At 59.4% G+C, this 66,958-nt stretch overlaps 1 protein-coding gene and 1 long non-coding RNA gene across 4 annotated transcripts; both read left to right on the top strand.

Annotated features, from left to right (window-relative positions):
• The first annotated feature begins 26,581 nt into the window (after positions 1–26,581).
• On the top strand, positions 26,582–29,928 carry LOC135408646 (uncharacterized). Of its 2 annotated transcripts, XR_010427750.1 has the most exons (4): positions 26,582–26,721; positions 27,173–27,244; positions 27,926–28,043; positions 29,327–29,928. It is a non-coding gene; the product is annotated as an uncharacterized LOC135408646 (long non-coding RNA). The 2 variants fall into 2 exon arrangements; XR_010427751.1 differs by lacking the exons at positions 26,582–26,721; positions 27,173–27,244; positions 27,926–28,043 and adding an exon at positions 28,516–28,905.
• Positions 29,929–30,452: 524 nt separating this feature from the next.
• On the top strand, positions 30,453–39,524 carry LOC135408649 (ATP-dependent DNA helicase PIF1-like). 2 transcript variants are annotated; one of them, XM_064643699.1, is made up of 6 exons: positions 30,453–30,706; positions 31,355–31,459; positions 32,016–32,103; positions 32,645–32,790; positions 33,767–33,958; positions 39,416–39,524. In XM_064643699.1, exons 2-6 carry the CDS (start codon positions 31,409–31,411, stop codon positions 39,443–39,445), a joined length of 507 nt encoding a protein of 168 aa, XP_064499769.1. In that variant the 5' UTR covers positions 30,453–30,706; positions 31,355–31,408; the 3' UTR covers positions 39,446–39,524. The 2 variants fall into 2 exon arrangements, with proteins under 2 accessions (XP_064499769.1, XP_064499768.1); XM_064643698.1 differs by lacking the exon at positions 39,416–39,524 and adding an exon at positions 34,298–34,453 and having other exon boundaries at positions 30,567–30,706.
• Positions 39,525–66,958: the final 27,434 nt, after the last annotated feature.

Raw genomic sequence — 66,958 nt, 5'->3', positions numbered from 1 at the left:
AGGGGGCGGGAGAAAGGCCCTCTGGGCAAAGGCCCCTCCCTTGGCATCCCCGGGGCAGGGATCCCAAAGAGTCCGGCGGGCAGCTTCCGGCTGCGCCGGCCGGCTTGGCGCTGGGCGGACCTCCCTGTAAGCAGGGCTGGGTCCTTTGCTTTGCTTGGCGTTGGCCTTTTGCCATCGCGCTCCTGTGGCTGCCCGGAGAGAGGGGCAACCGCCCTGTAAGGAGGGCGAGAGTGCCCGCCTCCGCGCCCGAGGGGGGACACGGAGCTCTCCCGACCCCCGGCCCGCCCGCCCCGTAAGCGGGGCAGGGCTTTTTCCCTTGGCACCTTTGGTGCCTGCTGGCGGCCCCTGGCCAGAGTGACCCCCCGTAGTCGGGGTGTGTCACGGCCTGTGTCCCTTGCCCCTCAGCACGCCGAGGCCCTTCTGGCCCGCGCGCAGCCCGGGGCCACTAACGGGCTTCTCTCCGTCCTCGGGAACAGGGGGCGAGCCCGAGGCTCTCCTCCCCTGCTCGGCGGCAGGGCCGGCTCCCCACGGCTTGGCGCACAGAGCTTGCTCCCTCTTCTGGGACGTTCCCCCTTTGTGTCCTTGTCCCGTCGGTGTGAGTGAGCGAGCGAGCGAGCTGGTCCCTCCTGTAGCCCCCGTAGAGATGTAGGCAGCGTAGCTTAGACTTCCCAGGAGGGAAAGAGGGGCTCTGTGTGCCAACCCGTGGGGAGTCAGCCCCGCTGCCGAGCAGGAGAGGAGAGCCTCGGGCTCGCCCCCTGTTCCCGAGGACGGAGCGAAGCCCGTTAGTGGCGCCGCGGGGCCGCCGGTCCTGCTGGCGATGTGCCAGCGTGGGCCCCCCCCCCGTCCTCGGGGCTGGGGCCCTGTCCCTGCCGGCCTTAGGCCGCGAGGCCGTTGCTGGGAGTGCCGGGCCTCGGGGGGGGCGGCCCCCTAAGTGGGGCTTTGTGCGTCCCCCCTGCTCGGCGGGCGGTTGGAGGGACCCCCTGTAATCAGGCGGGTGTCCCGCGGGGTCCCCCGGCCTCTCACGGGCGTGGGGCTGGGCGTGTGCCCTCCCTGCCCTCGGGGCCCAGCTCAGGGCCTTAGGCCACGAGCCCCAGTGCCTGGCCCTTGAGCCAGGTACTTGATGCCGCGGGGGAAGGCCGAGCTCCGTGGCTCCCTGGGTGTGGACCCGCCTGTAAGCAGGGTCCGGGTCTGGGAGCCTTTGCGCTCCCTCAGCTGGCAGCCTGTGCGGGGCGACCGCCCCGTTAGCGGGGAGCGGGTCAGGTGCCCCCCGAAGCGGAGAGAAGGAGCCTCCGTAGGCCTTTGGGCCCAGGGCCCCCCTGTAAGTCGGGGTCAGTGCCCTGGTGTCCCAGGCCCTTTGTGGTCCAGGCAGCGGCCGGAGCCCCCTGTAAGCAGGGCGGCAGCCTCTTTGGCCGCTGCTTCGCGTGCCCAGCTGCCTTTGCCCAGAGGGCCCGGCTCCCCGCAGCGGGTGGGACTGCGCCGTGCGTCGCCGTGGTGAGTCCAAGTGAAGCTTGGAGAGTTTTGTGGGGGGAAGTGGGGGGGCCTGTGGGTGGGCGGGGAGGGTCTTGGAGATGTGCCTCCGGGGGCGTGGGGTCCGGGTTGCCTTGGTAGGGAGGAGCTGGTGTTTCTCGGGCCCACCTGCCTCCTCCCGCCCTGGCAGAAGCCGTCGGAGAAGAGAGCGGAAGAGGCGTCGCGCGGGACGGCAGCGCCGGCGCGGGAAGACGCCGCGGTGAGAGCGGCTGAAGTTGGGGGGTGGTGTGGAGGTGTGGGGGTCCTGCGAGTGGGCGGGCGGGTGGTGGCTGGGGCAGCTGCCCCTGGGTCCTGCTTTCCTTCGGTGCAAGGACTCGGAGCTTCTGAGTCCGAGCTGCGTCCTCCTGCCTTGGCAGGAGCCCTCCGAGAAGAAAGCAGAGCCGTGGAGCGGGACGGCGAGGCAAGAGCGAGGAAGAAGAGCGTCGGCTTCGCGCTCAAGAGGGGGCGGGAGAAAGGCCCTCTGGGCAAAGGCCCCTCCCTTGGCATCCCCGGGGCAGGGATCCCAAAGAGTCCGGCGGGCAGCTTCCGGCTGCGCCGGCCGGCTTGGCGCTGGGCGGACCTCCCTGTAAGCAGGGCTGGGTCCTTTGCTTTGCTTGGCGTTGGCCTTTTGCCATCGCGCTCCTGTGGCTGCCCGGAGAGAGGGGCAACCGCCCTGTAAGGAGGGCGAGAGTGCCCGCCTCCGCGCCCGAGGGGGGACACGGAGCTCTCCCGACCCCCGGCCCGCCCGCCCCGTAAGCGGGGCAGGGCTTTTTCCCTTGGCACCTTTGGTGCCTGCTGGCGGCCCCTGGCCAGAGTGACCCCCCGTAGTCGGGGTGTGTCACGGCCTGTGTCCCTTGCCCCTCAGCACGCCGAGGCCCTTCTGGCCCGCGCGCAGCCCGGGGCCACTAACGGGCTTCTCTCCGTCCTCGGGAACAGGGGGCGAGCCCGAGGCTCTCCTCCCCTGCTCGGCGGCAGGGCCGGCTCCCCACGGCTTGGCGCACAGAGCTTGCTCCCTCTTCTGGGACGTTCCCCCTTTGTGTCCTTGTCCCGTCGGTGTGAGTGAGCGAGCGAGCGAGCTGGTCCCTCCTGTAGCCCCCGTAGAGATGTAGGCAGCGTAGCTTAGACTTCCCAGGAGGGAAAGAGGGGCTCTGTGTGCCAACCCGTGGGGAGTCAGCCCCGCTGCCGAGCAGGAGAGGAGAGCCTCGGGCTCGCCCCCTGTTCCCGAGGACGGAGCGAAGCCCGTTAGTGGCGCCGCGGGGCCGCCGGTCCTGCTGGCGATGTGCCAGCGTGGGCCCCCCCCCCGTCCTCGGGGCTGGGGCCCTGTCCCTGCCGGCCTTAGGCCGCGAGGCCGTTGCTGGGAGTGCCGGGCCTCGGGGGGGGCGGCCCCCTAAGTGGGGCTTTGTGCGTCCCCCCTGCTCGGCGGGCGGTTGGAGGGACCCCCTGTAATCAGGCGGGTGTCCCGCGGGGTCCCCCGGCCTCTCACGGGCGTGGGGCTGGGCGTGTGCCCTCCCTGCCCTCGGGGCCCAGCTCAGGGCCTTAGGCCACGAGCCCCAGTGCCTGGCCCTTGAGCCAGGTACTTGATGCCGCGGGGGAAGGCCGAGCTCCGTGGCTCCCTGGGTGTGGACCCGCCTGTAAGCAGGGTCCGGGTCTGGGAGCCTTTGCGCTCCCTCAGCTGGCAGCCTGTGCGGGGCGACCGCCCCGTTAGCGGGGAGCGGGTCAGGTGCCCCCCGAAGCGGAGAGAAGGAGCCTCCGTAGGCCTTTGGGCCCAGGGCCCCCCTGTAAGTCGGGGTCAGTGCCCTGGTGTCCCAGGCCCTTTGTGGTCCAGGCAGCGGCCGGAGCCCCCTGTAAGCAGGGCGGCAGCCTCTTTGGCCGCTGCTTCGCGTGCCCAGCTGCCTTTGCCCAGAGGGCCCGGCTCCCCGCAGCGGGTGGGACTGCGCCGTGCGTCGCCGTGGTGAGTCCAAGTGAAGCTTGGAGAGTTTTGTGGGGGGAAGTGGGGGGGCCTGTGGGTGGGCGGGGAGGGTCTTGGAGATGTGCCTCCGGGGGCGTGGGGTCCGGGTTGCCTTGGTAGGGAGGAGCTGGTGTTTCTCGGGCCCACCTGCCTCCTCCCGCCCTGGCAGAAGCCGTCGGAGAAGAGAGCGGAAGAGGCGTCGCGCGGGACGGCAGCGCCGGCGCGGGAAGACGCCGCGGTGAGAGCGGCTGAAGTTGGGGGGTGGTGTGGAGGTGTGGGGGTCCTGCGAGTGGGCGGGCGGGTGGTGGCTGGGGCAGCTGCCCCTGGGTCCTGCTTTCCTTCGGTGCAAGGACTCGGAGCTTCTGAGTCCGAGCTGCGTCCTCCTGCCTTGGCAGGAGCCCTCCGAGAAGAAAGCAGAGCCGTGGAGCGGGACGGCGAGGCAAGAGCGAGGAAGAAGAGCGTCGGCTTCGCGCTCAAGAGGGGGCGGGAGAAAGGCCCTCTGGGCAAAGGCCCCTCCCTTGGCATCCCCGGGGCAGGGATCCCAAAGAGTCCGGCGGGCAGCTTCCGGCTGCGCCGGCCGGCTTGGCGCTGGGCGGACCTCCCTGTAAGCAGGGCTGGGTCCTTTGCTTTGCTTGGCGTTGGCCTTTTGCCATCGCGCTCCTGTGGCTGCCCGGAGAGAGGGGCAACCGCCCTGTAAGGAGGGCGAGAGTGCCCGCCTCCGCGCCCGAGGGGGGACACGGAGCTCTCCCGACCCCCGGCCCGCCCGCCCCGTAAGCGGGGCAGGGCTTTTTCCCTTGGCACCTTTGGTGCCTGCTGGCGGCCCCTGGCCAGAGTGACCCCCCGTAGTCGGGGTGTGTCACGGCCTGTGTCCCTTGCCCCTCAGCACGCCGAGGCCCTTCTGGCCCGCGCGCAGCCCGGGGCCACTAACGGGCTTCTCTCCGTCCTCGGGAACAGGGGGCGAGCCCGAGGCTCTCCTCCCCTGCTCGGCGGCAGGGCCGGCTCCCCACGGCTTGGCGCACAGAGCTTGCTCCCTCTTCTGGGACGTTCCCCCTTTGTGTCCTTGTCCCGTCGGTGTGAGTGAGCGAGCGAGCGAGCTGGTCCCTCCTGTAGCCCCCGTAGAGATGTAGGCAGCGTAGCTTAGACTTCCCAGGAGGGAAAGAGGGGCTCTGTGTGCCAACCCGTGGGGAGTCAGCCCCGCTGCCGAGCAGGAGAGGAGAGCCTCGGGCTCGCCCCCTGTTCCCGAGGACGGAGCGAAGCCCGTTAGTGGCGCCGCGGGGCCGCCGGTCCTGCTGGCGATGTGCCAGCGTGGGCCCCCCCCCGTCCTCGGGGCTGGGGCCCTGTCCCTGCCGGCCTTAGGCCGCGAGGCCGTTGCTGGGAGTGCCGAGCCTCGGGGGGGGCGGCCCCCTAAGTGGGGCTTTGTGCGTCCCCCCTGCTCGGCGGGCGGTTGGAGGGACCCCCTGTAATCAGGCGGGTGTCCCGCGGGGTCCCCCGGCCTCTCACGGGCGTGGGGCTGGGCGTGTGCCCTCCCTGCCCTCGGGGCCCAGCTCAGGGCCTTAGGCCACGAGCCCCAGTGCCTGGCCCTTGAGCCAGGTACTTGATGCCGCGGGGGAAGGCCGAGCTCCGTGGCTCCCTGGGTGTGGACCCGCCTGTAAGCAGGGTCCGGGTCTGGGAGCCTTTGCGCTCCCTCAGCTGGCAGCCTGTGCGGGGCGACCGCCCCGTTAGCGGGGAGCGGGTCAGGTGCCCCCCGAAGCGGAGAGAAGGAGCCTCCGTAGGCCTTTGGGCCCAGGGCCCCCCTGTAAGTCGGGGTCAGTGCCCTGGTGTCCCAGGCCCTTTGTGGTCCAGGCAGCGGCCGGAGCCCCCTGTAAGCAGGGCGGCAGCCTCTTTGGCCGCTGCTTCGCGTGCCCAGCTGCCTTTGCCCAGAGGGCCCGGCTCCCCGCAGCGGGTGGGACTGCGCCGTGCGTCGCCGTGGTGAGTCCAAGTGAAGCTTGGAGAGTTTTGTGGGGGGAAGTGGGGGGGCCTGTGGGTGGGCGGGGAGGGTCTTGGAGATGTGCCTCCGGGGGCGTGGGGTCCGGGTTGCCTTGGTAGGGAGGAGCTGGTGTTTCTCGGGCCCACCTGCCTCCTCCCGCCCTGGCAGAAGCCGTCGGAGAAGAGAGCGGAAGAGGCGTCGCGCGGGACGGCAGCGCCGGCGCGGGAAGACGCCGCGGTGAGAGCGGCTGAAGTTGGGGGGTGGTGTGGAGGTGTGGGGGTCCTGCGAGTGGGCGGGCGGGTGGTGGCTGGGGCAGCTGCCCCTGGGTCCTGCTTTCCTTCGGTGCAAGGACTCGGAGCTTCTGAGTCCGAGCTGCGTCCTCCTGCCTTGGCAGGAGCCCTCCGAGAAGAAAGCAGAGCCGTGGAGCGGGACGGCGAGGCAAGAGCGAGGAAGAAGAGCGTCGGCTTCGCGCTCAAGAGGGGGCGGGAGAAAGGCCCTCTGGGCAAAGGCCCCTCCCTTGGCATCCCCGGGGCAGGGATCCCAAAGAGTCCGGCGGGCAGCTTCCGGCTGCGCCGGCCGGCTTGGCGCTGGGCGGACCTCCCTGTAAGCAGGGCTGGGTCCTTTGCTTTGCTTGGCGTTGGCCTTTTGCCATCGCGCTCCTGTGGCTGCCCGGAGAGAGGGGCAACCGCCCTGTAAGGAGGGCGAGAGTGCCCGCCTCCGCGCCCGAGGGGGGACACGGAGCTCTCCCGACCCCCGGCCCGCCCGCCCCGTAAGCGGGGCAGGGCTTTTTCCCTTGGCACCTTTGGTGCCTGCTGGCGGCCCCTGGCCAGAGTGACCCCCCGTAGTCGGGGTGTGTCACGGCCTGTGTCCCTTGCCCCTCAGCACGCCGAGGCCCTTCTGGCCCGCGCGCAGCCCGGGGCCACTAACGGGCTTCTCTCCGTCCTCGGGAACAGGGGGCGAGCCCGAGGCTCTCCTCCCCTGCTCGGCGGCAGGGCCGGCTCCCCACGGCTTGGCGCACAGAGCTTGCTCCCTCTTCTGGGACGTTCCCCCTTTGTGTCCTTGTCCCGTCGGTGTGAGTGAGCGAGCGAGCGAGCTGGTCCCTCCTGTAGCCCCCGTAGAGATGTAGGCAGCGTAGCTTAGACTTCCCAGGAGGGAAAGAGGGGCTCTGTGTGCCAACCCGTGGGGAGTCAGCCCCGCTGCCGAGCAGGAGAGGAGAGCCTCGGGCTCGCCCCCTGTTCCCGAGGACGGAGCGAAGCCCGTTAGTGGCGCCGCGGGGCCGCCGGTCCTGCTGGCGATGTGCCAGCGTGGGCCCCCCCCCGTCCTCGGGGCTGGGGCCCTGTCCCTGCCGGCCTTAGGCCGCGAGGCCGTTGCTGGGAGTGCCGGGCCTCGGGGGGGGCGGCCCCCTAAGTGGGGCTTTGTGCGTCCCCCCTGCTCGGCGGGCGGTTGGAGGGACCCCCTGTAATCAGGCGGGTGTCCCGCGGGGTCCCCCGGCCTCTCACGGGCGTGGGGCTGGGCGTGTGCCCTCCCTGCCCTCGGGGCCCAGCTCAGGGCCTTAGGCCACGAGCCCCAGTGCCTGGCCCTTGAGCCAGGTACTTGATGCCGCGGGGGAAGGCCGAGCTCCGTGGCTCCCTGGGTGTGGACCCGCCTGTAAGCAGGGTCCGGGTCTGGGAGCCTTTGCGCTCCCTCAGCTGGCAGCCTGTGCGGGGCGACCGCCCCGTTAGCGGGGAGCGGGTCAGGTGCCCCCCGAAGCGGAGAGAAGGAGCCTCCGTAGGCCTTTGGGCCCAGGGCCCCCCTGTAAGTCGGGGTCAGTGCCCTGGTGTCCCAGGCCCTTTGTGGTCCAGGCAGCGGCCGGAGCCCCCTGTAAGCAGGGCGGCAGCCTCTTTGGCCGCTGCTTCGCGTGCCCAGCTGCCTTTGCCCAGAGGGCCCGGCTCCCCGCAGCGGGTGGGACTGCGCCGTGCGTCGCCGTGGTGAGTCCAAGTGAAGCTTGGAGAGTTTTGTGGGGGGAAGTGGGGGGGCCTGTGGGTGGGCGGGGAGGGTCTTGGAGATGTGCCTCCGGGGGCGTGGGGTCCGGGTTGCCTTGGTAGGGAGGAGCTGGTGTTTCTCGGGCCCACCTGCCTCCTCCCGCCCTGGCAGAAGCCGTCGGAGAAGAGAGCGGAAGAGGCGTCGCGCGGGACGGCAGCGCCGGCGCGGGAAGACGCCGCGGTGAGAGCGGCTGAAGTTGGGGGGTGGTGTGGAGGTGTGGGGGTCCTGCGAGTGGGCGGGCGGGTGGTGGCTGGGGCAGCTGCCCCTGGGTCCTGCTTTCCTTCGGTGCAAGGACTCGGAGCTTCTGAGTCCGAGCTGCGTCCTCCTGCCTTGGCAGGAGCCCTCCGAGAAGAAAGCAGAGCCGTGGAGCGGGACGGCGAGGCAAGAGCGAGGAAGAAGAGCGTCGGCTTCGCGCTCAAGAGGGGGCGGGAGAAAGGCCCTCTGGGCAAAGGCCCCTCCCTTGGCATCCCCGGGGCAGGGATCCCAAAGAGTCCGGCGGGCAGCTTCCGGCTGCGCCGGCCGGCTTGGCGCTGGGCGGACCTCCCTGTAAGCAGGGCTGGGTCCTTTGCTTTGCTTGGCGTTGGCCTTTTGCCATCGCGCTCCTGTGGCTGCCCGGAGAGAGGGGCAACCGCCCTGTAAGGAGGGCGAGAGTGCCCGCCTCCGCGCCCGAGGGGGGACACGGAGCTCTCCCGACCCCCGGCCCGCCCGCCCCGTAAGCGGGGCAGGGCTTTTTCCCTTGGCACCTTTGGTGCCTGCTGGCGGCCCCTGGCCAGAGTGACCCCCCGTAGTCGGGGTGTGTCACGGCCTGTGTCCCTTGCCCCTCAGCACGCCGAGGCCCTTCTGGCCCGCGCGCAGCCCGGGGCCACTAACGGGCTTCTCTCCGTCCTCGGGAACAGGGGGCGAGCCCGAGGCTCTCCTCCCCTGCTCGGCGGCAGGGCCGGCTCCCCACGGCTTGGCGCACAGAGCTTGCTCCCTCTTCTGGGACGTTCCCCCTTTGTGTCCTTGTCCCGTCGGTGTGAGTGAGCGAGCGAGCGAGCTGGTCCCTCCTGTAGCCCCCGTAGAGATGTAGGCAGCGTAGCTTAGACTTCCCAGGAGGGAAAGAGGGGCTCTGTGTGCCAACCCGTGGGGAGTCAGCCCCGCTGCCGAGCAGGAGAGGAGAGCCTCGGGCTCGCCCCCTGTTCCCGAGGACGGAGCGAAGCCCGTTAGTGGCGCCTCGGGGCCGCCGGTCCTGCTGGCGATGTGCCAGCGTGGGCCCCCCCCCGTCCTCGGGGCTGGGGCCCTGTCCCTGCCGGCCTTAGGCCGCGAGGCCGTTGCTGGGAGTGCCGAGCCTCGGGGGGGGCGGCCCCCTAAGTGGGGCTTTGTGCGTCCCCCCTGCTCGGCGGGCGGTTGGAGGGACCCCCTGTAATCAGGCGGGTGTCCCGCGGGGTCCCCCGGCCTCTCACGGGCGTGGGGCTGGGCGTGTGCCCTCCCTGCCCTCGGGGCCCAGCTCAGGGCCTTAGGCCACGAGCCCCAGTGCCTGGCCCTTGAGCCAGGTACTTGATGCCGCGGGGGAAGGCCGAGCTCCGTGGCTCCCTGGGTGTGGACCCGCCTGTAAGCAGGGTCCGGGTCTGGGAGCCTTTGCGCTCCCTCAGCTGGCAGCCTGTGCGGGGCGACCGCCCCGTTAGCGGGGAGCGGGTCAGGTGCCCCCCGAAGCGGAGAGAAGGAGCCTCCGTAGGCCTTTGGGCCCAGGGCCCCCCTGTAAGTCGGGGTCAGTGCCCTGGTGTCCCAGGCCCTTTGTGGTCCAGGCAGCGGCCGGAGCCCCCTGTAAGCAGGGCGGCAGCCTCTTTGGCCGCTGCTTCGCGTGCCCAGCTGCCTTTGCCCAGAGGGCCCGGCTCCCCGCAGCGGGTGGGACTGCGCCGTGCGTCGCCGTGGTGAGTCCAAGTGAAGCTTGGAGAGTTTTGTGGGGGGAAGTGGGGGGGCCTGTGGGTGGGCGGGGAGGGTCTTGGAGATGTGCCTCCGGGGGCGTGGGGTCCGGGTTGCCTTGGTAGGGAGGAGCTGGTGTTTCTCGGGCCCACCTGCCTCCTCCCGCCCTGGCAGAAGCCGTCGGAGAAGAGAGCGGAAGAGGCGTCGCGCGGGACGGCAGCGCCGGCGCGGGAAGACGCCGCGGTGAGAGCGGCTGAAGTTGGGGGGTGGTGTGGAGGTGTGGGGGTCCTGCGAGTGGGCGGGCGGGTGGTGGCTGGGGCAGCTGCCCCTGGGTCCTGCTTTCCTTCGGTGCAAGGACTCGGAGCTTCTGAGTCCGAGCTGCGTCCTCCTGCCTTGGCAGGAGCCCTCCGAGAAGAAAGCAGAGCCGTGGAGCGGGACGGCGAGGCAAGAGCGAGGAAGAAGAGCGTCGGCTTCGCGCTCAAGAGGGGGCGGGAGAAAGGCCCTCTGGGCAAAGGCCCCTCCCTTGGCATCCCTGGGGCAGGGATCCCAAAGAGTCCGGCGGGCAGCTTCCGGCTGCGCCGGCCGGCTTGGCGCTGGGCGGACCTCCCTGTAAGCAGGGCTGGGTCCTTTGCTTTGCTTGGCGTTGGCCTTTTGCCATCGCGCTCCTGTGGCTGCCCGGAGAGAGGGGCAACCGCCCTGTAAGGAGGGCGAGAGTGCCCGCCTCCGCGCCCGAGGGGGGACACGGAGCTCTCCCGACCCCCGGCCCGCCCGCCCCGTAAGCGGGGCAGGGCTTTTTCCCTTGGCACCTTTGGTGCCTGCTGGCGGCCCCTGGCCAGAGTGACCCCCCGTAGTCGGGGTGTGTCACGGCCTGTGTCCCTTGCCCCTCAGCACGCCGAGGCCCTTCTGGCCCGCGCGCAGCCCGGGGCCACTAACGGGCTTCTCTCCGTCCTCGGGAACAGGGGGCGAGCCCGAGGCTCTCCTCCCCTGCTCGGCGGCAGGGCCGGCTCCCCACGGCTTGGCGCACAGAGCTTGCTCCCTCTTCTGGGACGTTCCCCCTTTGTGTCCTTGTCCCGTCGGTGTGAGTGAGCGAGCGAGCGAGCTGGTCCCTCCTGTAGCCCCCGTAGAGATGTAGGCAGCGTAGCTTAGACTTCCCAGGAGGGAAAGAGGGGCTCTGTGTGCCAACCCGTGGGGAGTCAGCCCCGCTGCCGAGCAGGAGAGGAGAGCCTCGGGCTCGCCCCCTGTTCCCGAGGACGGAGCGAAGCCCGTTAGTGGCGCCGCGGGGCCGCCGGTCCTGCTGGCGATGTGCCAGCGTGGGCCCCCCCCCGTCCTCGGGGCTGGGGCCCTGTCCCTGCCGGCCTTAGGCCGCGAGGCCGTTGCTGGGAGTGCCGGGCCTCGGGGGGGGCGGCCCCCTAAGTGGGGCTTTGTGCGTCCCCCCTGCTCGGCGGGCGGTTGGAGGGACCCCCTGTAATCAGGCGGGTGTCCCGCGGGGTCCCCCGGCCTCTCACGGGCGTGGGGCTGGGCGTGTGCCCTCCCTGCCCTCGGGGCCCAGCTCAGGGCCTTAGGCCACGAGCCCCAGTGCCTGGCCCTTGAGCCAGGTACTTGATGCCGCGGGGGAAGGCCGAGCTCCGTGGCTCCCTGGGTGTGGACCCGCCTGTAAGCAGGGTCCGGGTCTGGGAGCCTTTGCGCTCCCTCAGCTGGCAGCCTGTGCGGGGCGACCGCCCCGTTAGCGGGGAGCGGGTCAGGTGCCCCCCGAAGCGGAGAGAAGGAGCCTCCGTAGGCCTTTGGGCCCAGGGCCCCCCTGTAAGTCGGGGTCAGTGCCCTGGTGTCCCAGGCCCTTTGTGGTCCAGGCAGCGGCCGGAGCCCCCTGTAAGCAGGGCGGCAGCCTCTTTGGCCGCTGCTTCGCGTGCCCAGCTGCCTTTGCCCAGAGGGCCCGGCTCCCCGCAGCGGGTGGGACTGCGCCGTGCGTCGCCGTGGTGAGTCCAAGTGAAGCTTGGAGAGTTTTGTGGGGGGAAGTGGGGGGGCCTGTGGGTGGGCGGGGAGGGTCTTGGAGATGTGCCTCCGGGGGCGTGGGGTCCGGGTTGCCTTGGTAGGGAGGAGCTGGTGTTTCTCGGGCCCACCTGCCTCCTCCCGCCCTGGCAGAAGCCGTCGGAGAAGAGAGCGGAAGAGGCGTCGCGCGGGACGGCAGCGCCGGCGCGGGAAGACGCCGCGGTGAGAGCGGCTGAAGTTGGGGGGTGGTGTGGAGGTGTGGGGGTCCTGCGAGTGGGCGGGCGGGTGGTGGCTGGGGCAGCTGCCCCTGGGTCCTGCTTTCCTTCGGTGCAAGGACTCGGAGCTTCTGAGTCCGAGCTGCGTCCTCCTGCCTTGGCAGGAGCCCTCCGAGAAGAAAGCAGAGCCGTGGAGCGGGACGGCGAGGCAAGAGCGAGGAAGAAGAGCGTCGGCTTCGCGCTCAAGAGGGGGCGGGAGAAAGGCCCTCTGGGCAAAGGCCCCTCCCTTGGCATCCCCGGGGCAGGGATCCCAAAGAGTCCGGCGGGCAGCTTCCGGCTGCGCCGGCCGGCTTGGCGCTGGGCGGACCTCCCTGTAAGCAGGGCTGGGTCCTTTGCTTTGCTTGGCGTTGGCCTTTTGCCATCGCGCTCCTGTGGCTGCCCGGAGAGAGGGGCAACCGCCCTGTAAGGAGGGCGAGAGTGCCCGCCTCCGCGCCCGAGGGGGGACACGGAGCTCTCCCGACCCCCGGCCCGCCCGCCCCGTAAGCGGGGCAGGGCTTTTTCCCTTGGCACCTTTGGTGCCTGCTGGCGGCCCCTGGCCAGAGTGACCCCCCGTAGTCGGGGTGTGTCACGGCCTGTGTCCCTTGCCCCTCAGCACGCCGAGGCCCTTCTGGCCCGCGCGCAGCCCGGGGCCACTAACGGGCTTCTCTCCGTCCTCGGGAACAGGGGGCGAGCCCGAGGCTCTCCTCCCCTGCTCGGCGGCAGGGCCGGCTCCCCACGGCTTGGCGCACAGAGCTTGCTCCCTCTTCTGGGACGTTCCCCCTTTGTGTCCTTGTCCCGTCGGTGTGAGTGAGCGAGCGAGCGAGCTGGTCCCTCCTGTAGCCCCCGTAGAGATGTAGGCAGCGTAGCTTAGACTTCCCAGGAGGGAAAGAGGGGCTCTGTGTGCCAACCCGTGGGGAGTCAGCCCCGCTGCCGAGCAGGAGAGGAGAGCCTCGGGCTCGCCCCCTGTTCCCGAGGACGGAGCGAAGCCCGTTAGTGGCGCCTCGGGGCCGCCGGTCCTGCTGGCGATGTGCCAGCGTGGGCCCCCCCCCGTCCTCGGGGCTGGGGCCCTGTCCCTGCCGGCCTTAGGCCGCGAGGCCGTTGCTGGGAGTGCCGAGCCTCGGGGGGGGCGGCCCCCTAAGTGGGGCTTTGTGCGTCCCCCCTGCTCGGCGGGCGGTTGGAGGGACCCCCTGTAATCAGGCGGGTGTCCCGCGGGGTCCCCCGGCCTCTCACGGGCGTGGGGCTGGGCGTGTGCCCTCCCTGCCCTCGGGGCCCAGCTCAGGGCCTTAGGCCACGAGCCCCAGTGCCTGGCCCTTGAGCCAGGTACTTGATGCCGCGGGGGAAGGCCGAGCTCCGTGGCTCCCTGGGTGTGGACCCGCCTGTAAGCAGGGTCCGGGTCTGGGAGCCTTTGCGCTCCCTCAGCTGGCAGCCTGTGCGGGGCGACCGCCCCGTTAGCGGGGAGCGGGTCAGGTGCCCCCCGAAGCGGAGAGAAGGAGCCTCCGTAGGCCTTTGGGCCCAGGGCCCCCCTGTAAGTCGGGGTCAGTGCCCTGGTGTCCCAGGCCCTTTGTGGTCCAGGCAGCGGCCGGAGCCCCCTGTAAGCAGGGCGGCAGCCTCTTTGGCCGCTGCTTCGCGTGCCCAGCTGCCTTTGCCCAGAGGGCCCGGCTCCCCGCAGCGGGTGGGACTGCGCCGTGCGTCGCCGTGGTGAGTCCAAGTGAAGCTTGGAGAGTTTTGTGGGGGGAAGTGGGGGGGCCTGTGGGTGGGCGGGGAGGGTCTTGGAGATGTGCCTCCGGGGGCGTGGGGTCCGGGTTGCCTTGGTAGGGAGGAGCTGGTGTTTCTCGGGCCCACCTGCCTCCTCCCGCCCTGGCAGAAGCCGTCGGAGAAGAGAGCGGAAGAGGCGTCGCGCGGGACGGCAGCGCCGGCGCGGGAAGACGCCGCGGTGAGAGCGGCTGAAGTTGGGGGGTGGTGTGGAGGTGTGGGGGTCCTGCGAGTGGGCGGGCGGGTGGTGGCTGGGGCAGCTGCCCCTGGGTCCTGCTTTCCTTCGGTGCAAGGACTCGGAGCTTCTGAGTCCGAGCTGCGTCCTCCTGCCTTGGCAGGAGCCCTCCGAGAAGAAAGCAGAGCCGTGGAGCGGGACGGCGAGGCAAGAGCGAGGAAGAAGAGCGTCGGCTTCGCGCTCAAGAGGGGGCGGGAGAAAGGCCCTCTGGGCAAAGGCCCCTCCCTTGGCATCCCCGGGGCAGGGATCCCAAAGAGTCCGGCGGGCAGCTTCCGGCTGCGCCGGCCGGCTTGGCGCTGGGCGGACCTCCCTGTAAGCAGGGCTGGGTCCTTTGCTTTGCTTGGCGTTGGCCTTTTGCCATCGCGCTCCTGTGGCTGCCCGGAGAGAGGGGCAACCGCCCTGTAAGGAGGGCGAGAGTGCCCGCCTCCGCGCCCGAGGGGGGACACGGAGCTCTCCCGACCCCCGGCCCGCCCGCCCCGTAAGCGGGGCAGGGCTTTTTCCCTTGGCACCTTTGGTGCCTGCTGGCGGCCCCTGGCCAGAGTGACCCCCCGTAGTCGGGGTGTGTCACGGCCTGTGTCCCTTGCCCCTCAGCACGCCGAGGCCCTTCTGGCCCGCGCGCAGCCCGGGGCCACTAACGGGCTTCTCTCCGTCCTCGGGAACAGGGGGCGAGCCCGAGGCTCTCCTCCCCTGCTCGGCGGCAGGGCCGGCTCCCCACGGCTTGGCGCACAGAGCTTGCTCCCTCTTCTGGGACGTTCCCCCTTTGTGTCCTTGTCCCGTCGGTGTGAGTGAGCGAGCGAGCGAGCTGGTCCCTCCTGTAGCCCCCGTAGAGATGTAGGCAGCGTAGCTTAGACTTCCCAGGAGGGAAAGAGGGGCTCTGTGTGCCAACCCGTGGGGAGTCAGCCCCGCTGCCGAGCAGGAGAGGAGAGCCTCGGGCTCGCCCCCTGTTCCCGAGGACGGAGCGAAGCCCGTTAGTGGCGCCGCGGGGCCGCCGGTCCTGCTGGCGATGTGCCAGCGTGGGCCCCCCCCCGTCCTCGGGGCTGGGGCCCTGTCCCTGCCGGCCTTAGGCCGCGAGGCCGTTGCTGGGAGTGCCGGGCCTCGGGGGGGGCGGCCCCCTAAGTGGGGCTTTGTGCGTCCCCCCTGCTCGGCGGGCGGTTGGAGGGACCCCCTGTAATCAGGCGGGTGTCCCGCGGGGTCCCCCGGCCTCTCACGGGCGTGGGGCTGGGCGTGTGCCCTCCCTGCCCTCGGGGCCCAGCTCAGGGCCTTAGGCCACGAGCCCCAGTGCCTGGCCCTTGAGCCAGGTACTTGATGCCGCGGGGGAAGGCCGAGCTCCGTGGCTCCCTGGGTGTGGACCCGCCTGTAAGCAGGGTCCGGGTCTGGGAGCCTTTGCGCTCCCTCAGCTGGCAGCCTGTGCGGGGCGACCGCCCCGTTAGCGGGGAGCGGGTCAGGTGCCCCCCGAAGCGGAGAGAAGGAGCCTCCGTAGGCCTTTGGGCCCAGGGCCCCCCTGTAAGTCGGGGTCAGTGCCCTGGTGTCCCAGGCCCTTTGTGGTCCAGGCAGCGGCCGGAGCCCCCTGTAAGCAGGGCGGCAGCCTCTTTGGCCGCTGCTTCGCGTGCCCAGCTGCCTTTGCCCAGAGGGCCCGGCTCCCCGCAGCGGGTGGGACTGCGCCGTGCGTCGCCGTGGTGAGTCCAAGTGAAGCTTGGAGAGTTTTGTGGGGGGAAGTGGGGGGGCCTGTGGGTGGGCGGGGAGGGTCTTGGAGATGTGCCTCCGGGGGCGTGGGGTCCGGGTTGCCTTGGTAGGGAGGAGCTGGTGTTTCTCGGGCCCACCTGCCTCCTCCCGCCCTGGCAGAAGCCGTCGGAGAAGAGAGCGGAAGAGGCGTCGCGCGGGACGGCAGCGCCGGCGCGGGAAGACGCCGCGGTGAGAGCGGCTGAAGTTGGGGGGTGGTGTGGAGGTGTGGGGGTCCTGCGAGTGGGCGGGCGGGTGGTGGCTGGGGCAGCTGCCCCTGGGTCCTGCTTTCCTTCGGTGCAAGGACTCGGAGCTTCTGAGTCCGAGCTGCGTCCTCCTGCCTTGGCAGGAGCCCTCCGAGAAGAAAGCAGAGCCGTGGAGCGGGACGGCGAGGCAAGAGCGAGGAAGAAGAGCGTCGGCTTCGCGCTCAAGAGGGGGCGGGAGAAAGGCCCTCTGGGCAAAGGCCCCTCCCTTGGCATCCCCGGGGCAGGGATCCCAAAGAGTCCGGCGGGCAGCTTCCGGCTGCGCCGGCCGGCTTGGCGCTGGGCGGACCTCCCTGTAAGCAGGGCTGGGTCCTTTGCTTTGCTTGGCGTTGGCCTTTTGCCATCGCGCTCCTGTGGCTGCCCGGAGAGAGGGGCAACCGCCCTGTAAGGAGGGCGAGAGTGCCCGCCTCCGCGCCCGAGGGGGGACACGGAGCTCTCCCGACCCCCGGCCCGCCCGCCCCGTAAGCGGGGCAGGGCTTTTTCCCTTGGCACCTTTGGTGCCTGCTGGCGGCCCCTGGCCAGAGTGACCCCCCGTAGTCGGGGTGTGTCACGGCCTGTGTCCCTTGCCCCTCAGCACGCCGAGGCCCTTCTGGCCCGCGCGCAGCCCGGGGCCACTAACGGGCTTCTCTCCGTCCTCGGGAACAGGGGGCGAGCCCGAGGCTCTCCTCCCCTGCTCGGCGGCAGGGCCGGCTCCCCACGGCTTGGCGCACAGAGCTTGCTCCCTCTTCTGGGACGTTCCCCCTTTGTGTCCTTGTCCCGTCGGTGTGAGTGAGCGAGCGAGCGAGCTGGTCCCTCCTGTAGCCCCCGTAGAGATGTAGGCAGCGTAGCTTAGACTTCCCAGGAGGGAAAGAGGGGCTCTGTGTGCCAACCCGTGGGGAGTCAGCCCCGCTGCCGAGCAGGAGAGGAGAGCCTCGGGCTCGCCCCCTGTTCCCGAGGACGGAGCGAAGCCCGTTAGTGGCGCCGCGGGGCCGCCGGTCCTGCTGGCGATGTGCCAGCGTGGGCCCCCCCCCGTCCTCGGGGCTGGGGCCCTGTCCCTGCCGGCCTTAGGCCGCGAGGCCGTTGCTGGGAGTGCCGGGCCTCGGGGGGGGCGGCCCCCTAAGTGGGGCTTTGTGCGTCCCCCCTGCTCGGCGGGCGGTTGGAGGGACCCCCTGTAATCAGGCGGGTGTCCCGCGGGGTCCCCCGGCCTCTCACGGGCGTGGGGCTGGGCGTGTGCCCTCCCTGCCCTCGGGGCCCAGCTCAGGGCCTTAGGCCACGAGCCCCAGTGCCTGGCCCTTGAGCCAGGTACTTGATGCCGCGGGGGAAGGCCGAGCTCCGTGGCTCCCTGGGTGTGGACCCGCCTGTAAGCAGGGTCCGGGTCTGGGAGCCTTTGCGCTCCCTCAGCTGGCAGCCTGTGCGGGGCGACCGCCCCGTTAGCGGGGAGCGGGTCAGGTGCCCCCCGAAGCGGAGAGAAGGAGCCTCCGTAGGCCTTTGGGCCCAGGGCCCCCCTGTAAGTCGGGGTCAGTGCCCTGGTGTCCCAGGCCCTTTGTGGTCCAGGCAGCGGCCGGAGCCCCCTGTAAGCAGGGCGGCAGCCTCTTTGGCCGCTGCTTCGCGTGCCCAGCTGCCTTTGCCCAGAGGGCCCGGCTCCCCGCAGCGGGTGGGACTGCGCCGTGCGTCGCCGTGGTGAGTCCAAGTGAAGCTTGGAGAGTTTTGTGGGGGGAAGTGGGGGGGCCTGTGGGTGGGCGGGGAGGGTCTTGGAGATGTGCCTCCGGGGGCGTGGGGTCCGGGTTGCCTTGGTAGGGAGGAGCTGGTGTTTCTCGGGCCCACCTGCCTCCTCCCGCCCTGGCAGAAGCCGTCGGAGAAGAGAGCGGAAGAGGCGTCGCGCGGGACGGCAGCGCCGGCGCGGGAAGACGCCGCGGTGAGAGCGGCTGAAGTTGGGGGGTGGTGTGGAGGTGTGGGGGTCCTGCGAGTGGGCGGGCGGGTGGTGGCTGGGGCAGCTGCCCCTGGGTCCTGCTTTCCTTCGGTGCAAGGACTCGGAGCTTCTGAGTCCGAGCTGCGTCCTCCTGCCTTGGCAGGAGCCCTCCGAGAAGAAAGCAGAGCCGTGGAGCGGGACGGCGAGGCAAGAGCGAGGAAGAAGAGCGTCGGCTTCGCGCTCAAGAGGGGGCGGGAGAAAGGCCCTCTGGGCAAAGGCCCCTCCCTTGGCATCCCCGGGGCAGGGATCCCAAAGAGTCCGGCGGGCAGCTTCCGGCTGCGCCGGCCGGCTTGGCGCTGGGCGGACCTCCCTGTAAGCAGGGCTGGGTCCTTTGCTTTGCTTGGCGTTGGCCTTTTGCCATCGCGCTCCTGTGGCTGCCCGGAGAGAGGGGCAACCGCCCTGTAAGGAGGGCGAGAGTGCCCGCCTCCGCGCCCGAGGGGGGACACGGAGCTCTCCCGACCCCCGGCCCGCCCGCCCCGTAAGCGGGGCAGGGCTTTTTCCCTTGGCACCTTTGGTGCCTGCTGGCGGCCCCTGGCCAGAGTGACCCCCCGTAGTCGGGGTGTGTCACGGCCTGTGTCCCTTGCCCCTCAGCACGCCGAGGCCCTTCTGGCCCGCGCGCAGCCCGGGGCCACTAACGGGCTTCTCTCCGTCCTCGGGAACAGGGGGCGAGCCCGAGGCTCTCCTCCCCTGCTCGGCGGCAGGGCCGGCTCCCCACGGCTTGGCGCACAGAGCTTGCTCCCTCTTCTGGGACGTTCCCCCTTTGTGTCCTTGTCCCGTCGGTGTGAGTGAGCGAGCGAGCGAGCTGGTCCCTCCTGTAGCCCCCGTAGAGATGTAGGCAGCGTAGCTTAGACTTCCCAGGAGGGAAAGAGGGGCTCTGTGTGCCAACCCGTGGGGAGTCAGCCCCGCTGCCGAGCAGGAGAGGAGAGCCTCGGGCTCGCCCCCTGTTCCCGAGGACGGAGCGAAGCCCGTTAGTGGCGCCGCGGGGCCGCCGGTCCTGCTGGCGATGTGCCAGCGTGGGCCCCCCCCCGTCCTCGGGGCTGGGGCCCTGTCCCTGCCGGCCTTAGGCCGCGAGGCCGTTGCTGGGAGTGCCGGGCCTCGGGGGGGGCGGCCCCCTAAGTGGGGCTTTGTGCGTCCCCCCTGCTCGGCGGGCGGTTGGAGGGACCCCCTGTAATCAGGCGGGTGTCCCGCGGGGTCCCCCGGCCTCTCACGGGCGTGGGGCTGGGCGTGTGCCCTCCCTGCCCTCGGGGCCCAGCTCAGGGCCTTAGGCCACGAGCCCCAGTGCCTGGCCCTTGAGCCAGGTACTTGATGCCGCGGGGGAAGGCCGAGCTCCGTGGCTCCCTGGGTGTGGACCCGCCTGTAAGCAGGGTCCGGGTCTGGGAGCCTTTGCGCTCCCTCAGCTGGCAGCCTGTGCGGGGCGACCGCCCCGTTAGCGGGGAGCGGGTCAGGTGCCCCCCGAAGCGGAGAGAAGGAGCCTCCGTAGGCCTTTGGGCCCAGGGCCCCCCTGTAAGTCGGGGTCAGTGCCCTGGTGTCCCAGGCCCTTTGTGGTCCAGGCAGCGGCCGGAGCCCCCTGTAAGCAGGGCGGCAGCCTCTTTGGCCGCTGCTTCGCGTGCCCAGCTGCCTTTGCCCAGAGGGCCCGGCTCCCCGCAGCGGGTGGGACTGCGCCGTGCGTCGCCGTGGTGAGTCCAAGTGAAGCTTGGAGAGTTTTGTGGGGGGAAGTGGGGGGGCCTGTGGGTGGGCGGGGAGGGTCTTGGAGATGTGCCTCCGGGGGCGTGGGGTCCGGGTTGCCTTGGTAGGGAGGAGCTGGTGTTTCTCGGGCCCACCTGCCTCCTCCCGCCCTGGCAGAAGCCGTCGGAGAAGAGAGCGGAAGAGGCGTCGCGCGGGACGGCAGCGCCGGCGCGGGAAGACGCCGCGGTGAGAGCGGCTGAAGTTGGGGGGTGGTGTGGAGGTGTGGGGGTCCTGCGAGTGGGCGGGCGGGTGGTGGCTGGGGCAGCTGCCCCTGGGTCCTGCTTTCCTTCGGTGCAAGGACTCGGAGCTTCTGAGTCCGAGCTGCGTCCTCCTGCCTTGGCAGGAGCCCTCCGAGAAGAAAGCAGAGCCGTGGAGCGGGACGGCGAGGCAAGAGCGAGGAAGAAGAGCGTCGGCTTCGCGCTCAAGAGGGGGCGGGAGAAAGGCCCTCTGGGCAAAGGCCCCTCCCTTGGCATCCCCGGGGCAGGGATCCCAAAGAGTCCGGCGGGCAGCTTCCGGCTGCGCCGGCCGGCTTGGCGCTGGGCGGACCTCCCTGTAAGCAGGGCTGGGTCCTTTGCTTTGCTTGGCGTTGGCCTTTTGCCATCGCGCTCCTGTGGCTGCCCGGAGAGAGGGGCAACCGCCCTGTAAGGAGGGCGAGAGTGCCCGCCTCCGCGCCCGAGGGGGGACACGGAGCTCTCCCGACCCCCGGCCCGCCCGCCCCGTAAGCGGGGCAGGGCTTTTTCCCTTGGCACCTTTGGTGCCTGCTGGCGGCCCCTGGCCAGAGTGACCCCCCGTAGTCGGGGTGTGTCACGGCCTGTGTCCCTTGCCCCTCAGCACGCCGAGGCCCTTCTGGCCCGCGCGCAGCCCGGGGCCACTAACGGGCTTCTCTCCGTCCTCGGGAACAGGGGGCGAGCCCGAGGCTCTCCTCCCCTGCTCGGCGGCAGGGCCGGCTCCCCACGGCTTGGCGCACAGAGCTTGCTCCCTCTTCTGGGACGTTCCCCCTTTGTGTCCTTGTCCCGTCGGTGTGAGTGAGCGAGCGAGCGAGCTGGTCCCTCCTGTAGCCCCCGTAGAGATGTAGGCAGCGTAGCTTAGACTTCCCAGGAGGGAAAGAGGGGCTCTGTGTGCCAACCCGTGGGGAGTCAGCCCCGCTGCCGAGCAGGAGAGGAGAGCCTCGGGCTCGCCCCCTGTTCCCGAGGACGGAGCGAAGCCCGTTAGTGGCGCCGCGGGGCCGCCGGTCCTGCTGGCGATGTGCCAGCGTGGGCCCCCCCCCGTCCTCGGGGCTGGGGCCCTGTCCCTGCCGGCCTTAGGCCGCGAGGCCGTTGCTGGGAGTGCCGGGCCTCGGGGGGGGCGGCCCCCTAAGTGGGGCTTTGTGCGTCCCCCCTGCTCGGCGGGCGGTTGGAGGGACCCCCTGTAATCAGGCGGGTGTCCCGCGGGGTCCCCCGGCCTCTCACGGGCGTGGGGCTGGGCGTGTGCCCTCCCTGCCCTCGGGGCCCAGCTCAGGGCCTTAGGCCACGAGCCCCAGTGCCTGGCCCTTGAGCCAGGTACTTGATGCCGCGGGGGAAGGCCGAGCTCCGTGGCTCCCTGGGTGTGGACCCGCCTGTAAGCAGGGTCCGGGTCTGGGAGCCTTTGCGCTCCCTCAGCTGGCAGCCTGTGCGGGGCGACCGCCCCGTTAGCGGGGAGCGGGTCAGGTGCCCCCCGAAGCGGAGAGAAGGAGCCTCCGTAGGCCTTTGGGCCCAGGGCCCCCCTGTAAGTCGGGGTCAGTGCCCTGGTGTCCCAGGCCCTTTGTGGTCCAGGCAGCGGCCGGAGCCCCCTGTAAGCAGGGCGGCAGCCTCTTTGGCCGCTGCTTCGCGTGCCCAGCTGCCTTTGCCCAGAGGGCCCGGCTCCCCGCAGCGGGTGGGACTGCGCCGTGCGTCGCCGTGGTGAGTCCAAGTGAAGCTTGGAGAGTTTTGTGGGGGGAAGTGGGGGGGCCTGTGGGTGGGCGGGGAGGGTCTTGGAGATGTGCCTCCGGGGGCGTGGGGTCCGGGTTGCCTTGGTAGGGAGGAGCTGGTGTTTCTCGGGCCCACCTGCCTCCTCCCGCCCTGGCAGAAGCCGTCGGAGAAGAGAGCGGAAGAGGCGTCGCGCGGGACGGCAGCGCCGGCGCGGGAAGACGCCGCGGTGAGAGCGGCTGAAGTTGGGGGGTGGTGTGGAGGTGTGGGGGTCCTGCGAGTGGGCGGGACCACTCTATCTTGTTGCTTGACCTCCGCCGCCACCTGGAAATATAAAAAACAAAAGAAAATAAAAAAAAAGAGGCAAAAAAACTAAAAAGGAATTAAAATGATTATGAAATAAAAGAGAAAAGAAAAAAAAAAAACACCCTTTTTGGGCACCCCATTTCCTCTTCTCCCTCCCCCCCGGAACCGTAAATTGCGGGGTCATCACCTCTCAAATGTGAGAAGGGGACCCCAAAATGTGGGTGAGGGAACCCCAGGGAGCCGAAAAAGTGGAGGGGGAGCCGCAGTAAGAAAGCGAAGCCGGGCGGTCGGGCGGCGGGGTGGGGGGGGGAGCCAAGGTGGCGACGCCGGCGCGTGCGCAGTCGTTGGCAAGACGCCGGCGATCACGTGGTAACTGAGGGCAGCCAGGAGAGGGACCGGCGACGCATGCGCGGTGGTTCTCGGCCCGTGCAGCGCTCCCTGGTCGAGTTAAGGGCCGGTTCCGGCGGCAGGGCGGGACTCGCGGTCTCCCGTCCCTCCCGGGGTGTGTGTGGGGGGAATAACATGAAGATTTTTTGGGGTGAAAGCGCAGAAATTAGCGAGGAGGGACGCTAATTTGGGTAAACCCGGTCCCCGGAAGTAGAGAGCGACCGGAAGTCCTCCAAAGCCCCGGCGCGGCAGTCCGCCAAGCCCACAGTAAAGATGGCGCCGCCAGGACCGGAACGACCACACTAAAGATGGCGGCCCCGGCCCGGAAGCTCGCCAAGCCCACAGTAAAGATGGCGCCACCAGGACCGGAACGACCACACTAAAGATGGCGGCCCCGGCCCGGAAGTCCGCCCCGAGGCCACACTCAAGATGGCGCCGCCAAAACCGGAACTTAGCCGAGGCCACTCTAAAGATGGCGGCGAGAGGCCCCCTCGCTTTAGAGAGGCGTTTATCCTGTTGCCTGACCTCCGCCGCCACCCGGACCCCCGCCCCGCGCCCGCAGCGCCGTCTCGCCGCGCCGCTTCCCGCTGTGGGGACAAGGCGGGGCGCTCGGCGGCGCCGGGCGCGTGCGGCAGGTTCGTGGGCGGCGGCAGGCACCGGCGACGGCAGCCCCCTCTCGGCGCCGCGGAGCACGGCGGTCGCCGCGAGAAGCCCAGGCACCGCCCCCCTTCCGCTCCGCTCCGCTCCGCTCCCGCTCCCGCCCCCGTCCCCGCCCCGCTCGGTCCCGCCGTGGCCTGGAGATGCTGTCGGGGCTGCGCCGCCGCCTTCCCCCCCCTGGAAGCGACCCACGGCGGCAGATCCGACGGAGATCGTCCCCGGGGTAACCTGGGCGCTGGGGGGGGGCGCGGCGGTGGGGGGGCGCGGCGGGGGGGCGCGGCCGCTCTTCTGCCTCTCCCGCGGCCATCGGCGACCGCAGGCAGGGGAAGCGACAGGCAAGTTTCTCGCCTCTGCGGAGAAACTTGCACCTGCGTGCCGCCGCAGGGCCGGGTTCGGATGTGCCCTGGCATTGCGCCCCCCCCTCCCCCGCGGGGAGGGTCTGCGCTGCCTCGGGGCCCCTGTCTGTGCTGCCGGGAGAGAGAAATCCTTTGGGAAGCTGGGCTGGAAACAGCAACTCTGTGAATTGCTCAGCTTTTCCTAGGCAAGGGCAGGTTTTAGGGAACAAAGGCCCGTACTCGCGAAAGGCGCCGCGGGTCTCGCCAAGGGGTGGGGGGGGGCGCGCGGCTGCGGCGCCGCGCGCGGCTGCAGTGCCGCTCCCGGCCGTGTCCGCCAGGCGGCGACTGTGAGGCCCGGCCCGGCGCTCGGGGGCGCTCTCGCAAGCGACGCCCCCGGGAAAGCGGCGGGCTTTGGGCGCTGCCGGCCTTCCCCCGGAGCGCCCGGGCTGGCCCGGCGCCTGGCAAAACCTCTGAGGGAAAAGGCAAGCAACAGCTGCGCTTGTTCTGCCGTTTCTTTAGCCAGGGACTGGAACACAGACAAAATCAAGGGGCTCTTTGACCTGTGCAGGCTCCGAGCATTTTTCAGCCTTCCCTAGCAGGGCATTCTCACCCTCTGAAAAGCTGAAAGGCTTTAACAGCTGGAGACGCGCCTGCAGCTGTGCAGATTAATGTAGTTTCTTTGAGGAAACGACGGGGAAGTTTTCCTGTTGTGAGCCTAAATACCGAGTCTACTCTGCTTTTTCAATCAGGTGACGAAGCTTATGGAAAAAAAGACCAAAGGCCTCGAGGTGAGTACATTCTACCGAGTTCTGCTTTTCTGGGATCGGTTTGGGAAAATCACGTGAAATTCTAAAAAGCTTCTCTCCGTGTTTTCTAGTTGTTTTTTCAGCCTTGGTCTAAGTTTCCTGTAGAAAAGGGCATAGAATTATTAGAACAGACAAACTAGACCTTCTCGGGAGAGATGGAAGAAAAGGCTGCTGATTGCAGTTCTGCTTTTCTTGTCTTCCCTTCGACTGTCATTTTCTCTCCCCTGCTGTTCAAATAGGCAGCAATTAATTGCTCTGCTGAAGAGTTTGCTGTGCTAAGTGTCTGTCAAATTGACGCCTTCAACTCAAGACAGCACCTGCTCCTTAGTTACAAAAAGTTCCTCCCAGGAAATTTCCAGGCGTGCCCATAAATCTCCTCGCTGTTTGTTTGGGAGAACAGGGTTTTCTCGTCTGTAACAGAATAGTCGTGGCATTTGCTATTGAATGCTGGTGGCAATCTAGTCAGAAGAGGACCCCGTGCTTCACTAATTTTGCCTTTTTGTTGTTGGGGGTGACTTCTTCCCAGGGATGTTCTTCTTGATCCCCCGGGGCAAAGGGAGGTGTCAGCGTCAGGAGCCATCCTAACTGGGGCCCTGGTAGGTCAGTGCTTTTTGTGTGACTGGACGGTGAAGCTGTCTGTGGGAATGACCTGGCTAGTGCTCAGTGTAGTCCTAATTAAGGTGTCTTTTACTCCGTGTTCCCAGGCTCCCTGTTTTCCTTCGGTCGCCGTGGGTGTGCCGGACGCCTCTGGCAGGACTAACCCTGTGGCTTTTATGTCCAACGTGCTGTGCTGTGTGTGCCTGCAGGTAAGAAAAGCTGGGAGTGCAGTCCCTCTGCTTTGATTGCTGTGTCTCTTGGGTAGTGATTTTGGAAGCGGCGCCCGCGCAGAGCGAGGCGTTGGCCGGGCCGGCGCCTGAAGCGCTCGGGGCCGCCGGGCAGGGCAGTGCCCGGCTGGTGGGTGCCTGGCAGAGAGAAGAGCCTGGCCCTGGGAAGGCAGGAGCCTGGTCTCGAGCTGCTCTGGACCGCTGTGGGGATGAGTTTGAAGTTTTGGGATCGCTTGTTTCTGTCCCTACCTTCCCACTGAAAACAATAACTTAAGAAGTTCTCCTCTGGACTGGTCCAGAGAAATTGTGGAGTCTCCATCCCTGGAGATGCTTAAAACACTTTTGCTCAGGCAAAGTTGTGAGCAACCTCTTCTGCCTAATCCCGCTTTTTGAGCAGGAGAGACTGGACTAGATGATCTCCAGAGGTATTGTCCAACCCCCACCATTCTGTCCTTCTGTAAAGGGGCTTTGCACTGCCCTTTGGAACTGTAATCTGTTGATGACCTGTGTTGAGGTCACGCTGCAGCTTGTTACACTGCAGCTTGTCACACTGAATGGCAGCCTGAATAATTTAATATTGAACTGTGATTAATCACAAGATGAAAGCTCAGATAGGCTGGTAAGAGGCAGTGTTCTTTGCTGCAGCATTTCCCACCTGAGGTAATTTTCCTTGTTCTGAAAGTGTCAAGTACAGTTGGGCAATGTACTGCATAGGAAGAAGGGAAAGAATCTCCAAAGCAAATAAATGAACAAAAAAACCCTTTATATTTGCTTGTGCAAGAAGAAGATTGTTATTCCACTCAACCAGGTTTTGAGAGGACAAATTAATTGTTTCTCTGACAACAGTATACACTGGAGGCTGTTAATGATCCCATAGTCTGTGCTAAAGGTTTTAGCTGATTGTGTTTGTCATCAGCTTTTACTAAAGAAAAAGCAAGCCTTCTCGGCTGTGTGGATATTACAGGAACGAAATGATTCCATTCATGTAGATAATGATAACAGAGCCAAACCAAAACTATTGTGAGTGTCCTATGTGGAACAATATACAGAATTTCAAAAGGGATTGTAGTGGTCCCATATACAGAACTAACATACTTCCTGTTCCTTATTTGCTGATCAGGTCATGTTTATCTGCCTGTCAGGACTGTTGGAGCACTGGATGGAGAGCAGGTCATATGAGGAGGATTACGGAGTAAAAGGCAGCTTGTACTGAAGTGCAGGGAAAGTATAAATATTTATATATATTGGCACAGCGCCTGGCCTTAATGCTTAAAATCCTTTGGAGAGCTGTCTGCATATTTACTGTATTAATGATCAAATGCAAGGCTGTGTTGGGAAAGGTCTTCCATTTGGAAGTCAGTAGTTGAGACTGTCTTGCCTATGAAAAAGAGGGAGAATTTTCGTTAGAGGGTGTAGGATTCTGGCTGGTAATAGTCTTAATTCAAGGTATTTTTAGAGAATTGATTTAATACAAGCAGAACAAATGGCCAGAAGTGTAATGAGAGACAAGTTGAAATTAGAAAGTAGATGTGCATTTTGAATGTATTGTCATAGCAACTGATTAAATTCTCCCTCTCTTGCTGTTCTGGGGACCTTTTAAATGTGCTTTGGCTAAATAAAAAGTATTAGACTATTTCAGAGCCAAAAGGTCAGTTCTTGTTGTCTCTTTTGCACTTTAATTCTAGTACACTGATACTTGCTAACCACGTATAACCCTAGATGCAGAATGAGAACTTGGGTTATTAACAATAAACAAGTAAACAGCAGAAAGACTTGACCTTTCTTTTGAATTGCCCTACAGTGTTACAAAATACCAAACAAACCTCCTTCCCCAAAGAAACGCCCCCCAAAATGCCCTAACAACTCACCAAACACAAAATCACCGACAACCAAAAAGCAGAAGTAACAAACATGAACAGCAAGTGGAGGAAGAGTTTGAAAGCGGGCTGGACAGAAGCAGAAGTGTTACTGCCCACTCTTAGGCCACTGTGCTGATTAAATGGGTGTTGTTAGGTTTAGATTAGTAGTTTGTTGTTGTTGGGTTTTTCGGTGGTGTTGATTTTTTTTGTTGTCGTTGTGGGGGATTGTTTGTTTGTTTGTTTTTATTTTGGTTTTTTTTCTGTATTAAAAATCTGGCTCAGTTACTCTCTAGTTCTGGTGTGTTCTCTTTTCCAGGTGGTTGGTGTTTCTGCAGTGTTTGGCACAGGACTGGGGGAGATTTTTACCCAGCTTTCTAAAGCTGTAGATGAATAGGAGAGGTAAGGGGATAACTTCTGGTCCGCGACCCAGTGACCACTTCCTGAAGGTCCTGATTCATGAGTCTGCTCCTTTGATTTGAAGGAGTGCACAGTTGCCATAGCCAAGGTAGCTTAGGGTGTCTAGTATCAGCATAAAAAGCAGCAGTAAAAAGGAACTATTCAGAGATGAATTTTTGTGCTGTTCCGTGAAAAAGTAAAAGCTATCTGTGCCAGCAAGTCTGTGAAGTAATTTTTTTCTTGTAGTTCCATACCAAGTTTTGAATTGTTGCTGTTTTAATGAAGTATGTTCATTGATTTTGCATCCATTGGTTTCAGAATCCAAATCTGGGGAAAAAAGTACTGTCTTTCTGAAATGTCTCTCAAACATGAAAGCCTAGAGAAAACTTTTTTTTGTGAGTAAAAAGAAGCCTCCAGGATGATCCTTATGCAATACAAATCATGTGTTTTTCAGACTGAATGCACTCCCTTTATTCACCTTTTCAGAGAGTATCGGCCAGAATACGAGCGCCCGAGAAAAACACTGGTAAGTGTTTTTAGCTGTTTTACACCTGAACAGTGTATCTTGGGTCACTTTTGTGCACACAATTGCCTTTATGTTGAGAGGGTCTAACATGTCATTTACTAGTCGTACTCACTGTGGGAAAACTCCTGTCCTGAAGGAGTCCACCATTTGCCTTTTTTTTCCTAGATGTGGTGGAGCATATCTTTACAAAACTAAAGATTTTGTAAAACAGATGTTGCTCACTGGTTTAGTGCTAGTATTTGAGCTAATTGTGTGAAAATGATTGGGAAATAAGATTGTGTCTTCCATTCAGATGGACAGAGAGTTCTTAAAAATAAATTTCCAAAGGGATTTGTTGAGACTATCCCTGTATCTTCCTGCACCAGTGAAGAGTACTAGTTTGACTTAGTAAGAAAGACTGAATTGCAGTGCCAAAATCAGTAGCTCTGCTCACCTTGAGTTCTGGCTGTCCAAAGGACAGTTCTCTGCAGGCACAGCTACACAGAGTTTGGCTTCCCGGCGCTGCTGAAAACGTCCTAGAATCCCACCTGACTGGAGGTTGCTTTCCATGCTTAGTCAGAAGTTCTGTGTAACCTGAGTTGAAATGTAAGACCTGCGTAGTGACTTCTGCTCTCTGACTGGGGGACAGGCTGCTGGGTTTGGGTGAGGTTTCTCTTCTCCTGATGTTTTAAATGTTCTCAGAATCCACATGTAAATCTTTGTCTACGGGAGAAAGCTCAAAATAAACAAAAGAGAGAGCAGCTGGAACACTTGTGGAAGGACATGGGCAGCGTGTGTGTGCAGGGCAGCACACTGGCAGGTACCTCCCCAGGAAGATAAAGTTTACTGCAGAAGTTTTCTGAAGAGTTTGCCTTGTGAAGTAGTACAGCGCTTCTTTGTCCTCACAGCAGAAATGTGAAAGCAGCTCCATGTTAGAGGAGCAGGGCTTTAGTTCCTGTGGGATTGGTCACACTCAGCTCGTCCTGTGTCAGTCACAGGTTTGGAAGAAACCCCGCTGTGTAGCTAAAGCAGTGGACCTACTAGAAATAATGAAATACTTTAGAAAAGGCGAAACAGTCAGATCAGAATATGAGAAAGCTCTGCTGTTGGCTGCACTGTTCCTTAGATGAGGCGAGTAGGTGCTGATGGAGTCTGTCCTGTGTCTGGGATCCACAAGCAGCTTTCTGTCCCCTTAGAGCAGGTGTTCATTGCTGGGTTTCTGTGCAGATAGAAACCTTACCTTTAGCAAGCTGCTGTGCTGTGTGTGCCTGCAGGTAAGAAAAGCTGGGAGTGCAGTCCCTCTGCTTTGATTGCTGTGTCCCTTTGGTAGTGATTTTGGAGGGGAATCCCAGAGCCATTTGGTTTGAAGGGGACCTTCAAAGGCCAGCCTGTCTTCCGTGGGCAGGGACACCTTCCACTGTCCCCGGTTGCTCCGAGTCCCGTCCAGCCTGGCCTGGAACACGTGCAGGGATGGGGCAGGCTCAGCTTCCCTGTGCAGTGTGCTCTAATATCTCTCCACTGGCATCCTGAAAAATGTTGTCAGCGTGTTTTGTTGGCCGACGGTAAGCAGGACCTGGGTGAAAAGGACATTCTCTGAGGTGCTGGGAGAAGGAGGACTCGTGCGGGCACCTCCAGAGACAGCGGGAATGGGAGCGTGCTGCGGAGAAGGAAAATTCCAGGGGGTGGGTGCCAAGAAATTTGTCCTTCCCTTGCCCTGTGCTCTGCACTTAGCAATGGGTCAAGTGCAGAAGTTTCCTGGGGACCCTGGGAAATGATGCCGGGTCTGCTAAGAAAAGTGGGGCCAAGGGAGCAGGACCTGGGTCTGCGAGCGTGGGAGAAACAAGGGCCGGGTCATCCTCTGCTTCCAGGAGGGAGGGCAGCAGGAAAGGCCACGGACTAAAGCACTGAAGTGCCGTTCCCCAGGGAGCCCCTGCCCAGCACTGAACTTGCTTGTGCACTTGCTGTCCCTTTGCCAGCGGAGCCGAAGCGTCGGGTGCGGGTGCCGGGGGGATGGAGCTGCCAAGGACAAACTGGGAGGGTGTTTGCAAAGGAAGGGGGGAGAAGGAGCTCTTGATGTGCTTTTTTTACTTCTTCATCCCACAGAATTGCCACGAGAGGAAATACTTCAGAGGGGCTTCCCTCCAGCTAAGCCCTGAATATGCCAGGAGGTTTCAGCCGGGAGGAAAGGAGCTGTGGAAGAAAAGCAGCCTAAAAATAGCCAGCGGGGATCATCAGGTTTTCCAGCCAAGAAGAACAAGGAGAGAGATGAGGGAATCGGGTTCCAATTCCTAATGATTTGGTGGGTGCAGGAATGATTTGTGTGTGTTTTCCAGTCCCTTTTGATTCCTGAGATGATTTGAAAATGATGGCTTTAGCAATCAACTAAATCGGAGGTGTTGTTTTTGAGAGGAAATGATGCCAAATAAATGCAGAGTTTTGGGTCAGTTTTTGGGATGATTTGAGTCAGTTTTTGGGGTCAGTTTGGGGTCATTGTTTGGGGTGATTTGGGTCAGTTTTGGGTCAGCTTTTGGGGTGATTGGGGTCAGTTTTGGGTCAGCTTTTGGGATGATTTGGGTCAGGTTTTGGGGTCAGTTTTGGGTCAGCTTTTGGGGTGATTTGGGTCGGTTTGGGGTCAATTTTTGGGGAGCACTGGGTGTTACTGGGGGTTGTTGGGGAGCACTGGGTGTTTACTGGGGAGCACTGGGTGTTACTGGGGGTTGTTGAGGAGCACTGGGTGTTACTGGGGTGCACTGGGAGAGCAAATGAAAAATAAAGGGAATAAAAAATAACCGAAATAAAAAAGGAAATATAAAATAGAAAAGAAAATTAAAAAAAAAAAGGCAAAAAAACTAAAAAGGAAATAAAATGAAAATGAAATAAAAGAGAAAAAAAAAAATAAAAAGAAACCCCTTCTTGGGCACCCCGTTTCCTCTCCTCCCCCCCCCCCCGAACCGTAAATTTCGGGGTCATCACCCCTCAAATGTGAGAAGGGGACCCCAAAATGTGGGTGAGGGAACCCCAGGGAGCCGAAAAAGTGGAGGGGGAGCCGCAGTAAGAAAGCGAAGCCGGGCGGTCGGGCGGCGGGGTGGGGGGGGGAGCCAAGGTGGCGACGCCGGCGCGTGCGCAGTCGTTGGAAAGACGCCGGCGATCACGTGGTAACTGAGGGCAGCCAGGAGAGGGACCGGCGACGCATGCGCGGTGGCTCTCGTGCCGGCGCAGCGCTCCCTGGTCGAGTTAAGGGCCGGTTCCGGCGGCAGGGCGGGACTCGCGGTCTCCCGTCCCTCCCGGGGTGTGTGTGGGGGGAATAACATGAAGATTTTTTGGGGTGAAAGCGCAGAAATTAGCGAGGAGAGGCGCTAATTTGGGTAAACTCGGTCACCGGAAGTAGAGAGCGACCGGAAATCCTCCAAGGCCCCCGGCCCTGGGGCACCCATAAAAATGATGTCGAAATAACTAATGAGAGACGCTTGCAACAGCTATCAGGTGAACTCCCTGGTGGAAACTGCTGGCTCTGGGGCTGAGCTCTGAGTGGATACAGTGGGGATACTGTGGTGTCAGGAAGAACTAGTGTTCTGTCATGCACTGCAGCACCAGTCAAAGCTCTGTGTGTTGGAGTTCGGCTGCCTGGGGAAAAATTCAGTTTTTTTGTTAAATATTCAGTGTCACTTCTTGGTATGTAATAGACAGCAAGCTCATTGATTGCTATGAAACAGGGTTGGTCATTTATTGCCTTCACACCTCTGCTTTTTCTTTCTATAGCATCTTATTAAGGGCTTTCTCAATTTTTGCCTCCCTTTCTGGCAATATTTTCTGGATACTTCCTTTAGTGATCTGATGTTGGCAGCAAATGAAACTAGTCATATGCTCAAAATGCTGGCTGCTCAGTTCTTATTTACTGCTGGCCTTTGATTCCTGTGCCTTTTCATGCTCTGCAAATTCTGTTGGGAAGAGAGGCAATAGTGAGCTCTCTGTTGTTAGATGTGACAAGGTTTGTGTGAAGATGTCCTAGCAGCAGAGCAGAATGGATATTAAAAGAGAAATTGCTATTAGAAATAAATGCTGAGCCTCCTGTCATGCTGTGTATAATGTGTTCAACAGCTGCAATTTGTTATGTCTTTCTTTCCTTAACAGAAGTGCACACATTTGAGGCTTTGGATAGTGACCCAATGCTAGTGAAGTTAATTGATGCTCAAGTGTCCTGTGGGTGGTAGAGTTGAGCTGAAGCTTGGAGCTCAGGTAAGTATGTGTACATACACATGGAATAGAACAGCAGATCAAATGGTATAAGAAAAATAAAGGAATATCAGATAAATATATAGAGTAGATTAATACACAGAATGCAGATTCAATATAGAATGTCTATGCCAGGCCAACAGAAGATTCTGTTCCAATCTTTTATATTTTCTCTGCTTGGAATCTTATCGAAACAGAAAATGAGTTTGATTTGAGTGTAGTCCATGTCTTGGGGACAATGATGATTGCTGTGACTTTGACACACTTTTCCAATCAGGTTTAGAAGCTTTCAGTAGCAGAGAGCATAGGCAGCTCATAGCTGTGGATGGAAGCAGCTCAAGTGAAGTGTTCAATGCTGTAAAATAGCTGGGAATCCTAGGAAGGAAAGGCTATGAAATAATTTCAGTTGGAGATGGTGCTCTCTCCTGCAGTAGGCAGGATAGGATGATATGGTCCTATCAGCCTGATGTGCTTATGCTTCCTGGAAAGAAGCTTAACTGCAGGTGGCTGAACAGGCTGAAAACCCAGTGCACTGAAGGATTTTTCTTTTTCTCTGTAGGTGATGCTAGCAAAGAATCTGGATGTGTCTCAAGGGCTGGTGAACGGGGCACGAGGCGTTGTTGTAGGATTTGAAAGTGAACAGAAGGGTAAGTGAGCTTCTTGATCTCTTGTTGAAGGAAGAGGGGGAAAAATAACAAAACGATTTTTCATTGATGGCTGATGACTTCTCAACTTTGTTTACTGCCTGGTAAGAATAATTAGAGGGAAAGCAGGGAGGAGATCTCTGCAGGCTTGGGGCTCTCACCAGCTGTGATGTCATGCACTGCATCAGCTGTAGCTATCTATGGGCCTCTTGTGTTTGCTTTTCTGTGTTGTCTAGATGTGGGTGCTCATTTGCATTTCCTGTTTTCTTTTGTTCAAGCAAGTTTTTGTTTGTTTTTTCTCAAAGAATAATGTTCTGCTACCTGCAATGTGTATTTTTCTCTGCATCTCAGCTGATAAATTACCTGGCTTTAATTCTCCTGCCTTAAGTAGGTGCCAAACATCATTTCAGTGCATGCTATTTACTGTCTGCGGGTTTAGGTTTGGTTTAGGAGGGGGGGAAAAAAGTGTTCTTAGGCTGCTGACTTCCTGGCTTTTGAGTGTCAGGAATACATCTCTGTTTCTCTCCTGCTCCCATTCCTACAGGGCTGCCTAAGGTGAGGTTTCTCTGTGGGGTCACACAGGTCATAAGAATGGAGAAATGGGTCTTCAAAGGACCATCAGGAGTTCACCTGAGTCGTCAACAGCTGCCTTTAAAGTTGGCATGGGCCATTTCCATTCACAAGAGTCAGGTGGGTGTCCTTATACAGCTGTCTAAAGACTTGCACACCATCATAAACCTTATTTCCTGGGTGAGCTTGCATTGCTGGTAAAACAGAAGGGAAAGCTGAAAGGCCCTTGTTGGGGGGGGAACTCCAGAATATGTGTGTTTAGCTGCACCTCTTCTGCTCATGATACCTGCCTATAGGGTCACAGATGGACTAGATACACTGCTGGAGTTTCCATGGGGTGCTGCCATCTGCATAGTTGGTGTTGGACTATAAAGCAGCATTATTTACCATTGTGGGCTGATGAGAGCAGTGTTTCCTTGAGAGTCATCAGCACTAGAGACCCTGAGGTTTACAGTATAACTGAGGCAGCTGCCAGAGCCACAGCTCTCTTTGGGCTGATGGTGGTGTGTGTTTGGTTTTTTTCAATGTAACAGTGTAACTTTCTCAAAGTTCCTTGCCTTCCAGAAGGCTTCATACACTTTGATGAATACTGGTCTTGGAAACCTGTGAGTTTGTTCCCATGCCACTGCTTATTGTTCCTGTGCCACTGTTTAAACCAGGGCAGGCTGTAAATTCTGCTGTGCCCAGGACAGCCCTGCAGACAGGCCTAACCCAAACTCTCTGATCTGCCTGAGGACTGCTTGAGAATGGTGACTGCTCTAGTTAACTACTAGGAGTGAAACCAGCAGGATTTCTTTCCCTGCTGTGTTGATTAGATGGGATTTATGGAGTTTCATGCAACAAGAGGTTCTCTGGAGTTAGTGGATTCTACTATCTGCTAGCAATTTACTGACAGTAGGAAACTGCCTTTCCTTTCTGATTCTCGTCTTTTAATCAGTTACACAGTAAAACAAAAGACTTCTTTGTTTTTTTCTTTTTTTTTAATCAAGCCCTTACACCAAGAACGGTACCTTTGACAGACTCACAGGTTAGTGTTGGTACAGCACAGTGTTCTTGTTTGTTTGTTCTGTAACAAAGTTCTCTGTGTCTTTGGCAGGGCATGTCTTTAGATTGTGTGGAAATCTCCCTGTCTCGTGTCTTTGAAAGTGGGCAGGCTTACGTAGCCCTCTCCCGAGCCCGCAGCCTTGCAGGTCTCCGTGTTCTGGATTTTGACCCAAAAGTAGTGAGAGCTGATCCTTCTGTGCTGCACTTCTATAGACAGCTGAGGCGTCATCAGCTTTTAACCCAGGTAAAGAAAAACCTCATGCTAGCAAAGCCTGCTTTGTGCTACCAAGATGAGAGGTGTTGGCCCTGAGATGCTTCTTTTTCTTCCTAAGCAAGACCATTCAAATTAAAACTTGTAGTGGCAGGAGAGATGAAACTGCAGAGAGAGCATGTGGCAGGGCAGCTCTTGGTGGTAAAATAGCTACAGTAGTTTTGGGATTGTATAAAACTACCTGGCACTGTGGGTGAAAGGATAGGTTGAGATTCTTTGGTCTTCCTCTTGCAGTAAGGAATGAAGGGGAAGTGGGCACAAAAGAAATCTGTTCCTTTTTTTTTTTTTTTCATGTCTTCTTTCTCCCCAAAGGATTCACTACACACCTATTCAGATGCTGATGAGAAGGAGAATGTGAAATGCAGCTGATAATGTTCTCCTGGTTTCTGTGAAGTGTCAGCACAGACAGCTGAGATGCAGTGATCTTGCTATTGAGTATATTTGATAACACAGGTAAAGTCAAAGGAATTTTTTTAGCTGTTTGCTTCATTCAGCTGACTCTGGATATATAGAAGTGTAGAGGATTGGTTAGAAATGCGAGGACATATGAACATGGCTAAGGCTATGGGTGAGCTGCTAAAGTATAAGACGCAGTCTGACTAGGCCCATGAGAAAGTCTGAGATAGCAGGGCCGTGAGAAAGCAGCAACGTCCTTGGGTATTCTAAATTGAGCTGAAGAACAGGAGCTAGGCATTACCAAAACAGAGACACTTAACGAGCCACCTGTGTAAACAATGAAAGACAGTTAAGATGATATCAGCACCTAACTGAGCACCAATAATGAGCCTAATTTCTGTAATATTCATGAACCTATTATAGAGTGTATATTAAGCTGTTGTCAATCTACAATAAACGAAGTTCCTGGATTCTCACATTGAGGTGTCTAGAGCTTTCTGTCGCGACATAGAAGTATCCCCACCTTGTGCCTCTGGAATTTGGAAGGCTTCTGCAGCCCCCTTCTGAGCCCACAGACCTACGTAAGCACTTCTGTGTCACAGATGCAACTCTAGCAAACAAAATGACTGAACAAGGATGTTCCTGAAGGACTTTCCTATGGTTCTATCCTGCCTGCCTAGTTGCATTTAATCCTCCACATATATAGACTGAAACTTGTGTCCCTTTCTTCAAGTATACCACTGTTGTGAGATGGAAGGTGTCCGGATGGATTGGACCAGTTCACAGGAGCTGCTGACACAAGGGAAAGCAGTGCTAAGTATCTGGAATACACACTTGATTCTTCTGCAAGCAAGGAGCTGGGCTATTACTTTACAGCATGCTGAGGTGTTCCAGATGCTTGACACCAGGAGGCTTTGCAAAACTTCCTCCACAAGCAGAACTGCCAGTTACATATTGCTTGTTATGCTGATATGTAGTGTTTTTATTAGTCTGTTGCATAAGATGTGATTTTTATTTTTTTAACCCTCTGAGATGAACTGGCACTGTTTAAAGACAGGAGGAATTCCTACATCTTATACCTGTAATTATGGAACTACAAGAATTGTGAAGTTCTGTTACTCCATTAGGGAGAAGATGGGTACTGGTGAGAGTTCCTCTTGTTAAAACATGAGGCTTGCTCAAATGAAAGTTGTCCCTGGAAAAAACCTGTCTGACTAATAAGGTGGAAGTTTAGTGTGAAATAGGGAATAATGGCTATGGACATGTGAAGTGAGCTGTAATGTCACCTGTTTCAGCAAAAGCAGAGATAAGCAGAACTAATATACTGTCTTAATTAAGGCAAAGCTTTGGTCTTTGTATTTTAGCACTTTGTTTAAAGCTTAAGTGACTTGTATATTTTAAAATGTTTAACATCTTAAAACATGACATAACATTCAGCTGGAACTCATCTCTTTCAGGGTTATGTCTCTAACAAAACCTCTGCTGTGTGAGTGAGTTGAAAGTCACTTCTTGGCAGCTGCTCTCCTTAAAGCCAGGAAAGGATGTTGATTAGCCAGTGGTTAATATAGCAGAAAACAGTTTTAATAGGATTTCAAAATGCATATTTTAAGTGGGGGTTGAGGGTTTTTTTTCTGGGCTTGAAAGGTAGAGTTTTGGAGGGAGTCATAGTAGAAGACAGAAGTGTGACTATTATTCAGAGGGGCTCTTAATGTATCAGCACATTGTTTCTTCAAAGAAGTCTGGTGGGGAGTGGATGAAGTAGCTGGAACCTGTGGAAGACAAGCCCTTTCCCCCTCACACTGCAAGCTGTAAACTTTTTAAATTATTTTTTTTAAACAACACATCCCAATTCTTTGAGCTGGATGTAAGCTGTTTGTCCACCTTGGGGAGAAACTGAAGATTAACTTCTCCCTGCCCACACAGCTGGCAAGGAGGGTGCTGGCACACTAAAGCATCATTTCTGGTGCAGATGAGCACTGAGGTGTGATTGTTTGGCCTGCAGCTTCCAGAGCTTCCACTAGAGCTGGGTGAGGGCCTGACTGTTGCAGGCTGTGTCCCCCAGCTGACAGTGCCAGTACCCAGGTGGGGTGCCCATGAGCACGGTGTGCTCAGATTCAGCCCCCTCCTCCTGTGGTAGGACACAGGGGGTGCAGGTGTGGCAGGCTGGCTCTAGCCTTTCCTTGGACACCTCTTGTTCCCCCAGCTGCTGTGTCCCCATCTTGAAGCACTCTTGCTCTTTCCTCATGCTGCTGTTCTGCAGTGGGTGCCTTGGCACAGAATCTGTGCTGTGCCACTCATGCCTCCTGTGTAATTCCAGCTGTGCCTCAATGTGCATCCTCCACCTTGGTGTGGGTTGAGTTTTTGCTTTTGTTCACCCCCCATGCCCCTTGTGCAGGTGGCAGAGGCTGTGGGTACCCTGATCATCAGGGCAAGGCTGTCCAGGCAGGCAGGGATGCCCAAGGGGTAGCCTTAAAGCCTGTATGCTTGGTCAGGGGGCTGGGCTGGGTCCAGTTTGCACTGTTTTTAGAGATGGGATGCTGCAGTATGAGGGCTTTGTGTTGCACTGGAGGTTGAGTTGTGGGATCTGAAATGCCCAGAATGTCAGTGGGTTTTACTCTTGGGGTAGACGGCTAGGAAGGATATGCCAGGCATGTCCAGTCATACACAATACATTGATTTACTGACAGGTTGCATAAGAGTGATGAGATAATGCAGGCTCAAATCCTTTAACATCTCTTAAAAAGTTCCTGTATTGCTGCAATGAAAAGATAACTTAGAGTGTAGGAGTGGTGATTATGCAAATAAACTTCTAATTGTGATTTTTAAGAAGCAACTCACTTGACTGTAGTTTTCCTGGATATAGGGACTGAAATCTTTCCAGTTGTGTGGCAGTTTTTTTGGTGCCAAGCTGAGGTTTGAGATAAAATGCTAAACAGAACTTAAAGCTGGAAAGGCTAATCAATATTTCATGTTAGTATTAAATATACATGAAATATTGTGGTTGCCTTCTCAATGATGGAACTGTGGGAGCAGAATAGTGGTGGCTTTTGAAGGGCTGGAGCTGTTCTGAGGCCAAAAGGGGTCTGTCTGTGTAAATTTTGGATGTTCTTACTTCCAGCTAAAGCAGATGTAGGGAGGGAGGCTGTGTCTGGAGGCTGCTATTTAAATCAGAAAAGAAGCAGTCAGGACAAATCTGAGCTGTCAGGCTCTGTCATGGCTCCCCTTCAGTCAGGGTTGTGATGAGGCCTTTTTTAACAGAATAATACTTCCATATATACATGAGGTAAAAATCTTGTAATACAATAAATATCCCTTCTTCCAAGTTTTCCATAATGTGTTGATTTTTCTTTCAGAGGGACAGTCTGTCGCTAGAACCCAGTATAACAACATGGGATTTTAAGGAACTCTTTATTGCGGTAATTGTACTGCAAGAACAGAGCTCCTTCTCTCTTCATTAGTCAGTAAAATGAAGAAGAATCTGAAGGCTGAGCAGCTTTTTATACAAGGCTACCACAAAGCCATCCTCAAAATGTCTGGTGCTGCTGTTGCTTTCACCTGCTGAAGCAAGGTGGGCTTAGCAGGCTCGATTCTTGTAAGGACAATTCACGTGGCTCGTGGCAGAGCAAGCACCTGTGCCATTCTCCACTTACACAACCTAGAGTTCATGCTTCTCCCCTGCCCCTCCATGGATCTTCTCCACAGGCTGTGGTCCTTCAGGGAGAAGTCTGCTCCACCACGGTCTTGCTGGGGGCTGCAGGGGCACCTGGAGCTCCTCCTCCACCTCTGACCTGGATGATCGTTTCTCACACATTGTCCCCCCCACTCTGCAGTTTTTCCCCCTCTGTCTGTTGTTACCACCAGTGCCAGTGAGGGGCTCAGCTGTGCCCCGTGGTGGGGTTGTCCTGGAACTGGTTGGAATTCACTGTGTCGGGCACGGGGCAGCCCCAACCTCTCCTCACAGAGATTCCCAACGCATGTGCACAGGCACCTCATACACCAAGTGTGTGAGCATCTTTCAAACTGCCCCACCACCCTTGCCTGCAGCAGTTGGGTGGTTGGATATCCTGGGATACAGAGGAAAGGCTGGAGGTGCTGTGGTAGGTGAGGGGGAATGGCTGGTGATGGAGGAGCTGCCATGGCCATGGGGCACCGGGCAGGAGCTGGCCTGGGGTGCAGCTGGAGCCCAGCTGGTGGGAGAGGCACTCCATGAGGGCACATGGCTGTGCAGCAGGGGCCTGGGTCCCTGTGGAAGAGGAGGCTTCCATTACTGCACTCCCATAAACATGGGGAATTAATATTGTCCTCTGCTTTCACAAACTGAAGAGCAAGAATTTAAGCTTGGTGTTTGCCTTAACTGCAGCTATCATTAAGTGAATTAAACTAAGAGTTAGATACATAATTGGTATTTCTGTTACCACAAAGTACAACCATTCTCTTTTCAAATACATTAAACAATAAGAGACTGCTTTATACCAGCTAAAGCTTCATAATACTTTTATGTGTTATTGGAAGCATAATTCACAAGCAGAGTGTTATTAAAACCTTACCAGCTTCCAGTTTAAATCTTTGTACAGTGATTTAGCGCTCTTCTCGTTTCTTTATGTGACATTTTCACCATAATTAAACATGAATGTGTCCTCAGAGTCTGTACCCACAAGTCCTGTGAGTGCAGGAAAGGCAGCAACAGTCCTGTTGATCTCAGATGCTGTAATAAGATTGTGTCCAGGAATTAGATCTTCATATCCAGAGTTGCTCTGAATAGATGAAACAAATACTACTCTTAAGTGATGGAAATAGAGTACATTATAGGTTATGTTATGAATGCTAATAATGTAATTTTTCTCACAGATATTAAAAGTTTCTCATTTTGTATTATGCCACTCTGTGACATGCAATTGTCTTCTACTGTTGAATCTAAGCAGCTCTATTATTAGCCTGAGAAAAGACCTGAATTGCTAGAGATTGCATTTAGATGTGTAAAATCTCTATTTCGCTGCTTCCTGTATAATTATTTTATGCTTGTTTCTATTACAGATTATAAGGATGTTGGATGGAATTTTTTAGCTAAACTACTGACTAGGATATAATGTATGAAATCTGGTTGTAAAAGCAAAATAAGTTAATAAAAAAATCTAAGAGTAAAGTTTTTCACTTATAATTATTGAATAGTGCACTAGCGGAATTTTTTTATTTTTTTATTTTTTTATTTTTTTTTTTTAATTTGGTATGGTGTTGGTGCAGAGGGCTGTCAGATGTGACAGAGAACCTATGAGAACACTTCTGGGATGGCAGCTGGGTAGGCACCAGCAGCATCCTAACTGGTACCCTGTGCCCATGTGTGGGCAAACAGATTAAGCCTGCAGTGTTCAAAATGTAACTGTAACACTTTTTTTACTAAATTGTTTATTACAGTCCCTTTGCAAGAAGGTAGAGCTATGATAAAGATGCCTCTGACAGAAGTTTGACTAAGATTTTTAATTATAATTATTTCTTTTATCACATGGAGTTTGGCATTTTGGGTTTTTTTCTCTTATTTCTCAAAATGTATGTTTTTTGTCACCAAGTAGGGGAATATGTACACAAACCACACTTTTCATCTACTCTTCTCAAGCCACTGGGCTATATCAGTTTTCTGTGGGGGTACATAATTTTTTTTTTTTTTCAATTATTAACACCCTGAGAATTACAGGGAGATTTGCCCAGACTTTGTTGGAGGTTAGGAGCTGGTCCAGCTCTTTAAAGATTCTGGATCTTGTTTTGTTTATTGAAAGATCTGTGATTCCCTATCATCAAATATCAGCTTAGAGAGGGTATAATGTATTTTGAAGACAGTGCTAGACAGTAAAAATATTACTAGAACTTCTTAAGGTTATTCCAGCAGCTCATAATTCACAAAAGTGAGGCAACACATATCTTTTAGTATTTCCAGGTGAAGGCTGGACAGACTTATTAAACATAATAAATGTCAAAAATATTTATGTGGATTAGTGAGAATAACTTGGATTAAAAAACAATTTTTAAAGTTTGTAATTTATCTTGGAAGTTGTACATATGATCAGCCTGGTTTTAAGTTGTTCCGTAAAAACATTCCTGGTAAGCTACCTTCTTGTTTTTATTGGATTAGTGGGACTCCTTCTAATAAAATATTTGACCATACTAACACCAGGTACTTTCAACTGACACTTTGCAATACAAAGTAAATTTTAAAAAGAAATCTTGAACACAGTATTCATCACTGTACCAAGTGGTGACAACTCCAAGTAGCATGCTGATTTAGAGTAGTTCCCAAGCATATTTGCAGATTCAATATGCATATGGGTCTTTGGGATGAGTAAGAGATCTAGTGTGTTCCAAAAGTGCCTGAAAGAATCACAGAATCAACCAGGTTGGAAAAGACCTCTGAGATCATCAAGTCCAACCCTTGATCCAACCCCGCCGTGGTTCCCAGGCCATGGCACTGATGCCACATCCAGTCTCTTCTTAAAAACCTCCAGGGATGGTGAATCCACCACCTCCCTGGGTTATGGGCTGGTTATGTATTCTTAGATTTCATCCCAAACAAGTGGCAAAAGACACAAAAAAACCTTGATAAAACTCATCAAAAGGGAAGACTTAACAATTACTGTGGAGCCTAAATAGAAGAGAGGATTTTGCAAATGAATTAGATTCTGCAGTGGTCCCTTTCCTTCAAAATGATCTATTTTACTTTTACATTATGGAGCCCCCTCATTTATTTCCAGAGTCCATTTCTCCCCCTCTTTTCCTAAGGTGTGGCTATGTTGTGAATAATTGATGCTTCTGCGTAGAAAAATATTTTCTTTATCATGTTGCAGAGTTTGGACTTCCACCAACCCATTAACTCAAAATAAACTCATAAGCATTCTCCTGTCTGATCAGTGTCTGCATAGTGACATTTATCAGGAGAGAGAGAGAGACACAAGAAATAGTCAGCGACTGGAGATTCTTACAGATTGCAATAGTGACACTGTAATCTTGCTCGTTCCCTCCCTATACCTATCACCCCCTTTTCCAATCTCTATATTGTGTGTGTCTATATTGTGTCTATATTTAGACACAGCTAAAACGACTGTTAGAAGTGTCCCTTGACATGTGTTCAAATCCAAACCACAGGTATTAAAATTCACTTGAAAAAACAACAACAACAACAACAACAAAAGACAATTTAAGCATTTTCTGGTTCCGGGACATACAACAGAAAAGACATCACCATTACTAAGCTCATTTCTGAGGTCAACAGATGGTCTTGCTACATTTAGAGTCCTTGGAAGTTGTTTGCTCTGTTCTTTGTTACAGAAAACACCTTGGAAGTAGATTCAAAAGACTGTATCCAGTAGACATGATCCAGTAGACATGATCTGAATTAGAAATAATAAAGGAGAGTCTGATGTTATCACACAGTATATTTCATGCATCCAGTCGGTGGCAGCAGCCCACAGATGCTTAGGCTAGAGATGCTTTAGTAAATAGAACAATTTGCAGCATTGTGTGAGCCATCAGCACAGCATAATAAAACCTCACGGAGGTATGTGGTTATACCTTTTTCTGAAAAAAGAAAAAAAATTTGAAAAGCACAAAATAACTTCTTATCTGCAAGAGTTCATTAACAACTGCCAGCTATGTATCATACAAGTGAAAGGAAGAGTTCTTTAAATGGGAACTTACAGAGGTACCATGGCACTTGAGTAATTAATACTGTACCCTTGTATCAACTATCTCTGCGTCTTGTTTAAGGGAAAAAATACCACACACTTTTTTCTTGTCATGGTTTTACACTGCCATCCAACACCTGACACACACAAATGATCGATATTTAGCATCTGCTCCCCACTCTGGTCACATCCATTGATGATCCATTCAGAGTTAACTCCTTGCAATTATCATAACAAAGACTGGGGATAGACATGCATACGTGGTACTAAAACTGAATAACCACAAAGTATTTCGCACAGGCATTCTCCAATTTTCTCTTCCATTTATGGATAATAACACTATTTGCAGAAAGGGCAGCAAAACTTTTCTCCGGGGATTTATTTATAACACACAGTCTTGCTTACTCAAATGTAAATAACAGGCACCGCGACCCGTCTGTAGCCAGGGTCTGGGCGTGTGCCCGCGTTGGAGACCCCTGTAAGCAGGGCGGCAGCCTGTTTGGCTGTTGAATGGTTTAGGATACAGGAATCTCTTCCCTGAGGTTAAAAAGCCTTTTAATACATGGTATGTTCTCCGTGTGTTAGTACTTCTCTGCTACAATCAAGTTACTTTTCAAACTCTTTTTTCATAAGCTTAGCGAATTGCATTCATTCTGTCCTTCACAGTAGGGCTTTTTTTCAAGCATTCAGACAATCTTTGTGGCTTTCTTCTTACACCGCCTTCATTTCTCTTCCACTGTTAGAAACACTTGACACCTGACTTGTAAGCAATATTCTAGTACTGCCTTCATTAAAAAAATTGCCTTCCTATTCCTACACACTGCCTTCCTGAATAGATTTTAAAAGTCTTCTTAATCCTGTTTACCTCACACACACAACAGTGTGTTGACTCAGTTGTTCAACATGACTTATAAGCACTTTTCAAAGTTGCTGTTTTCAACGATACTGTTCTCCCCTCCATACTTAAAAATTTTATTTTTTAGACATACAGCTCTTCATGTGAATATATTAAAACAGCAGCTAACTGCACGGGTTTATTCTCTTTACCAAACTATCCATGTTACTCTGTGTGACTTCAGCATCATTATCTGTCATGCTGTCAAATTTCTGTGTCATCTGCATATTTTGTCCATGGTGATTTTATATTTAAATCCAGGGGATGCATAAAACTGGCATCACTTTTCTTTGAGTGCTTTCCTTTGGAAGACACAATTTTAAACAGCCTCACTGGATGATTATTTCTCACTGGCAATATTTTTCTAACCCATCAGTTCCAGACTGTATGTGCTACAGTGCCAGCTATTTTAAATGAGCAGTAGCATATTGAGCTCGCTAGATTAACAAGCTAACAGTTAAAGCATATGATATCTCCACAGTAGGATTACACCTGTAATCTCTCAAAGAGTTAAATTAGGCCTATTGTCTATAAATTACTTGTATTAATTTAATTCTTCATCACTGAAATCCTTTGCCTTTTTCCTCTATTGCACCTGGATCATGTCAGGTTAACAGGCCCTTTAACTACAAGTCCTTCATAAATATTCCTAAGTTATTCACAGGCTTCATGCTTCTGTAATTTCCCGAGCATTCCAAAATTCATCTCAAAAATCTGGTTAGTGGGTGTGAAGTGCCTCAGCCAAAGGACGAAAAGGGTGCTCTGGACGGTCACCAAGGCCCCCTGAGGGTGCCCTGAGGGAGACGGGACGGGGCGGGGCGGGGCGGTCGCCATTGGCTGCTTTTCCCGCCCTCCCCCCAGCCCCCTCAGCCGCCTCAGCCGCCTCAGGCGCAGTGTCCCGGCACTCCCCGGTCCGTGAGGCGCGCGCAGGTAAAAGGCGCTTTGGAGAAGCTCAATAGAAGGTTGTGGAGTCGCTCTAGAGAAGATTTTGGGCTGTTACAGGCGTAATACAGTGTTCAGCAGCAGCGTCAGAAGGGCAGCACGGTCTTTCAGAGGAGTTATTGAGGAAAAAGCTTCTTGAACTTCGTCACCCTTGGTAAGGTAAGACAAAGGGGACTAAGAGTTTCAGAGAGGTAAAGCTGAGGGAACTTGGAAAGCACATGCAGGGATGTTTTGAGGGAAGATCTCAGGTAAAGTGTGAGGGACAGACTGAAAATCTTGGAGGGAAAAGCTGAGTAGGGGACATTTTGGGGGTCAAAATATGTGGTGTCCCGAATGTCACTGAGGGGTTTTGAGGGTCACAAGAGGAGGAGGCTGGTGCCCCCGGTTTCACTGAGGGGAAGGAGGATGTGCTATGTGTCAGAGGGGCAGGCAGGTTTCCCGCATGTTGCTGAGGGGAGAGGCAGGTGCCCGATGCGTCCCTGAGGATCTCTGAGGGGGAAGAGGGTGCCCCGAGGGCTAAGCGGGTGTCTCCTGTGTCCCTTTAGGGGCTGTGAGGGACACAGGGCGAAAAGTGTGCTCCGAAGGGTTACCGAGGATCCCTGAGGGTGCCCTGAGGGAGACGAGACGGGGCGGGGGGGGCGGTCGCCATTGCGCTGCTTTTCCCGCCCTCCCCTCAGCCCCCTCAGCCCCCCCAGCCCCCTCAGCCGCAGTCTCCCGCCGCTCCCCGGTCCGTGAGGCGGGCGCAGGTGAAAGGCGCTTTAGCGAAGCTCGATAAAAGGTTGTGGAGTCGCACTAAGGCAGATTTTGAGCTGTTACAGAGGTAATACAGAGTGTTGGGCAGCAGGGTGTTTCAGTAGAGTTATTGAGGGAAAAGCTTCTTGAACTCCGTCACCCTTGGTGAGGTAACACAGAGGGGACTGAGAGTTTCAGAGAGGTAAAGCTGAGGGAACTTGGAAAGCCCATGCAGGGGATGTTTTGAGGGAAGATCTCAGGTAAAGTGTGAGTGAGGTGAAGTGTGAGTAAGGTGGTGAATAAGGCACAAACGCCGCCGGTGACACAATCAAGTGCCAGGGCAGAATTAAGGTTTATTACAAAACAGTTTGGTTTAAATACAGCGCTTAAGCATGTCACATGATCTTCCAAACAATGACAATCAAGTATTGACTGAGCATGTGTGAGAACGTGGAAAACTACAACTCCCATAATTCCTTGCCACATCTCCCCTTCTCTAAATAATTAACAAATTGTAAAACAATACATTTTTTAAACATCCTTAATGTAACCAATCTTATCTTAACTGTTTATAAAAACCAGGACCTATCATCACAAGGCCTTTATTGAGCTGTTTACAACTTTATTGGTTCGTGCAATATTCAAGCAACCTTGAATTACTCAGGGTTTGTAGATGTGTAGAATCTTTTATCTGAGGGTAATTTTGTGTGATTGGGTAAAGGCATCGTCTTTATTTGAAAGGGAAATGTGTTGGGTTGTAGATGTTGTGTTTGAAGTAGTGTTGTTTGAGGTAGTGTTGTTGAATGAGTGTTTAAGATATCTTGCTGTAAAGTGTATTTGCATTCACACACATACATATCTCCACTCAACTTTCTCATTCACATTCCGGTGGCCACTGTTTCATTCTCTCCTAACACATGCATTCTTAAACCCTTTATTGTGTTTGAATCATGGAGTTTTGGGTTTGTATTGGTTACTGTTTGTGTGTTTCTTTTGCTTCTGTTTATTTATTGCTTCTTTGTGATTGTTCCTGTTTTGAAGAAGTATTAATGTAGATTTACACATATAGGGACCAGACCCATATCTCTTTCCCTCCCCTTTTTGTGTTTTTACAGCATGTTTCTCAATGTGTGGTGTGTTCCTTTTACTATTGTTGGTTATGTTTCTTCAAATCCAATTTCTTCACTCATTTTCTCTGATGATTGTTTCAGTTGTGAGGGAGGGCTAATATAAGGCCTGACACATTTAGAAGAGATCCTTTGTAATTTGGTACCCTTGGATACACAGGCATATATCCTCCCTCAAGTTCTGAGATGTACTGGTCCTGACCATTGCCTAGATATTAGATTTTTAATCATAACTGGTGCTTTGGAAGATGAAAGTATTTGAGTTTTATGTTGGTATTCATACCTGCTATGGTTTGTATCATCACGGTTTAAGAAATTTAGAACATATGATGCTTTCCATAAGCGTTCCTGGGGGCTATATACCAACTCCCCTCTTTTTTGGCTTTGAAGCATTTCTTTTAGTGTGCAGTGTGCTCTTTTTACAATTGTTCTGTGGGTGTGGAATGGAATATCCTCTGATTTGTGAGATCTGTTTTAGCTTTTGTTGAATAACATACAGGATCATTGTTTCTGTTTATGGTTTTTGGAATGTTTGAAATTGCAAAACAAATTAGTATTTGGTAGTATCTTTTGCCTTTTTCTAGTGTGTTGTATTATTCTATCTGGAATGTGTGTGAATGGATGTGTCTTATGTAAGAGTTAGATTTTGTGTGATTAACAAGGAATTATGTGGTGTGTATTTTTCTAGGTAAATGAGGGTTAGTGAAATCTCGAAGGAAGGAGGCTTCGAGATGTGAAAGTAGCATAGCATGAATCAATTATAACCATTCATAGGTTAATTACAAAACAATTTAAATGTCTTGCATATATGAGTAAGTTGTAAAACTTATACAGAGTCCCGGTCCGCGGTTTGTACCTTATTGTTCCGTTGTCTTCTTTAGTTTGTCCAGATGTAGATGGTCTTAGTGTCCCATTTCCTTACTACATCTTTCGTTGTGTAGTTTTCTTTGTATTGGAGATTCCATTGTTGGTCCTGTTAAATTTTTTTTTGGAATGTTTTACAGTCCCCATTTCTTAATAATATCAGTTAGAGCAACTGTAACCAGGTTTAATTCAGTCTCTCAGGTATTGCAATTTACAAGCAGCTATTTTGCACTCTTGTTGACATTATGTATGTTGTTCTGTGATAGCAAAATGTTTTGAGAATGTTTGAATGTAACAAATATGGGGATGTTTAAGATTCTATACTTATTATTTGAATAACATTGTTATGATAATTGCACGTATGTGGATGTATTTGAGAATTTAATAACTTCTAATAACTTTTATTTTTAATAATTCAAATAAAGCTACTGAGAAATTAATGAAAAAATAGGGAAAAAAATTTTAAAGCTGTAGTGTTCTGGTTTTGTGGAAATAAATGTTTTTGGTTAAAATGACACCAATTTACATAGTGAAGGGCAATAGCAAGAGCTTGTAGGCAACAAAGAGAATTTTTCTCTCTCTTTACACTAAGAAGGTTTCAAATCTTCTTTTTCATCTTGAGTCCAGCAATTGATTGGTAATCAGCATGCAATCTATGCTGAAACAATCTGTGGGTAAATTTATTTAATTCAAATTTATCTCCCTAGTAAATTGCTTATGTTGCTCCAGTTTTTATAATATGTGTAGCAATTTTGTTTGCTGATTGATAAAAGGTTTATCTTGCATTCTTTAGCATAGCTAGAAGAATATGAAACTGCTAAACCTAATGAAAGTTTTGTATCAGCCAGTTTTATATTTAAAAAATATGAATTAATGAATATATTGGGCTTTAAAATGGTGAGATGCTAAATTTTATTCCATGTGTAAATGTTTTTAAACTATTTTCTACCCTTTATTTCTATTGTTAAGAAAACAATTTACAGTACTTTTAAGAAAACTGATTTGAAAACAATAAAGAAAAAACCACAAATGTTAGAAGTAAAATTTATATTTTCTTGAAAATGTAAAATGCAGTGCTATGAGTGAATAGTTAACAAAGTTTTAGTTCGCTATGTTTTGCTTTCTTTTTCCCATACTATGTAAGAAAGGAGATTTTGAGTGAGAGATGAGAGGGGTTTGCTTGTTGTTTTCCTCACCAAAAGGCAAGTCACTTGTTTGTTTAGCCAAAGAGTTAGTAGGAAAGTTTTTATAGGAACAGGAATAGTGGTAGAAGATGACAAAATCTAATTCCACCCAGTTGTTAAGCAGTAAACCATTGTTATGTTTGAGGGGCAACACATTATTTCTTGTTTTGCAAAGGCAATTATGCAAGAAGTGGTTTTTATCCTTTTCTTTAACTCAAAAAAGTCATTTGTAAAATCTTGGTTTTCAAAAATTCTAATCTTTTTGCACTCTGAGACAGGGGTAAAAAATATGAAAATCCATTTTTCTCTACTTTGAGAGATTGATAGATTAGTGCAAGGGTTTTTGTACGTAGCAAGGCTGTGTTTATATGGTTTTCTAGTGTTGTGGAAATGCATCACCTCTTTTTTAAGGAAAGGCCACTGTATCATGGATTTAGGGCTATTTGTTTCTTGGGCCACTTGTGGGTTTAGCTGCAATGAAACTGCCTTTGGGAAAAATCCACTGTTAATTGACTTCCTCTTTGACTGAGGCAGCCTCTGTTCTACAGAATGGGTGATTTCAGTGGGTCCAATGAAAACAGGGTTAATGTCTGGGCTATTGCTGGTTACGATGTCTCTGTTTTGTTTTGGGGGTGCTAGTTTAAGAAAACTTGTTAAACAGGTTTGGATGTTTTTTAAGAGCCATTGTGAGGTTACATCTGTTCTGTTGTTAAAAATGTTTGATACTTCTGTCTTTGCCTCCCATTCTAATTGTTTAATTTGAGTATAGGCCAATTTATGCACGTTTGTGTTTTGAATGGATTTGGAGGTGTGTATTGCTGTATGTTGCAGCCTTGTGAGGCATCTTTGGGCTTGTGTTGTATGAGGGATTTGTTTGTTTTGCTTTATCAAGGCTTTTGCAGTGACTGTGTGTAAAGGGTTATGTGTTTCTGCAGTTGAAATTGTAATTGGTTGTTTCTTTGCTACTTGTTTAGGTTTGGCTTTCCATGTTGTGTATGGCATACTGTCTAACAGCATTTTAAAATAGTGAGAAGTAAATACTCGATTTAGGGTCCCTCCTAGTATTTCTATTCTTCCCCCCTGTAACACAAAAGAACCTTTTATAATAGTAGATAATTTGTCAATTAGTAAAGTTGTCCTTTTGTGACTTAGTAAGTTAAATATGGTAGCTGATAGATGTATGTCTGCTGTGTTTTGCAATGTTACCCTTAGATTGTTGGTTGTGTCAGTAGGTGGATTGTGTTGTTCCAGCTGAAATTCTCGCAGCATAAAACCAGCAGCTGCTATTGTTAGCAACGTAGCCAATATATATATTGTCCATTTTAACATTGGTAGCTTTGACTTCACTGATGGTCTCGGCTTGGGCCGAGGAATATGTTTTGTGTTTTGTGTGCTTTCCCACTCTGTATTCTCTTCTTCGAGCTGAAGTAGTAGCTGTAGCCATGTTTGCTGTTCTTCCTCTTCTGCAGGATCCAAAACTGCTTGTCTTCTATCTGGTTCTCTCATCTTGCTGAGTTCGGTTTGCCACAGCTCGGCTAAGATTTCTAGGGTGTCAATTTCTAATCTTCCTCTTCCATCAGGCCGTCTTCGGCATAGAAGCTGTTCTGAGGCTGGCAAGGGCTGTGGGTTGGTTTCTTGGTAGGAGTGCCACGGTGGTGTTTTAACTGTTGTGCATTTGTTGGCTGTTGGTTGAACTGGTGGTGACGGAAGAGGCACTTTAACTTGCGCCTCATGACAGGAGTAAGCTGGCTGTGTCCATTGTTCTGCAGAAGTCTCATGGCAACTGCGCGGCCAAAGAGAGTTACTGGACCCCCCTGACCCCGCAACAGCAGTCCATCCGTTGCCCCCTCGTCGCAGCCCCTGCAGCTGATGCTACTGCTGGTGCCCTAACCCAAGTGAAGTTTGGAGGGATTTGTGGAGGTGGGGGGACCTGTGGGAGGGTGGGTGGGTGGGTAGTGGCTTGGAGATCTCCCTCTGGGGGTGTAGGGATGTTTCCCTTCTTGGGGAGGAGCTGCTGTTTCTCAGGCTCAACTGTGTCCTCCTGCCTTGGCAGAAGCTGTCGGAGAAGAAAGAAGAGACTGGAGTGCAACTTCGAGGCAAGAGCGAACAAGAAGAGGAGCAGCGTCAAGCTGAAGAGGGGGCAAAACAGAGACCCTCTGGGCAAAGGCCCCTCCCTTGGCATCCCCGGGGCAGGGATCCCAAAGAGTCCGGCGGGCAGCTTCCGGCTGCGCCGGCCGGCTTGGCGCTGGGCGGACCTCCCTGTAAGCAGGGCTGGGTCCTTTGCTTTGCTTGGCGTTGGCCTTTTGCCATCGCGCTCCTGTGGCTGCCCGGAGAGAGGGGCAACCGCCCTGTAAGGAGGGCGAGAGTGCCCGCCTCCGCGCCCGAGGGGGGACACGGAGCTCTCCCGACCCCCGGCCCGCCCGCCCCGTAAGCGGGGCAGGGCTTTTTCCCTTGGTACCTTTGGTGCCTGCTGGCGGCCCCTGGCCAGAGTGACCCCCCGTAGTCGGGGTGTGTCACGGCCTGTGTCCCTTGCCCCTCAGCACGCCGAGGCCCTTCTGGCCCGCGCGCAGCCCGGGGCCACTAACGGGCTTCTCTCCGTCCTCGGGAACAGGGGGCGAGCCCGAGGCTCTCCTCCCCTGCTCGGCGGCAGGGCCGGCTCCCCACGGCTTGGCGCACAGAGCTTGCTCCCTCTTCTGGGACGTTCCCCCTTTGTGTCCTTGTCCCGTCGGTGTGAGTGAGCGAGCGAGCGAGCTGGTCCCTCCTGTAGCCCCCGTAGAGATGTAGGCAGCGTAGCTTAGACTTCCCAGGAGGGAAAGAGGGGCTCTGTGTGCCAACCCGTGGGGAGTCAGCCCCGCTGCCGAGCAGGAGAGGAGAGCCTCGGGCTCGCCCCCTGTTCCCGAGGACGGAGCGAAGCCCGTTAGTGGCGCCGCGGGGCCGCCGGTCCTGCTGGCGATGTGCCAGCGTGGGCCCCCCCCCGTCCTCGGGGCTGGGGCCCTGTCCCTGCCGGCCTTAGGCCGCGAGGCCGTTGCTGGGAGTGCCGGGCCTCGGGGGGGGCGGCCCCCTAAGTGGGGCTTTGTGCGTCCCCCCTGCTCGGCGGGCGGTTGGAGGGACCCCCTGTAATCAGGCGGGTGTCCCGCGGGGTCCCCCGGCCTCTCACGGGCGTGGGGCTGGGCGTGTGCCCTCCCTGCCCTCGGGGCCCAGCTCAGGGCCTTAGGCCACGAGCCCCAGTGCCTGGCCCTTGAGCCAGGTACTTGATGCCGCGGGGGAAGGCCGAGCTCCGTGGCTCCCTGGGTGTGGACCCGCCTGTAAGCAGGGTCCGGGTCTGGGAGCCTTTGCGCTCCCTCAGCTGGCAGCCTGTGCGGGGCGACCGCCCCGTTAGCGGGGAGCGGGTCAGGTGCCCCCCGAAGCGGAGAGAAGGAGCCTCCGTAGGCCTTTGGGCCCAGGGCCCCCCTGTAAGTCGGGGTCAGTGCCCTGGTGTCCCAGGCCCTTTGTGGTCCAGGCAGCGGCCGGAGCCCCCTGTAAGCAGGGCGGCAGCCTCTTTGGCCGCTGCTTCGCGTGCCCAGCTGCCTTTGCCCAGAGGGCCCGGCTCCCCGCAGCGGGTGGGACTGCGCCGTGCGTCGCCGTGGTGAGTCCAAGTGAAGCTTGGAGAGTTTTGTGGGGGGAAGTGGGGGGGCCTGTGGGTGGGCGGGGAGGGTCTTGGAGATGTGCCTCCGGGGGCGTGGGGTCCGGGTTGCCTTGGTAGGGAGGAGCTGGTGTTTCTCGGGCCCACCTGCCTCCTCCCGCCCTGGCAGAAGCCGTCGGAGAAGAGAGCGGAAGAGGCGTCGCGCGGGACGGCAGCGCCGGCGCGGGAAGACGCCGCGGTGAGAGCGGCTGAAGTTGGGGGGTGGTGTGGAGGTGTGGGGGTCCTGCGAGTGGGCGGGCGGGTGGTGGCTGGGGCAGCTGCCCCTGGGTCCTGCTTTCCTTCGGTGCAAGGACTCGGAGCTTCTGAGTCCGAGCTGCGTCCTCCTGCCTTGGCAGGAGCCCTCCGAGAAGAAAGCAGAGCCGTGGAGCGGGACGGCGAGGCAAGAGCGAGGAAGAAGAGCGTCGGCTTCGCGCTCAAGAGGGGGCGGGAGAAAGGCCCTCTGGGCAAAGGCCCCTCCCTTGGCATCCCCGGGGCAGGGATCCCAAAGAGTCCGGCGGGCAGCTTCCGGCTGCGCCGGCCGGCTTGGCGCTGGGCGGACCTCCCTGTAAGCAGGGCTGGGTCCTTTGCTTTGCTTGGCGTTGGCCTTTTGCCATCGCGCTCCTGTGGCTGCCCGGAGAGAGGGGCAACCGCCCTGTAAGGAGGGCGAGAGTGCCCGCCTCCGCGCCCGAGGGGGGACACGGAGCTCTCCCGACCCCCGGCCCGCCCGCCCCGTAAGCGGGGCAGGGCTTTTTCCCTTGGCACCTTTGGTGCCTGCTGGCGGCCCCTGGCCAGAGTGACCCCCCGTAGTCGGGGTGTGTCACGGCCTGTGTCCCTTGCCCCTCAGCACGCCGAGGCCCTTCTGGCCCGCGCGCAGCCCGGGGCCACTAACGGGCTTCTCTCCGTCCTCGGGAACAGGGGGCGAGCCCGAGGCTCTCCTCCCCTGCTCGGCGGCAGGGCCGGCTCCCCACGGCTTGGCGCACAGAGCTTGCTCCCTCTTCTGGGACGTTCCCCCTTTGTGTCCTTGTCCCGTCGGTGTGAGTGAGCGAGCGAGCGAGCTGGTCCCTCCTGTAGCCCCCGTAGAGATGTAGGCAGCGTAGCTTAGACTTCCCAGGAGGGAAAGAGGGGCTCTGTGTGCCAACCCGTGGGGAGTCAGCCCCGCTGCCGAGCAGGAGAGGAGAGCCTCGGGCTCGCCCCCTGTTCCCGAGGACGGAGCGAAGCCCGTTAGTGGCGCCGCGGGGCCGCCGGTCCTGCTGGCGATGTGCCAGCGTGGGCCCCCCCCCCGTCCTCGGGGCTGGGGCCCTGTCCCTGCCGGCCTTAGGCCGCGAGGCCGTTGCTGGGAGTGCCGGGCCTCGGGGGGGGCGGCCCCCTAAGTGGGGCTTTGTGCGTCCCCCCTGCTCGGCGGGCGGTTGGAGGGACCCCCTGTAATCAGGCGGGTGTCCCGCGGGGTCCCCCGGCCTCTCACGGGCGTGGGGCTGGGCGTGTGCCCTCCCTGCCCTCGGGGCCCAGCTCAGGGCCTTAGGCCACGAGCCCCAGTGCCTGGCCCTTGAGCCAGGTACTTGATGCCGCGGGGGAAGGCCGAGCTCCGTGGCTCCCTGGGTGTGGACCCGCCTGTAAGCAGGGTCCGGGTCTGGGAGCCTTTGCGCTCCCTCAGCTGGCAGCCTGTGCGGGGCGACCGCCCCGTTAGCGGGGAGCGGGTCAGGTGCCCCCCGAAGCGGAGAGAAGGAGCCTCCGTAGGCCTTTGGGCCCAGGGCCCCCCTGTAAGTCGGGGTCAGTGCCCTGGTGTCCCAGGCCCTTTGTGGTCCAGGCAGCGGCCGGAGCCCCCTGTAAGCAGGGCGGCAGCCTCTTTGGCCGCTGCTTCGCGTGCCCAGCTGCCTTTGCCCAGAGGGCCCGGCTCCCCGCAGCGGGTGGGACTGCGCCGTGCGTCGCCGTGGTGAGTCCAAGTGAAGCTTGGAGAGTTTTGTGGGGGGAAGTGGGGGGGCCTGTGGGTGGGCGGGGAGGGTCTTGGAGATGTGCCTCCGGGGGCGTGGGGTCCGGGTTGCCTTGGTAGGGAGGAGCTGGTGTTTCTCGGGCCCACCTGCCTCCTCCCGCCCTGGCAGAAGCCGTCGGAGAAGAGAGCGGAAGAGGCGTCGCGCGGGACGGCAGCGCCGGCGCGGGAAGACGCCGCGGTGAGAGCGGCTGAAGTTGGGGGGTGGTGTGGAGGTGTGGGGGTCCTGCGAGTGGGCGGGCGGGTGGTGGCTGGGGCAGCTGCCCCTGGGTCCTGCTTTCCTTCGGTGCAAGGACTCGGAGCTTCTGAGTCCGAGCTGCGTCCTCCTGCCTTGGCAGGAGCCCTCCGAGAAGAAAGCAGAGCCGTGGAGCGGGACGGCGAGGCAAGAGCGAGGAAGAAGAGCGTCGGCTTCGCGCTCAAGAGGGGGCGGGAGAAAGGCCCTCTGGGCAAAGGCCCCTCCCTTGGCATCCCCGGGGCAGGGATCCCAAAGAGTCCGGCGGGCAGCTTCCGGCTGCGCCGGCCGGCTTGGCGCTGGGCGGACCTCCCTGTAAGCAGGGCTGGGTCCTTTGCTTTGCTTGGCGTTGGCCTTTTGCCATCGCGCTCCTGTGGCTGCCCGGAGAGAGGGGCAACCGCCCTGTAAGGAGGGCGAGAGTGCCCGCCTCCGCGCCCGAGGGGGGACACGGAGCTCTCCCGACCCCCGGCCCGCCCGCCCCGTAAGCGGGGCAGGGCTTTTTCCCTTGGCACCTTTGGTGCCTGCTGGCGGCCCCTGGCCAGAGTGACCCCCCGTAGTCGGGGTGTGTCACGGCCTGTGTCCCTTGCCCCTCAGCACGCCGAGGCCCTTCTGGCCCGCGCGCAGCCCGGGGCCACTAACGGGCTTCTCTCCGTCCTCGGGAACAGGGGGCGAGCCCGAGGCTCTCCTCCCCTGCTCGGCGGCAGGGCCGGCTCCCCACGGCTTGGCGCACAGAGCTTGCTCCCTCTTCTGGGACGTTCCCCCTTTGTGTCCTTGTCCCGTCGGTGTGAGTGAGCGAGCGAGCGAGCTGGTCCCTCCTGTAGCCCCCGTAGAGATGTAGGCAGCGTAGCTTAGACTTCCCAGGAGGGAAAGAGGGGCTCTGTGTGCCAACCCGTGGGGAGTCAGCCCCGCTGCCGAGCAGGAGAGGAGAGCCTCGGGCTCGCCCCCTGTTCCCGAGGACGGAGCGAAGCCCGTTAGTGGCGCCGCGGGGCCGCCGGTCCTGCTGGCGATGTGCCAGCGTGGGCCCCCCCCCGTCCTCGGGGCTGGGGCCCTGTCCCTGCCGGCCTTAGGCCGCGAGGCCGTTGCTGGGAGTGCCGGGCCTCGGGGGGGGCGGCCCCCTAAGTGGGGCTTTGTGCGTCCCCCCTGCTCGGCGGGCGGTTGGAGGGACCCCCTGTAATCAGGCGGGTGTCCCGCGGGGTCCCCCGGCCTCTCACGGGCGTGGGGCTGGGCGTGTGCCCTCCCTGCCCTCGGGGCCCAGCTCAGGGCCTTAGGCCACGAGCCCCAGTGCCTGGCCCTTGAGCCAGGTACTTGATGCCGCGGGGGAAGGCCGAGCTCCGTGGCTCCCTGGGTGTGGACCCGCCTGTAAGCAGGGTCCGGGTCTGGGAGCCTTTGCGCTCCCTCAGCTGGCAGCCTGTGCGGGGCGACCGCCCCGTTAGCGGGGAGCGGGTCAGGTGCCCCCCGAAGCGGAGAGAAGGAGCCTCCGTAGGCCTTTGGGCCCAGGGCCCCCCTGTAAGTCGGGGTCAGTGCCCTGGTGTCCCAGGCCCTTTGTGGTCCAGGCAGCGGCCGGAGCCCCCTGTAAGCAGGGCGGCAGCCTCTTTGGCCGCTGCTTCGCGTGCCCAGCTGCCTTTGCCCAGAGGGCCCGGCTCCCCGCAGCGGGTGGGACTGCGCCGTGCGTCGCCGTGGTGAGTCCAAGTGAAGCTTGGAGAGTTTTGTGGGGGGAAGTGGGGGGGCCTGTGGGTGGGCGGGGAGGGTCTTGGAGATGTGCCTCCGGGGGCGTGGGGTCCGGGTTGCCTTGGTAGGGAGGAGCTGGTGTTTCTCGGGCCCACCTGCCTCCTCCCGCCCTGGCAGAAGCCGTCGGAGAAGAGAGCGGAAGAGGCGTCGCGCGGGACGGCAGCGCCGGCGCGGGAAGACGCCGCGGTGAGAGCGGCTGAAGTTGGGGGGTGGTGTGGAGGTGTGGGGGTCCTGCGAGTGGGCGGGCGGGTGGTGGCTGGGGCAGCTGCCCCTGGGTCCTGCTTTCCTTCGGTGCAAGGACTCGGAGCTTCTGAGTCCGAGCTGCGTCCTCCTGCCTTGGCAGGAGCCCTCCGAGAAGAAAGCAGAGCCGTGGAGCGGGACGGCGAGGCAAGAGCGAGGAAGAAGAGCGTCGGCTTCGCGCTCAAGAGGGGGCGGGAGAAAGGCCCTCTGGGCAAAGGCCCCTCCCTTGGCATCCCCGGGGCAGGGATCCCAAAGAGTCCGGCGGGCAGCTTCCGGCTGCGCCGGCCGGCTTGGCGCTGGGCGGACCTCCCTGTAAGCAGGGCTGGGTCCTTTGCTTTGCTTGGCGTTGGCCTTTTGCCATCGCGCTCCTGTGGCTGCCCGGAGAGAGGGGCAACCGCCCTGTAAGGAGGGCGAGAGTGCCCGCCTCCGCGCCCGAGGGGGGACACGGAGCTCTCCCGACCCCCGGCCCGCCCGCCCCGTAAGCGGGGCAGGGCTTTTTCCCTTGGCACCTTTGGTGCCTGCTGGCGGCCCCTGGCCAGAGTGACCCCCCGTAGTCGGGGTGTGTCACGGCCTGTGTCCCTTGCCCCTCAGCACGCCGAGGCCCTTCTGGCCCGCGCGCAGCCCGGGGCCACTAACGGGCTTCTCTCCGTCCTCGGGAACAGGGGGCGAGCCCGAGGCTCTCCTCCCCTGCTCGGCGGCAGGGCCGGCTCCCCACGGCTTGGCGCACAGAGCTTGCTCCCTCTTCTGGGACGTTCCCCCTTTGTGTCCTTGTCCCGTCGGTGTGAGTGAGCGAGCGAGCGAGCTGGTCCCTCCTGTAGCCCCCGTAGAGATGTAGGCAGCGTAGCTTAGACTTCCCAGGAGGGAAAGAGGGGCTCTGTGTGCCAACCCGTGGGGAGTCAGCCCCGCTGCCGAGCAGGAGAGGAGAGCCTCGGGCTCGCCCCCTGTTCCCGAGGACGGAGCGAAGCCCGTTAGTGGCGCCGCGGGGCCGCCGGTCCTGCTGGCGATGTGCCAGCGTGGGCCCCCCCCCCGTCCTCGGGGCTGGGGCCCTGTCCCTGCCGGCCTTAGGCCGCGAGGCCGTTGCTGGGAGTGCCGGGCCTCGGGGGGGGCGGCCCCCTAAGTGGGGCTTTGTGCGTCCCCCCTGCTCGGCGGGCGGTTGGAGGGACCCCCTGTAATCAGGCGGGTGTCCCGCGGGGTCCCCCGGCCTCTCACGGGCGTGGGGCTGGGCGTGTGCCCTCCCTGCCCTCGGGGCCCAGCTCAGGGCCTTAGGCCACGAGCCCCAGTGCCTGGCCCTTGAGCCAGGTACTTGATGCCGCGGGGGAAGGCCGAGCTCCGTGGCTCCCTGGGTGTGGACCCGCCTGTAAGCAGGGTCCGGGTCTGGGAGCCTTTGCGCTCCCTCAGCTGGCAGCCTGTGCGGGGCGACCGCCCCGTTAGCGGGGAGCGGGTCAGGTGCCCCCCGAAGCGGAGAGAAGGAGCCTCCGTAGGCCTTTGGGCCCAGGGCCCCCCTGTAAGTCGGGGTCAGTGCCCTGGTGTCCCAGGCCCTTTGTGGTCCAGGCAGCGGCCGGAGCCCCCTGTAAGCAGGGCGGCAGCCTCTTTGGCCGCTGCTTCGCGTGCCCAGCTGCCTTTGCCCAGAGGGCCCGGCTCCCCGCAGCGGGTGGGACTGCGCCGTGCGTCGCCGTGGTGAGTCCAAGTGAAGCTTGGAGAGTTTTGTGGGGGGAAGTGGGGGGGCCTGTGGGTGGGCGGGGAGGGTCTTGGAGATGTGCCTCCGGGGGCGTGGGGTCCGGGTTGCCTTGGTAGGGAGGAGCTGGTGTTTCTCGGGCCCACCTGCCTCCTCCCGCCCTGGCAGAAGCCGTCGGAGAAGAGAGCGGAAGAGGCGTCGCGCGGGACGGCAGCGCCGGCGCGGGAAGACGCCGCGGTGAGAGCGGCTGAAGTTGGGGGGTGGTGTGGAGGTGTGGGGGTCCTGCGAGTGGGCGGGCGGGTGGTGGCTGGGGCAGCTGCCCCTGGGTCCTGCTTTCCTTCGGTGCAAGGACTCGGAGCTTCTGAGTCCGAGCTGCGTCCTCCTGCCTTGGCAGGAGCCCTCCGAGAAGAAAGCAGAGCCGTGGAGCGGGACGGCGAGGCAAGAGCGAGGAAGAAGAGCGTCGGCTTCGCGCTCAAGAGGGGGCGGGAGAAAGGCCCTCTGGGCAAAGGCCCCTCCCTTGGCATCCCCGGGGCAGGGATCCCAAAGAGTCCGGCGGGCAGCTTCCGGCTGCGCCGGCCGGCTTGGCGCTGGGCGGACCTCCCTGTAAGCAGGGCTGGGTCCTTTGCTTTGCTTGGCGTTGGCCTTTTGCCATCGCGCTCCTGTGGCTGCCCGGAGAGAGGGGCAACCGCCCTGTAAGGAGGGCGAGAGTGCCCGCCTCCGCGCCCGAGGGGGGACACGGAGCTCTCCCGACCCCCGGCCCGCCCGCCCCGTAAGCGGGGCAGGGCTTTTTCCCTTGGCACCTTTGGTGCCTGCTGGCGGCCCCTGGCCAGAGTGACCCCCCGTAGTCGGGGTGTGTCACGGCCTGTGTCCCTTGCCCCTCAGCACGCCGAGGCCCTTCTGGCCCGCGCGCAGCCCGGGGCCACTAACGGGCTTCTCTCCGTCCTCGGGAACAGGGGGCGAGCCCGAGGCTCTCCTCCCCTGCTCGGCGGCAGGGCCGGCTCCCCACGGCTTGGCGCACAGAGCTTGCTCCCTCTTCTGGGACGTTCCCCCTTTGTGTCCTTGTCCCGTCGGTGTGAGTGAGCGAGCGAGCGAGCTGGTCCCTCCTGTAGCCCCCGTAGAGATGTAGGCAGCGTAGCTTAGACTTCCCAGGAGGGAAAGAGGGGCTCTGTGTGCCAACCCGTGGGGAGTCAGCCCCGCTGCCGAGCAGGAGAGGAGAGCCTCGGGCTCGCCCCCTGTTCCCGAGGACGGAGCGAAGCCCGTTAGTGGCGCCGCGGGGCCGCCGGTCCTGCTGGCGATGTGCCAGCGTGGGCCCCCCCCCCGTCCTCGGGGCTGGGGCCCTGTCCCTGCCGGCCTTAGGCCGCGAGGCCGTTGCTGGGAGTGCCGGGCCTCGGGGGGGGCGGCCCCCTAAGTGGGGCTTTGTGCGTCCCCCCTGCTCGGCGGGCGGTTGGAGGGACCCCCTGTAATCAGGCGGGTGTCCCGCGGGGTCCCCCGGCCTCTCACGGGCGTGGGGCTGGGCGTGTGCCCTCCCTGCCCTCGGGGCCCAGCTCAGGGCCTTAGGCCACGAGCCCCAGTGCCTGGCCCTTGAGCCAGGTACTTGATGCCGCGGGGGAAGGCCGAGCTCCGTGGCTCCCTGGGTGTGGACCCGCCTGTAAGCAGGGTCCGGGTCTGGGAGCCTTTGCGCTCCCTCAGCTGGCAGCCTGTGCGGGGCGACCGCCCCGTTAGCGGGGAGCGGGTCAGGTGCCCCCCGAAGCGGAGAGAAGGAGCCTCCGTAGGCCTTTGGGCCCAGGGCCCCCCTGTAAGTCGGGGTCAGTGCCCTGGTGTCCCAGGCCCTTTGTGGTCCAGGCAGCGGCCGGAGCCCCCTGTAAGCAGGGCGGCAGCCTCTTTGGCCGCTGCTTCGCGTGCCCAGCTGCCTTTGCCCAGAGGGCCCGGCTCCCCGCAGCGGGTGGGACTGCGCCGTGCGTCGCCGTGGTGAGTCCAAGTGAAGCTTGGAGAGTTTTGTGGGGGGAAGTGGGGGGGCCTGTGGGTGGGCGGGGAGGGTCTTGGAGATGTGCCTCCGGGGGCGTGGGGTCCGGGTTGCCTTGGTAGGGAGGAGCTGGTGTTTCTCGGGCCCACCTGCCTCCTCCCGCCCTGGCAGAAGCCGTCGGAGAAGAGAGCGGAAGAGGCGTCGCGCGGGACGGCAGCGCCGGCGCGGGAAGACGCCGCGGTGAGAGCGGCTGAAGTTGGGGGGTGGTGTGGAGGTGTGGGGGTCCTGCGAGTGGGCGGGCGGGTGGTGGCTGGGGCAGCTGCCCCTGGGTCCTGCTTTCCTTCGGTGCAAGGACTCGGAGCTTCTGAGTCCGAGCTGCGTCCTCCTGCCTTGGCAGGAGCCCTCCGAGAAGAAAGCAGAGCCGTGGAGCGGGACGGCGAGGCAAGAGCGAGGAAGAAGAGCGTCGGCTTCGCGCTCAAGAGGGGGCGGGAGAAAGGCCCTCTGGGCAAAGGCCCCTCCCTTGGCATCCCCGGGGCAGGGATCCCAAAGAGTCCGGCGGGCAGCTTCCGGCTGCGCCGGCCGGCTTGGCGCTGGGCGGACCTCCCTGTAAGCAGGGCTGGGTCCTTTGCTTTGCTTGGCGTTGGCCTTTTGCCATCGCGCTCCTGTGGCTGCCCGGAGAGAGGGGCAACCGCCCTGTAAGGAGGGCGAGAGTGCCCGCCTCCGCGCCCGAGGGGGGACACGGAGCTCTCCCGACCCCCGGCCCGCCCGCCCCGTAAGCGGGGCAGGGCTTTTTCCCTTGGCACCTTTGGTGCCTGCTGGCGGCCCCTGGCCAGAGTGACCCCCCGTAGTCGGGGTGTGTCACGGCCTGTGTCCCTTGCCCCTCAGCACGCCGAGGCCCTTCTGGCCCGCGCGCAGCCCGGGGCCACTAACGGGCTTCTCTCCGTCCTCGGGAACAGGGGGCGAGCCCGAGGCTCTCCTCCCCTGCTCGGCGGCAGGGCCGGCTCCCCACGGCTTGGCGCACAGAGCTTGCTCCCTCTTCTGGGACGTTCCCCCTTTGTGTCCTTGTCCCGTCGGTGTGAGTGAGCGAGCGAGCGAGCTGGTCCCTCCTGTAGCCCCCGTAGAGATGTAGGCAGCGTAGCTTAGACTTCCCAGGAGGGAAAGAGGGGCTCTGTGTGCCAACCCGTGGGGAGTCAGCCCCGCTGCCGAGCAGGAGAGGAGAGCCTCGGGCTCGCCCCCTGTTCCCGAGGACGGAGCGAAGCCCGTTAGTGGCGCCGCGGGGCCGCCGGTCCTGCTGGCGATGTGCCAGCGTGGGCCCCCCCCCCGTCCTCGGGGCTGGGGCCCTGTCCCTGCCGGCCTTAGGCCGCGAGGCCGTTGCTGGGAGTGCCGGGCCTCGGGGGGGGCGGCCCCCTAAGTGGGGCTTTGTGCGTCCCCCCTGCTCGGCGGGCGGTTGGAGGGACCCCCTGTAATCAGGCGGGTGTCCCGCGGGGTCCCCCGGCCTCTCACGGGCGTGGGGCTGGGCGTGTGCCCTCCCTGCCCTCGGGGCCCAGCTCAGGGCCTTAGGCCACGAGCCCCAGTGCCTGGCCCTTGAGCCAGGTACTTGATGCCGCGGGGGAAGGCCGAGCTCCGTGGCTCCCTGGGTGTGGACCCGCCTGTAAGCAGGGTCCGGGTCTGGGAGCCTTTGCGCTCCCTCAGCTGGCAGCCTGTGCGGGGCGACCGCCCCGTTAGCGGGGAGCGGGTCAGGTGCCCCCCGAAGCGGAGAGAAGGAGCCTCCGTAGGCCTTTGGGCCCAGGGCCCCCCTGTAAGTCGGGGTCAGTGCCCTGGTGTCCCAGGCCCTTTGTGGTCCAGGCAGCGGCCGGAGCCCCCTGTAAGCAGGGCGGCAGCCTCTTTGGCCGCTGCTTCGCGTGCCCAGCTGCCTTTGCCCAGAGGGCCCGGCTCCCCGCAGCGGGTGGGACTGCGCCGTGCGTCGCCGTGGTGAGTCCAAGTGAAGCTTGGAGAGTTTTGTGGGGGGAAGTGGGGGGGCCTGTGGGTGGGCGGGGAGGGTCTTGGAGATGTGCCTCCGGGGGCGTGGGGTCCGGGTTGCCTTGGTAGGGAGGAGCTGGTGTTTCTCGGGCCCACCTGCCTCCTCCCGCCCTGGCAGAAGCCGTCGGAGAAGAGAGCGGAAGAGGCGTCGCGCGGGACGGCAGCGCCGGCGCGGGAAGACGCCGCGGTGAGAGCGGCTGAAGTTGGGGGGTGGTGTGGAGGTGTGGGGGTCCTGCGAGTGGGCGGGCGGGTGGTGGCTGGGGCAGCTGCCCCTGGGTCCTGCTTTCCTTCGGTGCAAGGACTCGGAGCTTCTGAGTCCGAGCTGCGTCCTCCTGCCTTGGCAGGAGCCCTCCGAGAAGAAAGCAGAGCCGTGGAGCGGGACGGCGAGGCAAGAGCGAGGAAGAAGAGCGTCGGCTTCGCGCTCAAGAGGGGGCGGGAGAAAGGCCCTCTGGGCAAAGGCCCCTCCCTTGGCATCCCCGGGGCAGGGATCCCAAAGAGTCCGGCGGGCAGCTTCCGGCTGCGCCGGCCGGCTTGGCGCTGGGCGGACCTCCCTGTAAGCAGGGCTGGGTCCTTTGCTTTGCTTGGCGTTGGCCTTTTGCCATCGCGCTCCTGTGGCTGCCCGGAGAGAGGGGCAACCGCCCTGTAAGGAGGGCGAGAGTGCCCGCCTCCGCGCCCGAGGGGGGACACGGAGCTCTCCCGACCCCCGGCCCGCCCGCCCCGTAAGCGGGGCAGGGCTTTTTCCCTTGGCACCTTTGGTGCCTGCTGGCGGCCCCTGGCCAGAGTGACCCCCCATAGTCGGGGTGTGTCACGGCCTGTGTCCCTTGCCCCTCAGCACGCCGAGGCCCTTCTGGCCCGCGCGCAGCCCGGGGCCACTAACGGGCTTCTCTCCGTCCTCGGGAACAGGGGGCGAGCCCGAGGCTCTCCTCCCCTGCTCGGCGGCAGGGCCGGCTCCCCACGGCTTGGCGCACAGAGCTTGCTCCCTCTTCTGGGACGTTCCCCCTTTGTGTCCTTGTCCCGTCGGTGTGAGTGAGCGAGCGAGCGAGCTGGTCCCTCCTGTAGCCCCCGTAGAGATGTAGGCAGCGTAGCTTAGACTTCCCAGGAGGGAAAGAGGGGCTCTGTGTGCCAACCCGTGGGGAGTCAGCCCCGCTGCCGAGCAGGAGAGGAGAGCCTCGGGCTCGCCCCCTGTTCCCGAGGACGGAGCGAAGCCCGTTAGTGGCGCCGCGGGGCCGCCGGTCCTGCTGGCGATGTGCCAGCGTGGGCCCCCCCCCCGTCCTCGGGGCTGGGGCCCTGTCCCTGCCGGCCTTAGGCCGCGAGGCCGTTGCTGGGAGTGCCGGGCCTCGGGGGGGGCGGCCCCCTAAGTGGGGCTTTGTGCGTCCCCCCTGCTCGGCGGGCGGTTGGAGGGACCCCCTGTAATCAGGCGGGTGTCCCGCGGGGTCCCCCGGCCTCTCACGGGCGTGGGGCTGGGCGTGTGCCCTCCCTGCCCTCGGGGCCCAGCTCAGGGCCTTAGGCCACGAGCCCCAGTGCCTGGCCCTTGAGCCAGGTACTTGATGCCGCGGGGGAAGGCCGAGCTCCGTGGCTCCCTGGGTGTGGACCCGCCTGTAAGCAGGGTCCGGGTCTGGGAGCCTTTGCGCTCCCTCAGCTGGCAGCCTGTGCGGGGCGACCGCCCCGTTAGCGGGGAGCGGGTCAGGTGCCCCCCGAAGCGGAGAGAAGGAGCCTCCGTAGGCCTTTGGGCCCAGGGCCCCCCTGTAAGTCGGGGTCAGTGCCCTGGTGTCCCAGGCCCTTTGTGGTCCAGGCAGCGGCCGGAGCCCCCTGTAAGCAGGGCGGCAGCCTCTTTGGCCGCTGCTTCGCGTGCCCAGCTGCCTTTGCCCAGAGGGCCCGGCTCCCCGCAGCGGGTGGGACTGCGCCGTGCGTCGCCGTGGTGAGTCCAAGTGAAGCTTGGAGAGTTTTGTGGGGGGAAGTGGGGGGGCCTGTGGGTGGGCGGGGAGGGTCTTGGAGATGTGCCTCCGGGGGCGTGGGGTCCGGGTTGCCTTGGTAGGGAGGAGCTGGTGTTTCTCGGGCCCACCTGCCTCCTCCCGCCCTGGCAGAAGCCGTCGGAGAAGAGAGCGGAAGAGGCGTCGCGCGGGACGGCAGCGCCGGCGCGGGAAGACGCCGCGGTGAGAGCGGCTGAAGTTGGGGGGTGGTGTGGAGGTGTGGGGGTCCTGCGAGTGGGCGGGACCACTCTATCTTGTTGCTTGACCTCCGCCGCCACCTGGAAATATAAAAAACAAAAGAAAATAAAAAAAAAGAGGCAAAAAAACTAAAAAGGAATTAAAATGATTATGAAATAAAAGAGAAAAGAAAAAAAAAAAACACCCTTTTTGGGCACCCCATTTCCTCTTCTCCCTCCCCCCCGGAACCGTAAATTGCGGGGTCATCACCTCTCAAATGTGAGAAGGGGACCCCAAAATGTGGGTGAGGGAACCCCAGGGAGCCGAAAAAGTGGAGGGGGAGCCGCAGTAAGAAAGCGAAGCCGGGCGGTCGGGCGGCGGGGTGGGGGGGGGAGCCAAGGTGGCGACGCCGGCGCGTGCGCAGTCGTTGGCAAGACGCCGGCGATCACGTGGTAACTGAGGGCAGCCAGGAGAGGGACCGGCGACGCATGCGCGGTGGTTCTCGGCCCGTGCAGCGCTCCCTGGTCGAGTTAAGGGCCGGTTCCGGCGGCAGGGCGGGACTCGCGGTCTCCCGTCCCTCCCGGGGTGTGTGTGGGGGGAATAACATGAAGATTTTTTGGGGTGAAAGCGCAGAAATTAGCGAGGAGGGACGCTAATTTGGGTAAACCCGGTCCCCGGAAGTAGAGAGCGACCGGAAGTCCTCCAAAGCCCCGGCGCGGCAGTCCGCCAAGCCCACAGTAAAGATGGCGCCGCCAGGACCGGAACGACCACGCTAAAGATGGCGGCCCCGGCCCGGAAGCTCGCCAAGCCCACAGTAAAGATGGCGCCACCAGGACCGGAACGACCACACTAAAGATGGCGGCCCCGGCCCGGAAGTCCGCCCCGTGGCCACACTCAAGATGGCGCCGCCAAAACCGGAACTTAGCCGAGGCCACTCTAAAGATGGCGGCGAGAGGCCCCCTCGCTTTAGAGAGGCGTTTATCCTGTTGCCTGACCTCCGCCGCCACCCGGACCCCCGCCCCGCGCCCGCAGCGCCGTCTCGCCGCGCCGCTTCCCGCTGTGGGGACAAGGCGGGGCGCTCGGCGGCGCCGGGCGCGTGCGGCAGGTTCGTGGGCGGCGGCAGGCACCGGCGACGGCAGCCCCCTCTCGGCGCCGCGGAGCACGGCGGTCGCCGCGAGAAGCCCAGGCACCGCCCCCTTTCCGCTCCGCTCCGCTCCGCTCCCGCTCCCGCCCCCGTCCCCGCCCCGCTCGGTCCCGCCGTGGCCTGGAGATGCTGTCGGGGCTGCGCCGCCGCCTTCCCCCCCCTGGAAGCGACCCACGGCGGCAGATCCGACGGAGATCGTCCCCGGGGTAACCTGGGCGCTGGGGGGGGGCGCGGCGGTGGGGGGGCGCGGCGGGGGGGCGCGGCCGCTCTTCTGCCTCTCCCGCGGCCATCGGCGACCGCAGGCAGGGGAAGCGACAGGCAAGTTTCTCGCCTCTGCGGAGAAACTTGCACCTGCGTGCCGCCGCAGGGCCGGGTTCGGATGTGCCCTGGCATTGCGCCCCCCCCTCCCCCGCGGGGAGGGTCTGCGCTGCCTCGGGGCCCCTGTCTGTGCTGCCGGGAGAGAGAAATCCTTTGGGAAGCTGGGCTGGAAACAGCAACTCTGTGAATTGCTCAGCTTTTCCTAGGCAAGGGCAGGTTTTAGGGAACAAAGGCCCGTACTCGCGAAAGGCGCCGCGGGTCTCGCCAAGGGGTGGGGGGGGGCGCGCGGCTGCGGCGCCGCGCGCGGCTGCAGTGCCGCTCCCGGCCGTGTCCGCCAGGCGGCGACTGTGAGGCGGGGCCCGGCGCTCGGGGGCGCTCTCGCAAGCGACGCCCCCGGGAAAGCGGCGGGGTTTGGGCGCTGCCGGCCTTCCCCCGGAGCGCCCGGGCTGGCCCGGCGCCTGGCAAAACCTCTGAGGGAAAAGGCAAGCAACAGCTGCGCTTGTTCTGCCGTTTCTTTAGCCAGGGACTGGAACACAGACAAAATCAAGGGGCTCTTTGACCTGTGCAGGCTCCGAGCATTTTTCAGCCTTCCCTAGCAGGGCATTCTCACCCTCTGAAAAGCTGAAAGGCTTTAACAGCTGGAGACGCGCCTGCAGCTGTGCAGATTAATGTAGTTTCTTTGAGGAAACGACGGGGAAGTTTTCCTGTTGTGAGCCTAAATACCGAGTCTACTCTGCTTTTTCAATCAGGTGACGAAGCTTATGGAAAAAAAGACCAAAGGCCTCGAGGTGAGTACATTCTACCGAGTTCTGCTTTTCTGGGATCGGTTTGGGAAAATCACGTGAAATTCTAAAAAGCTTCTCTCCGTGTTTTCTAGTTGTTTTTTCAGCCTTGGTCTAAGTTTCCTGTAGAAAAGGGCATAGAATTATTAGAACAGACAAACTAGACCTTCTCGGGAGAGATGGAAGAAAAGGCTGCTGATTGCAGTTCTGCTTTTCTTGTCTTCCCTTCGACTGTCATTTTCTCTCCCCTGCTGTTCAAATAGGCAGCAATTAATTGCTCTGCTGAAGAGTTTGCTGTGCTAAGTGTCTGTCAAATTGACGCCTTCAACTCAAGACAGCACCTGCTCCTTAGTTACAAAAAGTTCCTCCCAGGAAATTTCCAGGCGTGCCCATAAATCTCCTCGCTGTTTGTTTGGGAGAACAGGGTTTTCTCGTCTGTAACAGAATAGTCGTGGCATTTGCTATTGAATGCTGGTGGCAATCTAGTCAGAAGAGGACCCCGTGCTTCACTAATTTTGCCTTTTTGTTGTTGGGGGTGACTTCTTCCCAGGGATGTTCTTCTTGATCCCCCGGGGCAAAGGGAGGTGTCAGCGTCAGGAGCCATCCTAACTGGGGCCCTGGTAGGTCAGTGCTTTTTGTGTGACTGGACGGTGAAGCTGTCTGTGGGAATGACCTGGCTAGTGCTCAGTGTAGTCCTAATTAAGGTGTCTTTTACTCCGTGTTCCCAGGCTCCCTGTTTTCCTTCGGTCGCCGTGGGTGTGCCGGACGCCTCTGGCAGGACTAACCCTGTGGCTTTTATGTCCAACGTGCTGTGCTGTGTGTGCCTGCAGGTAAGAAAAGCTGGGAGTGCAGTCCCTCTGCTTTGATTGCTGTGTCTCTTGGGTAGTGATTTTGGAAGCGGCGCCCGCGCAGAGCGAGGCGTTGGCCGGGCCGGCGCCTGAAGCGCTCGGGGCCGCCGGGCAGGGCAGTGCCCGGCTGGTGGGTGCCTGGCAGAGAGAAGAGCCTGGCCCTGGGAAGGCAGGAGCCTGGTCTCGAGCTGCTCTGGACCGCTGTGGGGATGAGTTTGAAGTTTTGGGATCGCTTGTTTCTGTCCCTACCTTCCCACTGAAAACAATAACTTAAGAAGTTCTCCTCTGGACTGGTCCAGAGAAATTGTGGAGTCTCCATCCCTGGAGATGCTTAAAACACTTTTGCTCAGGCAAAGTTGTGAGCAACCTCTTCTGCCTAATCCCGCTTTTTGAGCAGGAGAGACTGGACTAGATGATCTCCA

Source organism: Pseudopipra pipra, unplaced genomic scaffold (assembly GCF_036250125.1).
Source record: "Pseudopipra pipra isolate bDixPip1 unplaced genomic scaffold, bDixPip1.hap1 HAP1_SCAFFOLD_55, whole genome shotgun sequence".
NCBI classification, from domain to species: domain Eukaryota; kingdom Metazoa; phylum Chordata; class Aves; order Passeriformes; family Pipridae; genus Pseudopipra; species Pseudopipra pipra.
This window is presented reverse-complemented; position numbering and strand designations above follow the sequence as displayed.

Bases quoted from the DNA above. Each gene is read 5' to 3' on its own strand.
- LOC135408649 (XM_064643698.1), top strand. From the start codon at position 31,409: ATGCTCAAGTGTCCTGTGGGTGGTAGAGTTGAGCTGAAGCTTGGAGCT. The intron at 31,460-32,015 runs GTAAGTATGTGT...TTTTCTCTGTAG, and splicing joins AGCTGAAGCTTGGAGCTCAG to GTGATGCTAGCAAAGAATCT. The intron at 32,104-32,644 runs GTAAGTGAGCTT...CCATTCCTACAG, and splicing joins ATTTGAAAGTGAACAGAAGG to GGCTGCCTAAGGTGAGGTTT.